The sequence below is a fragment of the Bombina bombina genome, chromosome 5 (genome assembly GCF_027579735.1).
Source record: "Bombina bombina isolate aBomBom1 chromosome 5, aBomBom1.pri, whole genome shotgun sequence".
In the NCBI taxonomy this organism is placed as follows: domain Eukaryota; kingdom Metazoa; phylum Chordata; class Amphibia; order Anura; family Bombinatoridae; genus Bombina; species Bombina bombina.
In genome coordinates, this window is record NC_069503.1 from 42,562,435 (window position 1) to 42,634,523 (window position 72,089).

Genomic DNA, 72,089 nt, shown 5'->3' on the forward strand with positions numbered 1-72,089 from the left:
AGAGAGAGAGAGAGGGGGGAGAGAGAGAGACAGATGGGAGAGAGAGACAGAGGGGATGGAGAAAGGGAGAGACAGAAGGGAGAGGAGAGAGAGAGAGAGAGAGAGAGAGGAGAGAGATACAGAGGAGGAGGGATAAAGACACAGAGGGGGAGGGATAGAGAGACAGAGGGGGAGAGAGAGAGATACAGTAAGAGAGAGAGGGGAGAGAGAGAGACAGAGGGGGAGAGAGAGAGAGATAGAGGGGGAGGGATAGAGAGACAGAAGGGAGAGAGAGAGAGACAGAGGGGAGAAAGTGAGAGACAGAGGGGAGAGAGAGAGAGAGGGGAGAGAGAGAAAGACAGAGGGGAGAGAGATACAGAGGGGAGAGAGAGAGAGAGAGAGAGAGAGACAGAGGGGATAAAGAGAGAGAAAGAGGGGAGAGAGAGAGACAGAGGGGATAAAGAGAGAGACAGAGGGGATAAAGAGAGAGACAGAGGGGAGAGAGATAGAGAAAGACAGAGGGGAGAGATCGAGAAAGACAGAGGGGAGAGAGAGACAGAGGGGAGAGAGAGAGACAGAGGGGAGAGAGAGAGACAGAGGGGAGAGAGAGAGACAGAGGGGGAGAGAGAGACAGAGAGACACAGAGGGGAGCGAGAGAGACAGACAGAGGGGGATGGAGAAAGGGAGAGACAGAAGGGAGAGAGAGAGAGAGAGAGAGAGAGAGAGAGAGAGAGTGAGAGAGAGAGGAGAGAGAGAGAGAGAGAGAGAGAGAGAGAGAGAGAGAGAGAGAGAGGGGGGGAGAGAGAGAGACAGAGGGGAGAGAGAGAGACAGAGGGGAGAGAGAGAGACAGAGGGGAGAGAGAGAGACAGAGGGGAGAGAGAGAGACAGGAGAGAGAGAGACAGAGGGGAGAGAGAGAGACAGAGGGGGGAGAGAGAGAGACAGAGGGGGAGAGAGAGACAGACAGAGGGGAGAGAGATAGAGAAAGACAGAGGGGAGAGATCGAGAAAGACAGAGGGGAGAGAGAGAGACAGAGGGGAGAGAGAGAGACAGAGGGGAGAGAGAGAGACAGGAGAGAGAGAGACAGAGGGGAGAGAGAGAGACAGAGGGGGGAGAGAGAGACAGAGACACACAGAGGGGAGCGAGAGAGACAGACAGAGGGGAGAGAGAGACAGAGGGGGATGGAGAAAGGGAGAGACAGAAGGGAGAGAGAGAGAGAGAGAGAGAGAGAGAGAGAGAGAGAGAGAGAGAGAGAGAGAGAGAGAGAGAGGAGAGAGAGAGAGAGAGAGAGAGAGAGAGGGGAGAGAGAGAGACAGATGGGAGAGAGAGACAGAGGGGATGGAGAAAGGGAGAGACAGAAGGGAGAGAGAGAGAGAGAGAGAGGAGAGAGATACAGAGGAGGAGGGATAAAGACACAGAGGGGGAGGGATAGAGAGACAGAGGGGGAGAGAGAGAGATACGGTAAGAGAGAGAGGGGGGAGAGAGAGACAGATAGGAGAGAGAGACAGAGGGGAGAAAGTGAGAGACAGAGGGGAGAGAGAGAGAGAGAGAGAGAGAGAGGGGAGAGAGAGAAAGACAGAGGGGAGAGAGATACAGAGGGGAGAGAGAGAGACAGAGGGGATAAAGAGAGAGACAGAGGGGAGAGAGAGAGACAGAGGGGATAAAGAGAGAGACAGAGGGGAGAAAGAGAGAGAAAGACAGATGGGAGAGAGATAGAGAAAGACAGAGGGGAGAGATCGAGAAAGACAGAGGGGATAAAGAGAGAGACAGAGGGGAGAGAGAGAGAGACAGAGGGGAGAGAGAGAGACAGAGGGGAGAGAGAGAGACAGAGGGGAGAGAGAGAGACAGAGGAGAGAGAGAGAGACAGAGGGGAGAGAGAGAGACAGAGGGGGGAGAGAGAGACAGAGAGACACAGAGGGGAGCGAGAGAGACAGACAGAGGGGAGAGAGAGACAGAGGGGGATGGAGAAAGGGAGAGACAGAAGGGAGAGAGAGAGAGAGAGAGAGAGAGAGAGAGAGAGAGGAGAGAGAGAGAGAGAGAGAGAGAGAGAGAGAGAGAGAGAGAGAGAGAGAGAGAGAGAGAGAGAGAGAGGGGAGAGAGAGAGACAGATGGAGAGAGAGAGGAGAGAGAGAGAGAAAGAGAGAGAGAGGAGAGAGATACAGAGGAGGAGGGATAAAGACACAGAGGGGGAGGGATAGAGAGACAGAGGGGGGAGAGAGAGAGATACGGTAAGAGAGAGAGGGGAGAGAGAGAGACAGAGGGGAGAGAGAGAGAGATAGAGGGGGAGGGATAGAGAGACAGAGGGGAGAGAGAGAGAGACAGAGGGGAGAAAGTGAGAGACAGAGGGGAGAGAGAGAGAGAGAGAGAGAGAGAGAGAGAGAGAGAGAGGGGAGAGAGAGAAAGACAGAGGGGAGAGAGATACAGAGGGGAGAGAGACAGAGGGGGGGAATGAGAGATAGAGGGGAGGGATAGAGAGACAGAGGGGGAGGGAAGGGATAGAGAGAGAGGGGAGAGAGAGAGACAGATGGGAGAGAGAGAGACAGAGGGGAGAGAGACAGAGGGGAGGGATAGAGAAACAGAGGGGAGGGATAGAGAGACTGAGGGGGAGGGATAGAGAGACAGAGGGGGAGGGATAGAGAGACAGAGGGGAGGGATAGAGAGACTGAGGGGGAGGGATAGAGAGACAGAGGGGGAGGGATAGAGAGACAGAGGGGGAGGGATAGAGAGACAGAGGGGAGAGAGAGAGACAGAGGGGAGAGAGAGAGAGGGGAGAGAGAGAGAGAGACAGAGGGGATAAAGAGAGAGACAGAGGGGAGAAAGAGAGAGAAAGACAGAGGGGAGAGAGATAGAGAAAGACAGAGGGGAGAGATCGAGAAAGACAGAGGGGAGAGATCGAGAAAGACAGAGGGGAGAGAGAGACAGAGGGGAGAGAGAGAGACAGAGGGGAGAGAGAGAGACAGAGGGGAGAGAGAGAGACAGAGGGGAGAGAGAGAGAGACAGGAGAGAGAGAGAGACAGGAGAGAGAGAGACAGAGGGGAGAGAGAGAGACAGAGGGGGAGAGAGAGACAGAGAGACACAGAGGGGAGCGAGAGAGACAGACAGAGGGGAGAGAGAGACAGAGGGGGATGGAGAAAGGGAGAGACAGAAGGGAGAGAGAGAGAGAGAGGAGAGAGAGAGAGAGAGAGGGGAGAGAGAGAGACAGATGGGAGAGAGAGACAGAGGGGATGGAGAAAGGGAGAGACAGAAGGGAGAGAGAGAGAGAGAGAGAGAGAGAGAGAGAGGAGAGAGGAGAGAGAGAGAGAGAGAGAGAGAGAGAGAGAGAGAGAGAGAGAGAGGGGGAGAGAGAGAGACAGATGGGAGAGAGAGACAGAGGGGATGGAGAAAGGGAGAGACAGAAGGGAGAGAGAGAGGAGAGAGAGAGAGAAAGAGAGAGAGAGGAGAGAGATACAGAGGAGGAGGGATAAAGACCCAGAGGGGGAGGGATAGAGAGACAGAGGGGGAGAGAGAGAGATACGGTAAGAGAGAGAGGGGGAGAGAGAGAGACAGAGGGGAGAGAGAGAGAGATAGAGGGGGAGGGATAGAGAGACAGAGGGGAGAGAGAGAGAGACAGAGGGGAGAAAGTGAGAGACAGAGGGGAGAGAGAGAGAGAGAGAGAGAGAGAGAGAGAGAGAGGGGTGAGAGAGAAAGACAGAGGGGAGAGAGATACAGAGGGGAGAGAGACAGAGGGGGGGAATGAGAGATAGAGGGGAGGGATAGAGAGACAGAGGGGGAGGGAAGGGATAGAGAGAGAGGGGAGAGAGAGAGACAGAGGGGAGAGAGAGAGACAGAGGGGAGAGAGAGAAAGACAGAGAGGAGAGAGATACAGAGGGGAGAGAGAGACAGAGGGGGAATGAGAGACAGAGGGGAGGGATAGAGAGACAGAGGGGGAGGGATAGAGAGACAGAGGGGAGAGAGAGACAAAGGGGAGAAAGAGAGAGACAGAGGGGAGAGAGAGAGACAGAGGGGAGAGAGACAGAGGGGAGGGATAGAGAAACAGAGGGGAGGGATAGAGAGACTGAGGGGGAGGGATAGAGAGACAGAGGGGGAGGGATAGAGAGACAGAGGGGGAGGGATAGAGAGACAGAGGGGAGAGAGAGAGACAGAGGGGAGAGAGAGAGAGGGGAGAGAGAGAGAGAGACAGAGGGGATAAAGAGAGAGACAGAGGGGAGAAAGAGAGAGAAAGACAGAGGGGAGAGAGATAGAGAAAGACAGAGGGGAGAGATCGAGAAAGACAGAGGGGAGAGATCGAGAAAGACAGAGGGGAGAGAGAGACAGAGGGGAGAGAGAGAGACAGAGGGGAGAGAGAGAGACAGAGGGGAGAGAGAGAGACAGAGGGGAGAGAGAGAGACAGGAGAGAGAGAGAGACAGGAGAGAGAGAGACAGAGGGGAGAGAGAGAGACAGAGGGGGGAGAGAGAGACAGAGAGACACAGAGGGGAGCGAGAGAGACAGACAGAGGGGAGAGAGAGACAGAGGGGGATGGAGAAAGGGAGAGACAGAAGGGAGAGAGAGAGAGAGAGAGGAGAGAGAGAGAGAGAGAGGGGAGAGAGAGAGACAGATGGGAGAGAGAGACAGAGGGGATGGAGAAAGGGAGAGACAGAAGGGAGAGAGAGAGGAGAGAGAGAGAGAGAGAGGAGAGAGATACAGAGGAGGAGGGATAAAGACACAGAGGGGGAGGGATAGAGAGACAGAGGGGGAGAGAGAGAGATACGGTAAGAGAGAGAGGGGAGAGAGAGACAGAGGGGAGAGAGAGAGAGGGGGAGGGATAGAGAGACAGAGGGGAGAGAGAGAGAGAGAGACAGAGGGGAGAAAGTGAGAGACAGAGGGGAGAGAGAGAGAGAGAGAGAGAGAGAGAGAGAGGGGAGAGAGAGAAAGACAGAGGGGGAGAGAGATACAGAGGGGAGAGAGAGAGAGAGACAGAGGGGATAAAGAGAGAGACAGAGGGGAGAGAGAGAGACAGAGGGGATAAAGAGAGAGACAGAGGGGAGAAAGAGAGAGAAAGACAGAGGGGAGAGAGATAGAGAAAGACAGAGGGGAGAGATCGAGAAAGACAGAGAGGAGAGAGAGACAGAGGGGAGAGAGAGAGACAGAGGGGAGAGAGAGAGACAGAGGGGAGAGAGAGAGACAGAGGGGAGAGAGAGAGAGACAGGAGAGAGAGAGACAGAGGGGAGAGAGAGAGACAGAGGGGGAGAGAGAGACAGAGAGACACAGAGGGGAGCGAGAGAGACAGACAGAGGGGAGAGAGAGACAGAGGGGGATGGAGAAAGGGAGAGACAGAAGGGAGAGAGAGAGAGAGAGAGAGAGAGAGAGGAGAGAGAGAGAGGGGAGAGAGAGAGACAGATGGGAGAGAGAGACAGAGGGGATGGAGAAAGGGAGAGACAGAAGGGAGAGAGAGAGGAGAGAGAGAGAGAGAGAGGAGAGAGATACAGAGGAGGAGGGATAAAGACACAGAGGGGGAGGGATAGAGAGACAGAGGGGGAGAGAGAGAGATACGGTAAGAGAGAGAGGGGAGAGAGAGAGACAGAGGGGAGAGAGAGAGAGGGGGAGGGATAGAGAGACAGAGGGGAGAGAGAGAGAGAGACAGAGGGGAGAAAGTGAGAGACAGAGGGGAGAGAGAGAGAGAGAGAGAGAGAGAGAGAGGGGAGAGAGAGAAAGACAGAGGGGAGAGAGATACAGAGGGGAGAGAGAGAGAGAGACAGAGGGGATAAAGAGAGAGACAGAGGGGAGAGAGAGAGACAGAGGGGAGAGAGAGAGACAGAGGGGATAAAGAGAGAGACAGAGGGGAGAAAGAGAGAGAAAGACAGAGGGGAGAGAGATAGAGAAAGACAGAGGGGAGAGAGAGACAGAGGGGAGAGAGAGACAGAGGGGAGAGAGAGAGACAGAGGGGAGAGAGAGAGACAGAGGGGGGAGAGAGAGAGACAGAGGGGAGAGAGAGAGAGACAGGAGAGAGAGAGACAGAGGGGAGAGAGAGAGACAGAGGGGGAGAGAGAGACAGAGAGACACAGAGGGGAGCGAGAGAGACAGACAGAGGGGAGAGAGAGACAGAGGGGGATGGAGAAAGGGAGAGACAGAAGGGAGAGAGAGAGAGAGAGAGAGAGAGAGAGAGAGAGAGGAGAGAGAGAGAGAGAGAGAGAGAGAGGGGAGAGAGAGAGACAGATGGGAGAGACAGAGGGGATGGAGAAAGGGAGAGACAGAAGGGAGAGAGAGAGGAGAGAGAGAGAGAGAGAGAGAGAGAGAGAGAGAGGAGAGAGATACAGAGGAGGAGGGATAAAGACACAGAGGGGGAGGGATAGAGAGACAGAGGGGGAGAGAGAGAGATATGGTAAGAGAGAGAGGGGAGAGAGAGAGACAGAGGGGAGAGAGAGAGAGATAGAGGGGGAGGGATAGAGAGACAGAGGGGAGAGAGAGAGAGACAGAGGGGAGAAAGTGAGAGACAGAGGGGAGAGAGAGAGAGAGAGAGAGAGAGAGAGGGGAGAGAGAGAAAGACAGAGGGGAGAGAGATACAGAGGGGAGAGAGACAGAGGGGGGGAATGAGAGACAGAGGGGAGGGATAGAGAGACAGAGGGGGAGGGAAGGGATAGAGAGAGAGGGGAGAGAGAGAGACAGAGGGGAGAGAGAGAGACAGAGGGGAGAGAGAGAAAGACAGAGAGGAGAGAGATACAGAGGGGAGAGAGAGACAGAGGGGGAATGAGAGACAGAGGGGAGGGATAGAGAGACAGAGGGGGAGAGAGAGAGACAGAGGGGAGAGAGACAGAGGGGAGGGATAGAGAAACAGAGGGGAGGGATAGAGAGACTGAGGGGGAGGGATAGAGAGACAGAGGGGGAGGGATAGAGAGACAGAGGGGGAGGGATAGAGAGACAGAGGGGAGAGAGAGAGACAGAGGGGAGAGAGACAGAGGGGAGAGAGAGAGACAGAGGGGATAAAGAGAGAGACAGAGGGGAGAAAGAGAGAGAAAGACAGAGGGGAGAGAGATAGAGAAAGACAGAGGGGAGAGATCGAGAAAGACAGAGGGGAGAGAGAGACAGAGGGGAGAGAGAGAGACAGAGGGGAGAGAGAGAGACAGAGGGGAGAGAGAGAGACAGAGGGGAGAGAGAGAGACCGAGGGGAGAGAGAGAGACAGAGGGGGAGAGAGAGACAGAGAGACACAGAGGGGAGCGAGAGAGACAGACAGAGGGGAGAGAGAGACAGAGGGGGATGGAGAAAGGGAGAGACAGAAGGGAGAGAGAGAGAGAGAGAGAGAGAGGAGAGAGGAGAGAGAGAGAGAGAGAGAGAGAGAGGGGAGAGAGAGAGACAGATGGGAGAGAGAGACAGAGGGGATGGAGAAAGGGAGAGACAGAAGGGGAGAGAGAGGAGAGAGAGAGAGAGAGAGAGAGAGAGAGAGAGAGAGAGAGAGAGGAGAGAGATACAGAGGAGGAGGGATAAAGACACAGAGGGGGAGGGATAGAGAGACAGAGGGGGAGAGAGAGAGATACGGTAAGAGAGAGAGGGGAGAGAGAGAGACAGAGGGGAGAGAGAGAGAGATAGAGGGGGAGGGATAGAGAGACAGAGGGGAGAGAGAGAGAGAGACAGAGGGGAGAAAGTGAGAGACAGAGGGGAGAGAGAGAGAGAGAGAGAGAGAGAGAGAGGGGAGAGAGAGAAAGACAGAGGGGAGAGAGATACAGAGGGGAGAGAGACAGAGGGGGGGAATGAGAGACAGAGGGGAGGGATAGAGAGACAGAGGGGGAGGGAAGGGATAGAGAGAGAGGGGAGAGAGAGAGACAGAGGGGAGAGAGAGAGACAGAGGGGAGAGAGAGAAAGACAGAGAGGAGAGAGATACAGAGGGGAGAGAGAGACAGAGGGGGAATGAGAGACAGAGGGGAGGGATAGAGAGACAGAGGGGGAGGGATAGAGAGACAGAGGGGGAGGGATAGAGAGACAGAGGGGAGAGAGAGACAGAGGGGAGAAAGAGAGAGACAGAGGGGAGAGAGAGACAGAGCGGAGAGAGACAGAGGGGAGGGATAGAGAAACAGAGGGGAGGGATAGAGAGACTGAGGGGGAGAGATAGAGAGACAGAGGGGGAGGGATAGAGAGACAGAGGGGGAGGGATAGAGAGACAGAGGGGAGAGAGAGAGACAGAGGGGAGAGAGACAGATTGGAGAGAGAGAGAGACAGAGGGGATAAAGAGAAAGACAGAGGGGAGAAAGAGAGAGAAAGACAGAGGGGAGAGAGATAGAGAAAGACAGAGGGGAGAGATCGAGAAAGACAGAGGGGAGAGAGAGACAGAGGGGAGAGAGAGAGACAGAGGGGAGAGAGAGAGACAGAGGGGAGAGAGAGAGACAGAGGGGAGAGAGAGAGACAGGAGAGAGAGAGACAGAGGGGAGAGAGAGAGACAGAGGGGAGAGAGAGAGACAGAGGGGAGAGAGAGAGACAGAGGGGAGAGAGAGAGACATGGGGGAGAGAGAGACATGGGGAGAGAGAGAGACATGGGGGAGAGAGAGAGACATAGGTGAGAGAGAGACAGAGGGGAGAGAGATAGAGAAAGACAGAGGGGAGAGATCGAGAAAGACAGAGGGGAGAGAGAGACAGAGGGGAGAGAGAGAGAGACAGAGGGGGGAGAGAGAGAGGGACAGAGGGGGGAGAGAGAGAGAGACAGAGGATAGACAGAGAGAGAGACAGAGGGGAAAGAGAGACACAGAGGGGAGAGAGACAGAGGGGGGAGAGAGAGAGAGGGGGAGAGAGAGACAGAGGGGAGAAAGAGAAGAAAAAAAAAAGTTGAAAAAAAAAGTTGAGAAAATAAAATTACACCAGCACCAGTACAGTACCATAGTGTAACTTACTCTCTTAACTTACTCTCTCAAGCGGTGGCCGGCTCATCAGGATAAACAGTGTAGTAGAATAGATTACTTACCTAATGCCAACAACAAGTAACGGTCCTCAGCGGGTGCAGCTAACTCCTTGGCTGCTTGACTCCACTGATCTTCTTGGATCTTTCTTCCAGCAGCCTGGCTTCTCACAGTGCACTAGTGTCCACATGACTCGGCTGATGTCTCGAAGGTTCCCTCCAGCACTTCTGCATACTGCTCCGCCTCGTCAGCAGTCACGTGACGTGACTGACAAGACTGCTGCTGATTGGCTCCCCGAGGCTGCTAGAAGAGCAGCCTCAAATGGGAGCATATGGGTAGCAATGGGCTCAGCTTTTAGGCACCAGTGGGTGGTGCTGGCTCAGTTGTGGCTCAGGCAGGCATGTTGTGCAATGGATGGAGGGCAGCGGACCAGCTCACTGCCTACCTTCTATTACGCAACATGGATGATACCATGTATGCCGGACGGGGGGGGGGTGGTGGAAAAAAATTAAACAATTTTTTTTATTTTTTAATAATAATAATTCTAAAAATAAATGCTTTTAGTCATTAGGACAGGTGAGGCACTGCCTCACCTGTCCTAATGACTGCACGTCACTGTCTAGTTTTAAATGTTCTCAAGACTTGCAGGTTGCAAATTTTTATTGACTGTATACTGTATTGCTAGGATATTGTAACACTTTGCTCTGGTATTTTTTGACGTGTTTGTATTGATTTTATAGTTTCAATAAAAAGGATTGTTTAAAAAAAATACAGAACACTATTGTAGCATCATTATATAAAACACAACACTGTGAGGCTGTTAATATGCAAACATACACATATATATATTTGTTTGTTTTGGTTCGCACCACTTCAACTAATATAACACTGAATCATTTGAGTGGTCTGACTATTAAGTTAATATCAGAACCCCCCTGTGCATGGAGGGAAAAGAAATATTAAATACAATACTTGAAAAAGAAATTTGTGAGGAAACTAGTCCTCACACTTAGATTCCCTATATCCAGCACCAGAATCTAGAAGTAAATTCACCAATAAACTAGTGATCCATATAAAAGACAATGTTCTTTTAAACTCCTCAAAATTACATGCACATACCTAATATTTAAACAAAGAAACTTATATAAATCGTTAAAATAACGACATGAAATACAATCATTTTTGCAATATGTTTTTATGCTGAAAAACTTCCAGAAAAAAGACCGTCATTAACTATATTAACACGAGCGTGGGCCCACTTGTTTGCTAAATATTGGCCAATATTATATACTATAAGAATGTCCTTTTGATTATATATATATATCAATATGTATCCAGTTTACTTTCTTCAAATGTTACACATCTAGCAATGCTTGTAACCATTAAAGGGCTTGTATTCAGTTTGTGTTAGTACGATGTGCGGTATTACATGAGTAGGCTTGTATACACTCTAGGAAATAGATAAACATAGGATTACTAGTACAACGTCATGACAGCAACTGCAGAATCATATAAGGATGGTCACTAATATTCCGTTGCAATTTTTGAAGTTACGACGCCTCAAGGGATTATGGCTTGTAAAGCTCTACTTCCGCACACCTTGCTAGGCTGTCTCTGGCAACATTAGTAACAAAAAAGTTTTTACCTTGATTGCAGTACTTCCGAGTTTTCTGATTTGAAATTACTCACTTATCCTCGATAGTTGTGCTTATCCAACCCTCAGCGAGTGTGCCTTACTCAAAACCGCTTAACTTTATCCCGGTATTTTCTTTCGGTTAATACAGCATGTCGTATGAGGGCTCAGCTGCAGCCCTCAGTTTGAATTCCTCACAGCTACGCGCGTTTCACCCTTAATGGATGCTCATTCAGGGCTTCATCCGGCTTAATGCTTTATATATATATATATATATATATATATATATATATATATATATATATATATATATATATATAAACATATAATCAAAAGGACATTCTTATAGTATATAATATTGGCCAACATTTAGCAAACAAGAGGGCCCACGCTCGTGTTAATATAGTTAATGATGGTCTTTTTTCTGGAACTTTTTCAGCATAAAAACATATTGCAAATGTGATTGTATTTCATGTCGTTATTTTAACGATTTATATAAGTTTCTTTGTTTAAATATTAGGTATGTGCATGTAATTTTGAGGAGTTTAAAAGAACATTGTCTTTTATATGGATCACTAGCTTATTGGTGAATTTACTTCTAGATTCTGGTGCTGGATATAGGGAATCATAAGTGTGAGGACTAGTTTCCTCACAAATTTCTTTTACAAGTATTATATATATATATATATATATATATATATATATATATATATACATGTGTGTGGGCAAAGGGGAAGACAGACCACTGAAAGGAGGGTGGAAACACAACTGAAAGGGGGGGGACACAACATTCCTGCAAGACATGAATTGATTGCTGCAGCTCAGCCCTTGACAACTCAAGTACATAACGAATCCATCATATGTTTATAGTTATGCCATATTCTGATCATCCACAATATATATAGAAAATTCCATTTCCTAATAAACAAGCACCATAGCATAACATTTGGGCCGAAAATAAATAACCCAAATATGTCACCATTCAGAACACTTGTGCTGAAGGGCTCGTCTATCTGTAGCACTAACATAATCAGTGGCCCAGTGCACGCAGTTAGCGCTCACTGTCATAACTGTACAGCGACAGACAGGGATGGAAGTTGCTTACTTGTCAGCTCAGCTGCACTGCGCCTGGTTGTGTATGGTGCTCCCTGGCTGTCACATCGGAGCTGACTCGAAGCTGCTCCTCCCTCGGGCAGCACTATGCTGTTGCTCACTTCTGGCACCAGACCCCTTCATTTCCATATCACTCAAGCACAACCACAAATAAACCATCCATGTGCATCACAAACGGGCTTCAGTCAGTAGCTGGCAATTAGAGATAATCCAGTGAGATGCTCAGGACTACTCCCGCACCCACTGTTCTGCTGTAACAGTATTCCTCAAATGGGGGAGGCACTTTGGGTGGCTGAGGGTTACAGCCTGGAGAACTGTTAAAGCCAGTGCATGGCGCAGCACCGAACGTCAATAATGACGTCACTTTATCTCGAGTGTGATGCTTAGTTAGGGAAGCCCTGGCCCCTGCCTCTGTGCTGAACACCTCCTGCATCTGCCTTAGCATGGAGGACCCCTTGGCCTTTCTTTCTTACAAGGAACCGCTACCAGCACATCAATAAGAAAGGAAAAAAAATAAAACTGTGTCATGATTAATGAATGTTAAATTAATGTGGTGGTGTCACCTCTTGGAGGGTGTCAACCGGGTGCAGTCCGCACCCCCCTAGTGACACTACTGGTCTGTTTATATGTAAGTAACTATCTACTAGTCTGTATCTATTTATATATCCGTCTATCTCTTTATGCCTATCTGTTTTCTATCCATCTGTTTATATGTCTGTATCTACTAATGTGTATTTTATATATATATATATATATATATATATATATATATACACACACACAAGAATAGGGATGGCGCTGTGGGAAACAGAGAACTAAAATAGCTTAACTAGGCTAATATCCAAGTAATAAAAAGCTTGATGTACCATAAGCACCACTACAAATGGCCACAGTAATACAATCACATAAAAACATACAAAATATTTTACATAAAGAAATCAAAATCAAGATGATGTGCTGATAGTCTCCAATAGAGCAAATGAGAATGAGAAAATGTAATATACAGTTCTTTCTTTCTTCCTTAACTTGGTGTGTGTCCCCCTTTGGGTTTGCACTTACATAAAATTCCCCCAATCATATGAGGTGTTACGGTTACCCTTAGTCTCGCTGAGAGATGGACCGCTTAGTAGCCTGGATCCCTATTGCTAAAGAGGGGAGAAGCTGCTTTCCATAGTATTCTATATGAGTCTCGCAAATATAGAATAATCTCCCTTAGCTGCAGTACAGCTAGGATACCCTTCTGCCCACAAAAACGAGTCAACGCTGCGATTGAGGGTCAAACAAGAACTCAGGACTGGGATGCCCAGCCTGCTTTTTATTAAGGTTACATGCACACAGGGCACTCCCAGGGGGAGAGGGGGGGAAGCACAAAATCCCCCATCACACATTTAGATAGAGAGCACTGTCCTTTGACAGGCCACAATAGGATTACAGTACTTAAGATAACAAGTTTACAAGTTCATCTTATCAATTAGCAGTCTGGCTCCAGAGGTGATTAGACAATAGTTTCTAAAAGCTGAAAAAAAAGAGTTAACTCTTTATGAAATGAAACTTGTTACGGTTTTCTTGGAGCCCTTCTTAGGCTCTGGCTTGCTGGTTCAGGCATTGCTGCTGGGAAATAAGCTCTTCACAACAAAATAACTAATGCTTCTGTAACATTGCTCCCTTTCTGTGGAACACTCTGGCAGACACGGTCTGACCCCTTTTCGGGGCAGACTAAGGCTGTCCAGACCGCTGGTTATGCGGGGCTGAGGTCGGTTTGTCTGGACAACCCGTCGGCGTTGCCATTCTGTTTCCCAAGTCTGTAAGTAATGGTGAAATTGAAGGTTTGCAACGATAAGCTCCAACGTAATAGCCTGCCGTTATCTCCAGAGACCCGGTTCAGCCACACCAACGGGTTATGGTCGGTGACCAGAGTGAACTCCTGACCATATAAATAGGGAGTCAATTTCTTTAATGCCCACACCAAAGCCAAACACTCCTTTTCGACCGCTGCATAGCTGACTTCGCGGGGCAGGAGCTTCCGGCTGATGTAGGCAACTGGATGCTCCCCTCCATCTTCGCCTACTTGGCTGAGGACGGCTCCCAGCCCGAACATGGAAGCATCGGTATGGACGATAAAACGTTTGTTAAGGGCTGGGGCCGCCAAGACAGGAGCGTTAATTAGAGCATTTTTGAGAGCCTGGAAAGCCGTTTCACAGTGGGGAGACCACAGGACCTGTCGAGGTAAGTTCTTCTTGGTCAAGTCAGTCAGGGGTTTGGCAAGTGTGCTGTAGTCTGGTACGAACCGTCTATAGTACCCTGCCGTGCCCAGGAAGGCTAGGACCTGAGTCTTAGTGATGGGGGTGGGCCAATTGGCGACAGCTTCTATTTTGGCCGGCTCTGGTCGCTGCTTTCCACACCCCACCCGGTGACCCAGGTACTGTACCTCGGCCATCCCAAAGTGGCATTTTTCTGGCTTCAGAGTCAGGCCAGCAGCCCGGATCTGACCCAGAACCATTCCCACATGAGCTAAGTGGTCCTCCCAGGACTCACTGTGGATCGCTATGTCGTCCAGGTAGGCGCAAGCAAAACTCTGGAAGCCATCCAGGAGCCTATCCACCAAGCGCTGGAATGTAGCTGGGGCATTCTTCATCCCAAACGGCATTACCCTAAACTGATATAAGCCGAATGGGGTGACGAATGCCGACTTGGGGATAGCCTCCGGGGCCAGGGGAATCTGCCAGTAACCTTTGCAGAGGTCAATAGTGGTCAGGTAATTTCCCCTGGCTATACGATCGAGTAGCTCGTCTACCCTGGGCATAGGGTAAGCGTCCGTCACGGTATTTTCATTGAGCCTCCGATAGTCTAAGCAGAACCGGGTGGTCCCATCTTTCTTGGGCACCAAGACAACTGGGGAGGCCCAGGGACTATCGGAGGGCTCAATTACCCTGAGCTGGAGCATCTCATCGATCTCCTTCTTCATTCCTGTCCTAACTGCTTCGGGGATTCGGTACGGAGCCTGGCGCAAGGGAGCTTGTCCCGGAGTATCTACCTGGTGGGTGGTTAAAGTAGTGTACCCTGGCTTCGGGGAGAAGGTGAGGTGTTTGGACTGGAGGAGTTGGTTGAGCTGCTCCCTTTCAGTGGGGCTAAGTCGGTCCCCTATCTGAACCTGCGCCACTATACCTGTGGGGAGGCTCTTTTCTAATAGGTCTGGAATGGGTAAACTGTCGGGGTCTTCCTGAGGGGAACAACATACGGCCGTCACGTTCTCTGGTCGCTCAAAATATTCCTTGAGCATGTTTACATGGAATGTCTTTCTAAGATTGTTGTCGTGGCAGCTAGCTATCAAATAAGTGGTGTCTCCCCTTTTCTCTACGATCTGGTAGGGACCCTGCCAGGACGCCTGCAATTTGTCTGTCTTCACCGGCTTAAGTACTAACACCTTTTGTCCTATGGTGAAGATTCTCTTTCGGGCCCCCCGATCGTACCATACTTTCTGTCTTCTCTGGGCCAACTGGAGATTAGCCCGCACGGATTTGGCTAATTGCTCCATTCGGTCCCTGAGTTCCAGCACGTATGGCACAATTGGGACACCGTCAGCCTCCATCTCTCCCTCCCAGTGCTCCCGGATCAGGTTTAGGGGTCCCCGTACCTTTCTTCCGTAGAGCAACTCGAAGGGAGAGAACCCTGTCGTTTCCTGGGGCACCTCCCGATAAGCAAATAGGAGGTGCGGCAGGAAGCGTTCCCAGTCTCGGTATTCCTGAGTGAACGTCTTGAGCATTTGCTTGAGGGTCCCATTGAACCTCTCACACAGCCCGTTCGTCTGGGGGTGGTATGGGGAGCTCAGGAGGGACTTAATTTTGCAAACCTGCCAGAGTTGTTGGGTCAATTCAGCCGTAAATTGGGTGCCTCGGTCGGATAGGATTTCTTTTGGAAATCCTACCCGGGAGAACACCTGTACTAGTGCATTCGCTACCGTATCCGCTTGTATGTTGGATAGGGCGACAGCCTCTGGGTACCTGGTAGCGTAGTCCACTACGGTAAGAATGTAGCGCTTACCGGAGGGACTAGGGGTAGCCAGTGGTCCCACTAGGTCAATAGCAACCCGGCTGAAGGGTTCCTCTACAATGGGCATATTTACTAGATGGGCTTTAGGGTGATCGCCTCGCCTTCCTACTCGTTGACACACATCGCAGGTGTTACAGTAAGTTCTAACGTCGGCGTGTACCCCTGGCCAAAAGAACGTGTGAGTAATGCGGTGTAGGGTACGGGTTACAGCTAGGTGGCCTGCTAAGGGGATGTCGTGGCCTATTTTGAGGATTTCTTGACGGTATTTGTGGGGCACTACCAGCTGTCGCCTACGCTGTCCCCTTTTCTCTGTCCAGCGGTATAGTTTCCCTTTTTCCCATAAGAATGTTTCGTTATCTGCCCCGCCCCCTCCGGTCTCTGCTCGTTCCCGGTACTTTTGTAAGGTCGGGTCAGTCTTAGACTCTGCCTCGAAAGCATCTGGGGTGTCCCAGGGTATGGGGCCTAACCTGTCAGGCAAGGTCGGGGTAGGTCTTACCTGTGTCTCCCGCACTGGTGAAAGCTCTCGCTCCGTCCGGGCTTGGGCCCGTGTAGTCACTGGGTCCGCCTCGTTGTTGCATACTGGAGCATAGGCAGAAGTCATGGGGCCCAAATCGTTGCCCAGTAGTACTTCGGCAGGTAAATTATCCATTAGGCCCACGTTCACAGCCCCCTTTCCCGCTCCCCAATCAAGATGCACTTTAGCTGTTGGAATTTTGTACACATCCCCCCCCGCCACTCTAACGGCCACAGTCTGTCCGGATCGCTTGTGCTCTGGCACCAAATGACTCTGTACCAGCGTGATAGTAGCCCCTGTGTCTCGCAATCCCTCGGTAGATCGCCCCTCGAGCCATACCCTCTGCCGATGGTGCTGGCGGTTATCTGAGGCAGCATATACAGGGTCTGCCTCGTGAAGCGGCCCCACATATCCCTCCATAGGGGCCTCTTGGTTAACACAGAGGGCCCGGGCCGGACGATAGGACCCAGAGGGGTCATTGTAATTCCTGGGTGTCTGGTGCGTATTAAGGGGGCAGCTAGCCATGAAATGCCCTGGTTGCTTGCATCGGTGGCAAGTCGGTCTGGGACGCTCAGAGCTGTTATTGGGTGGTCCTGAGTGTCGGGCGGGCCCTGCGGGCACCGGGGCTCGGAATTTAGCACGAGGGGGTGCACGGTAAACCTCTCTGGGTTCGTGAAGACGGGAGTCATAATGTTCATCGGCCAATTTGGCTGCTTCTTCTAAGGTAGAAGGTCGCCTGTCTCGCAGCCATTCCTTCCCTTGCTGTTCCATGCCATTATAAAAATGTTCTAAGAGAAACAATTGTAAAATTTCCTCACCAGTCACCGCTTTACTTCCGCTCATCCAGTGATTTGCCGCTCTCCGCATTCGGTGCGCCCATTCCATATGGGTATCGTTAGGCTTCTTTTTCGTGCCCCGAAACTGTCGGCGATACGCGTCCGGAGTTACTGCGTACCGTCGCAACAGTGTCTCCTTAACTAGCTCATACTGTGTCACTTCCTCAGCACCCAGAGTACGAAAGGCTTCCAGGGCTCGCCCGGATAGTTTCCCAGACAATATCGTGGGCCACTCCCTGTTGGGAATCTGGTGCAGGGCACATTGCCTTTCGAAGTCCGCCAAATATTCATCAATCCCTGTCTCGCTCTCTAGGAAGGGTCGAAATGCCGCATAGGGTATCTTGGGCCTCCCAGCATTTTCGACAGGGATGATTACCTGCGGGGCTTCAGCATTGCGGTGTGCGTTCGCTAGGTTGAGTTCGTGGGCTCGAGTCTCTCGTATATCCTTGTCCGCTTCCGCCATCAACTGCTGTACCAATTCCATGGAGGGGTTCGGCCCGTACAGTGAGAGCCTCTCCCGAACAATCCTGGTTTTTTCGTCACTAATCGTGGTCGGTGTTTCCGCCATTGTGAAGCTCTGATCCAGTTCGGTCAATTCTGCGATCAGCTCTCTCCTCGGCCGGTTGCTGGCGTACCCCCCTCTGCTTTCAAGTAAATCCTTTAGGGTTGTACGCTTCAATTTTTCGTAAGCGCTCTCCATCCGTTCTGTACCTCTCCTAGGAAATCCAGGAAAAATCCCACCGCTGCCGCCAAATGTTACGGTTACCCTTAGTCTCGCTGAGAGATGGACCGCTTAGTAGCCTGGATCCCTATTGCTAAAGAGGGGAGAAGCTGCTTTCCATAGTATTCTATATGAGTCTCGCAAATATAGAATAATCTCCCTTAGCTGCAGTACAGCTAGGATACCCTTCTGCCCACAAAAACGAGTCAACGCTGCGATTGAGGGTCAAACAAGAACTCAGGACTGGGATGCCCAGCCTGCTTTTTATTAAGGTTACATGCACACAGGGCACTCCCAGGGGGAGAGGGGGGGAAGCACAAAATCCCCCATCACACATTTAGATAGAGAGCACTGTCCTTTGACAGGCCACAATAGGATTACAGTACTTAAGATAACAAGTTTACAAGTTCATCTTATCAATTAGCAGTCTGGCTCCAGAGGTGATTAGACAATAGTTTCTAAAAGCTGAAAAAAAAGAGTTAACTCTTTATGAAATGAAACTTGTTACGGTTTTCTTGGAGCCCTTCTTAGGCGCTGGCTTGCTGGTTCAGGCATTGCTGCTGGGAAATAAGCTCTTCACAACAAAATAACTAATGCTTCTGTAACATGAGGTAAGGATGATTCGGTACCGCTGGAAAAGATGATGCCCTCTGGAGTGTGTAGCCACTGGTAGATAGAACTTCCTTTGCTGTGAATGTAGTTTGCCTCTCTTGGTGTTCTGGTAGATGGAAACTTTCATTCTCAATCACCATGCCATAGAAGAAAGCCAGAGAGAAATATATAGTGTAATACCGTTTAATAATAACAACACCTATATATACACAAGCGGACAAATTCAAACTCACATAAAAAACTTATAAGGTATGAGCTCTATCTATATTTTAACCTCTGATGAAGAAGGGAACTAGACATACTTAGCCCTTTGAAAAGCTTAAGGTATTGTGTTAGGAAGGATTACCCTCAGTGTACTCTGGTATCTTGAGCATGAACTTTTGCTGGGACCAGTAAATTTTGCCTGTTGACTTTGCTAGACAGCATTGCCTGATGTTTTTGGAAAACATATATGTGCCTTTGTCATACCTCATTTGTTGAGGTTTTTTATGTGAGTTTGAATTTGTCCGCTTGTGTATATATAGGTGTTATTATTAAATGGTATTACACTATATATTTCTCTCTGGCTTTCTTCTATGGCATGGTGATTGAGAACGAAAGTTTCCATCTACCAGAACACCAACGGCTAGATTTAGAGTTTTGTCGGTAACGACCCGCGTAGCTAACGCTGCCTTTTTTCTGGCCGCACCATAAAAATAACTCTGGTATTGAGAGTCCAAAAAAAGGCTGCGTTAGGCTCCAAAAAAGGAGCGTAGAGCATTTTTAACGCAAATGCAACTCTCGATACCAGAGTTGCTTACGGACGCGGCCAGCCTCAAAAACGTGCTCGTGCACGATTCCCCCATAGGAAACAATGGGGCTGTTTGAGTTAAAAAAAAACCTAACACCTGCAAAAAAGCCGCGTTCAGCTCCTAACGCAGCCCCATTGTTTCCTATGGGGAAACACTTCCTACGTCTGCACCTAACACCCTAACATGTACCCCGAGTCTAAACACCCCTACCCTTACACTTATTAACCCCTAATATGCCGCCCCCGCTATCGCTGACCCCTGCATATTATTATTAACCCCTAATCTGCCGCTCCGTAAACCGCCGCTACTTACATTATCCCTATGTACCCCTAATCTGCTGCCCTAACATCGCCGACCCCTATATTATATTTATTAACCCCTAATCTGCCCCCCACAACGTCGCCGCTACCTACCTACACTTATTAACCCCTAATCTGCCGAGCGGACCGCACCGCTACTATAATAAAGTTATTAACCCCTAATCCGCCTCACTAACCCTATAATAAATAGTATTAACCCCTAATCTGCCCTCCCTAACATCGCCGACACCTAACTTCAATTATTAACCCCTAATCTGCCGACCGGAGCTCACCGCTATTCTAATAAATTATTTAACCCCTAAAGCTAAGTCTAACCCTAACACTAACACCCCCTTAAGTTAAATACAATTTAAATCTAACGAAATTAATTAACTCTTATTAAATAACTTATTCCTATTTAAAGCTAAATACTTACCTGTAAAATAAATCCTAATATAGCTACAATATAAATTATAATTACATTGTAGCTATTTTAGGATTAATATTTATTTTACAGGCAACTTTGTAATTATTTTAACCAGGTACAATAGCTATTAAATAGTTAAGAACTATTTAATAGTTACCTAGTTCAAATAATTACAAAATTACCTGTAAAATAAATCCTAACCTAAGTTCTAATTAAACCTAACACTACACTATCATTAAATTAATTAAATAAAATACCTACAATTACCTACAATTAAACCTAACACTACACTATCAATACATTAATTAAATACAACATCTACAAATAACTACAATAAAATAAACTATCTAAAGTACAAAAAATAAAAAAGAACTAAGTTACAAAAAATAAAAAAATATTTACAAACATAAGAAAAATATTACAACAATTTTAAACCAATTACACCTACTCTAAGCCCCCTAATAAAATAACAAAGACCCCCAAAATAAAAAATGCCCTACCCTATTCTAAATTAAAAAAGTTAAAAGCTCTTTTACCTTACCAGCCCTGAACAGGGCCCTTTGCGGGGCATGCCCCAAGAATTTCAGCTCTTTTGCCTGTAAAAAAAACACATACAATACCCCCCCCCAACATTACAACCCACCACCCACATACCCCTAATCTAACCCAAACCCCCCTTAAATAAACCTAACACTAAGCCCCTGAAGATCTTCCTACCTTGTCTTCACCATCCAGGTTCACCGATCCGTTATGAAGAGCTCCTCCGATGTCCTGATCCAAGCCCAAGCAGGGGGCTGAAGAGGTCCATGATCCGGTCGAAGTCTTCATCCAAGCGGGGCAGAAGAGGTCTTCCATCCGATTGAAGTCTTCATCCAGGCGGCATCTTCTATGGTCTTCCATCCGGAGCGAAGCGGCAGCATCCTGAAGACCTCCGACGCGGAACATCCATCCGGCCCGACGACTTCCCGACGAATGACGGTTCCTTTAAGGGACGTCATCCAAGATGGCGTCCCTCGAATTCCGATTGGCTGATAGGATTCTATCAGCCAATCGGAATTAAGGTAGGAATATTCTGATCTGAACAGCCAATAGAATGTGAGCTCAATCTGATTGGCTGATTGGATCAGCCAATCGGATTGAACTTGATTCTGATTGGCTGATTCCATCAGCCAATCAGAATATTCCTACCTTAATTCCGATTGGCTGATAGAATCCTATCAGCCAATCGGAATTCGAGGGACGCCATCTTGGATGACGTCTCTTAAAGGAACCGTCATTCGTTGGGAAGTCGTCGGAAGAAGAGGACGGATCCGCGCTGGAGGTCTTCAGGATGGAGCCGGTCGTCATCGGATGAAGATAGAAGATGCCGCTTGGATCAAGATGGTTGCCGGTCCGGATCGCCTCTTCTTCCCGGATAGGATGAAGACTTTGGAGCCTCTTCTGGACCGCTTCAGCCACCGGATGATGGATCGCCAGCCCCCGCTTGGGTTGCATGAAGATTTTGGAGCCAGGACGGATCGGTGATACCTGGTGAGGTGAAGAGAAGGTAGGAAGATCTTCAGGGGCTTAGTGTTAGGTTTATTTAAGGGGGGTTTGGGTTAGTTTAGGGGTATGTGGGTGGTGGGTTGTAATGTTGGGGGGGGTATTGTATGGTTTTTTTTACAGGCAAAAGAGCTGAATTTCTTGGGGCATGCCCCGCAAAGGGCCCTGTTCAGGGCTGGTAAGGTAAATGAGCTTTGAAATGTAGTAATTTAGACTAGGGTAGGGCATTTTGTTATTTTGGGGGTCTTTGTTATTTTATTAGGGGGCTTAGAGTAGGTGTAATTAGTTTAAAATTGTTGTAATTTTTTTCTTATGTTTCTAAATATTTTTTTTATTTTTTGTAACTTAGTTCTTTTTTATTTTTTGTACTTTAGATAGTTTATTTTATTGTAGTTATTTGTAGATGCATTTAATTAATGTATTGATAGTGTAGTGTTAGGTTTAATTGTAGGTAATTGTAGGTATTTTATTTAATTAATTTAATGATAGTGTAGTGTTAGGTTTAATTAGAACTTAGGTTAGGATTTATTTTACAGGTAATTTTGTAATTATTTGAACTAGGTAACTATTAAATAGTTCTTAACTATTTAATAGCTATTGTACCTGGTTAAAATAATTACAAAGTTGCCTGTAAAATAAATATTAATCCTAAAATAGCTACAATGTAATTATAATTTATATTGTAGCTATATTAGGATTTATTTTACAGGTAAGTATTTAGCTTTAAATAGGAATAATTTATTTAATAAGAGTTAATTAATTTCGTTAGATTTAAATTATATTTAACTTAGGGGGGTCTTAGTGTTAGGGTTAGACTTAGCTTTAGGGGTTAATACATTTATTATAGTAGCGGTGATTTAAATTTAATCGAGTGGCGGCGATGTGGGGGGACCTCGGTTTAGGGGTACATAGGTAGTTTATGGGTGTTAGTGTACTTTAGGGTACAGTAGTTAAGAGCTTTATGAACCGGCGTTAGCCCAGAAAGCTCTTAACTCCTGCTTTTTTTCTGCGGCTGGAGTTTTGTCGTTAGAGCTCTAACGCTCACTTCAGACACGACTCTAAATACCGGAGTTAGGAAGATCCCATTGAAAAGATAGGATACGTAATTTACGTAAGGGGATCTGCGGTATGGAAAAGTCGCGGCTGAAAAGTGAGCGTTAGACCCTTTTTTGAGTGACTCTAAATACCGGCGGTAGCCTAAAACCAGCGTTAGGAGCCTCTAACGCTGGTTTTCACGGCTACCGCCAAACTCCAAATCTAGGCCCAAGAGAGGCAAGCTACATTCACAGCAAAGGAAGTTCTATCTACCGGTGGCTACACACTCCAGAGGGCATCATCTTTTCCAGCGTTACCGAATCATCCTTACCTCATATGATTGGGGGAATTTTATGTAAGTGCAAACCCAAAGGGGGACACACACCAAGTTAAGGAAGAAAGAACTGTATATTACATTTTCTCATTCTCATTTGCTCTATTGGAGACTATCAGAACATCATTTTGATTTCTTTATGTAAAATATTTTGTATGTTTTTATGTGATTGTATTACTGTGGCCTTTTGTAGTGGTGCTTATGGTACATCAAGCTTTATATTACGCATGTACTTGGATATTAGCCTAGTTAAGCTATTTTAGTTATTTTAGTTCTCTGTTTCACACAGCGCCATCCTTATAATTCTTGTGTACTTATTCAACCCTTGGAGGTGACTAAGGACTCCTCCTACCCTAAGAGACTGCAAATACAAAATGGAACTCCAGCACTCCAAAGGTTAAAAAGGCAATGTTTATTCAAAAAGCAATGTTTCGGGGTCACAGCCCCTTCCTCATGCTATATCTATACCCTAAGAGACTGGCAGTCTGTATGATTAAGAGAGTTTATTGATATATAGAGGTGCTTAACAAATATTTAAGTACCCTTCTCTCTACCTCAGTAGTGCTATAGGGTGAGCTAGAGGGTGTAGACCCCATAGCTTTCTGTCTTACATACTAATATATGTATGTCTTTATCCATTTCTCTGTTTATGTATATACCTTTCTGTCAGTCTGTCTATCAAACTGTATATATCTGACTATATCTAGCTATCGTTGTTGTGTGTGTATTAAATTAAACATTATAACACTCAATCCTTTACTGGCAGACCAAAAAATTGTAAAATATATTTTATTATGGTTGTGTGAAGCCACACCCCAACCACACCCATTTGTAAAGTGTCAGGGAATCGGCTGGGCAAAAGGTGACAACCCTACTTCTAAACATGTGAAAGGTTTCTTCCCTTGTGAATCCATTCATGAGTTTTCAGATCACTCTTTTGTATAAAACTTTTTCCACACTCTGTACATGTGAACAACTTTTCCCCTGTGTGACTCCTTTCATGATTTTTCAGATAACTCTTTTGTGTAAAACTTTTTCCACACTCTGTACATGTGAAAGACTTTTCTCCTGTGTGACTCCTTTCATGATATTTCAGACTATTTATATGTGTAAAACTTTTTCCACACTCTGTACATATGAAAGGCTTTTCTCCTGTGTGACTTCTTTCATGAGTTTTCAGACTACTCATTTGTGCAAAACTTTTTCCACACTCTGTACATGTGAAATACTTTTCTCCTGTGTGAATCCTTTCATGATATTTCAGACTTTTTATTTTTGTAAAACTTTTTCCACACTCTGTACATGTGAAAGGCTTTTCTCCTGTGTGAATCATTTCATGAGTTTTCAGACTACCTATTTGTGTAAAACATTTTCCACACTCTGTACATGTGAAAGGCTTTTCCCCTGTGTGAATCCTTTCATGATATTTCAGACTTTTTATTTGTGTAAAACTTTTTCCACACTCTGTACATGTGAAATACTTTTCTCCTGTGTGAATCCTTTCATGATATTTCAGACTTTTTATTTTTGTAAAACTTTTTCCACACTCTGTACATGTGAAAGGCTTTTCTCCTGTGTGAATCATTTTATGAGTTTTCAGACTACCTATTTGTGTAAAACATTTTCCACACTCTGTACATGTGAAAGGCTTTTCCCCTGTGTGAATCCTTTCATGATATTTCAGACTTTTTATTTGTGTAAAACTTTTTCCACACTCTGTACATGTGAAAGGCTTTTCTCCTGTGTGAATCATTTCATGAGTTTTCAGACTACCTAATTGTGTAAAACATTTTCCACACTCTGTACATGTGAAAGGCTTTTCTCCTGTGTGAATAATTTCATGAGTTTTCAGATGATGCATTCGTGTAAATCTTTTTCCACACTCTGTACAAGTGAAAGGCTTTTCTCCTGTGTGAATCCTTTCATGATATTTCAGACTATTTATATGTGTAAAACTTTTTCCACACTCTGTACATATGAAAGGCTTTTCTCCTGTGTGAATCATTTCATGAGTTTTCAGACTACCTAATTGTGTAAAACATTTCCCACACTCTGTACACATGAAAGGCTTTTCCCCTGTGTGACTCCTTTCATGAGTTTTCAGATGACTCTTATGTGTAAAACTTTTTCCACACTCTGTGCATGTTAAAGGTTTTTCTCCTGTGTGAATCTTTTTATGTTTTTTCAGATTACCCATTCGTGTAAAACATTTGTCGCACTCAGTACATGTGTGTGGTTTCTCACCAGTGTGAATTTTGTGGTGTTCTAGTAGATGAGACTTCCATCTAAAGCTTTTCTCACATTCTGTAGATTTGAAAGGTTTCTCCTTTGTATGAATAATTTGGTTAGACTGTAGACTTTTCCCTTCTTTAATATGTTTTGAAAACTCAGTACATATCTGTGGTTTATCCTCTGGGATAATCATTTCACTAGATAAGTCATAAATGGTGTCCTTTTGTTTGATGACTAAATTACTCTCTGTACATAATAATTGCTTCCCAGTTCTTGCCAATTCATCATCATCTTTAAATATCTGCTGTGATTTCCCCAATGTTTGTGAATAGTCATTGGTGTCTAAGACTTTTGGAGTTTGCGGTATCATTCTGATGCTTTCTGTAGTGAAGGTGGGATATGAACTATTCATGTGTTTGTCTACATAAAAAATAGAAGACAAATAAAAATGTTTATTCTTTATAATATAATCCATGTCAATCAAAAAAACCTTTTTTTATACTAAAAAAATTACTTCCGTTTTGTATTTTTAAATGTATTTAGCTGTAAATCACAAATTAAAAAGGTTGACATAGAATGTAAACATTACTACATCATAGTAACCTAAATTACTGATGAAAACAAGTTATAGGGCCGCATTAAACAAGGTGCGTGTGGATAATGTTCTCAACCAGGGATCAAGTACATCTGTATTCTGGACAGGAGAGGTAGCATCTGCCATCCTCATTTAACATTGCACAAGCAACTGCACATACAGCCGTGCCCGGCTCATGCATAACCAGTTGGGTGAGAACATGATGTCTTAATCATCACAGACTAATCATCAGTGTGAGATGTATTGAGATGGTGCAGTTGTTTGATTTATATAAACAGCCAAAAAAGTTATAAGTTTTATAATACTCACTGTAAAAATAAGCACACAAATCAGTGGTGGTTCTGGGGTGGGGAACACTGGGTGAGTTGTGGGTGTTCCATGAGTGAGGTCAGGGCAGGGGAAGATGGAGTTGCAGGTGTTCTGAGTAATGAACCAGGTCTGGGGGTGATGTTAGGCAGTTGTAGGACTTGGTCTGTCTAAAAGGGTAGGGGGGTAGTATTTTTTACCCTTCTCCTCAGCCCATTGGGGGTTGCTCCTTCTTTATAGCGTCACTGACACAAATGTTATTAAAGATGCAGATATAAATATAATAATTTATATTTGTTTAATGATTGATCTATTCTATTTTCCCAGCAATTAAAGTTAGCATAATATCTATTTTACTCACCTAACACATATGAGTTTGTGCTGATAACAGGCTCCAATGTCTGTGCTCAGGAAGAAGGTTCCCTTATTCACTCCAGTTACATCAATACCTGATATCTCTCAGTGCTCTGGCTGTGTCTGTAAAAAGTATATTAAATGGTTTAGACAGATAATAATAAATAATGGTTCTGATTAACTGTAAGTATGGTATAATTAAAGGCACACATAACAATTCATGTGATACAGATCAGCTCATTAGGTTATTACATATGTGCTATTGATTCAGCACAAGCATTTAGTACAGTTAGCTCTGTGGGTGTTATAATGGCCCTTAAATATGAATCTTCCCAGATCTATACAACATAATGGTAGAAAATCTATTTAAGTGGGGCCATATCACAACTTTACAAATATATTATAATCTTTGTTTTCTATCATTTATATGAAACAAGATTTTCTCCTGAAAGAAATGTTAAATATCAGTTGTTTAAATATAAGTTAAATTGGATACTGCAGTATTGGTATTGTACTTCCTACTAATTCTCACTGTCAGACATTGTGTCATGTGCTCCACCCCCAGTCCTTTAACTTCTCTTGGTCAATGCTGAGTTGTCTTAAATCACACTACATGGGGGTGTGGGAGAGATAGGCACTAAAATGTCCATTTCAATTGTTATCTTGGATAGAGTTAAGAAAAGGAAGAACTTGTGTTTACATAGAGTGATAATATAATGAGATGTTCTTTTGGCAAACTCACTCCATTTAAAAGGACCATAAAATATAGAATTACAAAACCACAGATGCATTATAAAAATACAATGCAATAAAACTTACTATGAATTTAAAAGAGCAGTAGATTGTTTTCTGATAAATGTAGCTCTGCAGCTGTACCATGTGACAGCTATCAGCCAATAACAGACTCCTGTACCATGTGACAGCTATCAGCCAATAACAGACTCACATTTTTATATAATGTGATCTCCTGCACATGCTAAGTAGGAGCCAGAGCCTCAGGTCATTTAAAAGGCTGTGTACAATTTAATAATGAAAATAAATTCATTATTAGCAAACAGTTATTTATATAAAAATAAAGCTAAAGGTGAAATTCCCCATACACTTTATACTATTTTATACCCCGGTAAAACAAGTCATTAGAAACACATTAAAGGGACAGCAACGTCACAATTAAACTTTTATGATTCAAATTTAAACTACTCTACAATTTCCTTCTATTATCAAATCTGCTTTATTCCCTTGGGGACCTTTGTGGCAAAGCCTTTAATGCACTATGGTGCTCTAGCTGCTGATTAGTGGCACATACAAGCCTCTTGTCATTGGCTCACCTTATGTGCTCAGCTAGCTCCCAGTAGTGCATTGCTGCTGCTTTGATAAAGGACATATAGAGAATGATGCAAATATCACAATAGAAGTCAGTTGGAAAGTTGTTGAAAATTATATGTTCTATTTAAATGATGAAAAACATTTGGGGTTTCTTGTTATTTTAAGGGAAAACAAATGTACAGGACACTGTCCCTTTAAGTCTGTGATCATGTGACATAAACAGCAGCAGCTGAAGGTGCAGAATACACTTACTAAGGTCTTTACTAACAACAAGAATCAGTCACAGATCAGTGGGATAAACGTTCTGATGATAAACAGGTGCAGCTAATAGAAATAAGAAATGTATTATAAAATAACCTCATTAGAAATAAAATAATATGCAGATCACAAGATATTTATCATTAGATCAGTATATGTGATGAGACTGATACAACAGGGCCATAAGCTGAGTGATATTTATTACTGGAGCAAATAGCAGCTTTACACTAATATTAAATGAAAATGGTTTATCTGGGCTCTACAGTTAGTTATAAACCTATAGGGAAATACAGGATTCTAATTGGCTGATACTTAATTATAAACCTATAGTGAATACAGGATTCTAATTGGCTGATACTTAATTATAAACCTATAGGGAAATACAGGATTCTAATTGGCTGATACTTAATTATAAACCTATAGGGAAATACAGGATTCTAATTGGCTGATACTTAATTATAAACCTATAGGGAAATACAGGATTCTAATTGGCTGATAGTTCATTATAAACCTATAGGGAAATACAGGATTCTAATTGGCTGATACTTAAAGGGACACTGAACCCTAATTTTTTTCTTTCATGATTCCGATAGAGCAGCAATTTTAAGCAACTTTCAATTTTACTCCTATTATCAATTTGTCTTCATTCTCTTGCTATTTTTATTTGAATAGCAAGAATGTAAGTTTAGAAGCTTGACCATTTTTGGTTCACAACCTGGGTTCTCTTTGCTGATTGGACAGCACCAATAAACAAAAATTGTCTGGCTCCTTAGCTTAGATGCCTTCCTTTTTAAATAAAGATAGCAAGAGAATGAAGAAAAATTGATAATAGGAGTAAAATAGAAAGTTGCTTAAAACTGCATTCTCTATCTGAATCATAAAATAAAAAAATGGGTTTAGTGTCCCTTTAAGAATCTGATGCTCATTGGATAACAGGAACAACCCCCACAAATGTATTATCTGACAGACCTCATCAAGCTTAAAAATATTGTCTGGTTCTGCTAAAAACATTAATTTTACCAAATATTATAAATCATTATGTATTAAATTAGCCTTCTTAATAAAATAACTAAACATTAAATTCATTAACATATCATGAAATATATTAAACAAATTAAATAATTGCAGTGGCATTTATATATAAACTCAGTTTCTTATATGAAGTGAAATATTTTATCTTTATCATAACAAAATACAGAACAATATTTTCTCATCATTATATAAAACACAACAGTGTGAGGCTGCTAATAAAGATTTATGTCAGGTTTTGCACATTACCGTTTAGCAGAAGCTCTGTAAGTATGAAGTCTCTCTGGTTTAGCAGAAGCTCTGTAAGTATGAAGTCTCTCTGGTTCCTCCTGTGATATCACTGGTTGTTACACAGATATTTATACTAATGTGGGAGTGTCACCTTTCTCTGTGTGACTCACATGAGTACAACTTGTCAGTTGGGAGACAATGAGAGGGCCACACCTGGCCTTTTGTTCTCATATAGATGTCTATTGTTCCCTCTGGTGTCACATGAATACAGGGTCCCTGCCTCCCCCTCAGGGTGTGATTATCATATGGATAAGTAAGGAGGAAACAAACTGTTTATTTAAATGTGAGAGATTTTTCTGTTGTGTCCTAAAATATCTCAGGATACAGCATTGTATTATGTTTTTATTGATGGAAATTGTTATTCTAACATAATTTAGTAGCAAACAGACGTATAATATTAATATATTATTAGATACATAGAGTATGTGATACAATGCAGAATATTTCAATATTAATAATATGACCCTTTTATTGTTTGTTAACTAACTGTTCTGTTTCTTTTTCTAATCTTTCTAGCAAACATTATATATATACACACACACACACATATATATATATATATATATATATATATATATACACACAAACAATTCTACACATATAAATTGCTGTACTCTGCCACTAACTGTGAGCTTTTGTAATTAGTCACTGTATTACTTGATGGGGGCCATCAGATATGTAACATTTATTTCCATACATATAATATATAATTATATACACAAAATATATTGCTCTGTCATTTTTTAACATAAATCTATACTTTACAAAAGCCTAAAATATAAGATTTTACCAGAATTTCTAAAATAACAGACCTGCAGTTTAGTGGGTTTGTTATAACTTGTATCTAGCTTCTTTTTTTAAATAAAAAACATTGTTAAATAAATAAACAAACTACATATAAATTGTTAAATGTCTATAAAAGCTGCATATATTTAAATTGACTTTCTTAAGATACCATTATTTTCATCCTATTACAATTCAATATAATATTTTTTATAAAATATGATGAAAAACACACTTTTTCTTACTTTGACCCCTAAAATCTGTTACACATCTACAGCCACCAAAAAACACCCATGCTAAATAGTTTCTAAATTGTGTCCTGAGTTTAGAAATATCCAATGTTTACATGTTTTTTGCAAGTTCCAGGGCAATAAGTGCAAGTAGCACGTTGCTATTTTCAAACCATTTTTTTTTTCAAAATTAGCGCTAGTTACATTGTAACACTGATATCTGTCAGGAATCCCTGAATAGTCCTTCATATGTGTGTATATATATATATAGAAATCCAAAAGAATTAAGGAATAGCGCAAAAACAGTCCAAAGACACCTGCTCTTAAAAAGTGTATAAATTTTAATATAATCCAAGATAAAAAGACATCGTAGTACAAAAATAAGAGTTAAAAAGTAACTCAGTGTGTACAGAGACACCTGTCTGCAAACATGTTTCGTGCCTCAGCACTTGTTCACTGCATATAGACACACCTGTGCACACCTTCTATTTAAAGGGGAAGAGAGAAATATGCTAGCACCTATTCTTAAAGTTATACCATCCTATAAAAATACCTAAAGGAGAAAAAACTAAATATATAAAGGGACATATTGTGATAAAGTTAGCTTATTTCCTAACCTGCACTGCCTACTTAATTTGAAACCTAGTGTTCACACTTATTAAAAAAATTCTAAATATTCTATTAAATTTTGAAGATTGCAAATCTGTAGATATTTAAGTGTGCCTTATATTAATGAGTTTCTTTATATGCTGTTGTTAAGAGGCAACAATTAAGAGAGCATATGGAGAGATTATATCACCTGAACTTTTAACTAATTTATAGGAACAAATTATAAACTGCAAAGAATCACAGAATATGAGATGGAAACTAAGCTCAATTAGAAGAAACAAATATATTTTAAGTAAATGTGTCCAGATCCCTTCTCATATTGAGACCATATGGACTACTGGTTTTGAGAGAAAACATCCAATAGATTTCTCTTTTATTTAGTTTGTTTTCCCTGTCACCGCCTCTTTTCCAGCAAGGGACATGATCAATGCCCTGTATAGCTAGTTTAGACACGTCAGAGTTATGTTGTTCTCTGAAATGTCTTGCGACAGGAGTGTCACATTCCTCATCTTCTATAGATCTCAGATGTTGTAAGAACCTATCTTTTAGGGACCTTTTTGTTTTTCCTGTATATTGTTTCCCACAAAGGAGGCAAGTTAATAAATACACTACATAAGTAGTGGAGCAATTAATAACATTTTTTATAGTATGTTCCATTTTTGTAGTGGTAGAAGTAAATTTAGGTCCCTCTGTAACATGTTGACATGTTTTACAGATGGGGCGACGACATTTATAAAAACCTAATCTCTTTTTAAGCCAGGTGCCAGTAGGCTTAGTAGGAAGATCTGAAGGAGATAACACATTAGCAATAGTTTTTCATCTTCTGGCTACAAAATCACAGCCTTGGCTTAGTACATCCACTATAATGGGGTCAGTATGTAAGATTTGCATGGATTCCCTGATTATATTGCAGACTTTATAATAGTCCTTGCTGTAAGTTGTTATAAATTTCAGCTTATTGTGTTTTGATTTTTTATTTTTGTTATATTTATATTTCAACAGATTGTCTCTTGGGATTTGTTCAACTTCATGTTTTATTTGGTTCAATAATTCTGATTCATATCCCCTTTTTAACAATCTTTCTGAAATGATAGAAGCTTGTTGTTGGTAAGCACTATCTGTACTGCAATTCCTTTTAGCCTGAATGTATTCCCCTTTGGGGATCCCTTTGATCACATGTTTGGGATGACAGGAATTGAATTCCAAAGTGGTGTTTCCTGCTGTAGCTTTTCTAAAAAGAGAAGTTTTAATTATTTCACAGTCACTGTCTCCTGTGATTTCTAAGTCCAGGAATTTTACAGAATTTGCATCGACTTCTCCTGTAAATTGAATACCACATTCATTTGAATTAAGATATTTGCAAAGCTGTTCAACTTCACCATCACTGCCATCGATGATGAAAAACAAATCGTCGATGTAGCGATAGTATTGGATGATTTTATCCTTGAACGGATTGCCATCCGCAAAGACGTGGGACAGCTCCCACCATGCCATGAAAAGATTGGCATAGGATGGGGCAAACTTTGCCCCCATCACTGTCCCATGCCTTTGCAGATAGCAATCCCGTCCAAACATGAAAAAGTTATGTGTTAATAAGTATTCGATGGCTGATAGGAGAAAATGCTTGACATTTGGTTCGAATTTTCCGTATAGGTCAAGCATATAATCCATTGCAGCAATCCCTTTTTCGTGTATAAAGATGTTACATCCACTACACAGAATTTGTAAGTATTTTTCCAGGGAACACTCTGCAATTTATTCAATAAATCAGTGGTATCCTGTAGATAACTGGGGATTTGTCTCACTAATGGCTGCAAGAAAATGTCCACAAGTTCAGAAAGGGGTTCATTCAGGGAACCTATTCCCGCAATGATGGGGCGCCCAGGGTTTTTTTCATAATTTTTGTGAATTTTAGGAAACATGTGGAAAACAGGTGTAACAGGAAATTTAGGTATTAGATCCTCAAGGTCTGTGATTTTAACTACATTGTTATTTTTAGCTATTTTCACTATGTTTGCTAATTTCTTCTTATATAACTCTGTTGGATTGTCTTTAAGTTTAATATAAACCAAAGCATCAGAGAGTTGTCTTTGTGCTTCTAAAATGTAGTCTGAAGTATTAAGTACAATCACGTTTCCGCCCTTATCAGACGGTCTGATTGTTATATCAGTGTTTTTTTCTAGATCTTGAATGGCCTGTCTCTGTTTACTAGTCAAATTATTTGTAGTGTATTTGTTTTTTTTCATGGTTTTATCATATAATACAAATACAAAAGAAAAGAAGGGCGGCGCAAAACACCTCTAAGTGCAGACTGTAAGATCACAACAATTTTATTAAAGTATATGACGATTAAAAACTCACACTCTCAAACCTCAAACATATGAGGTATGTCCAGTCACAGAAATGTAAATACACTCAGATGCTCAAACCTCCGTGATAAAGTCCTAGCACACGAACAGTCCTCAGCACGCTGTTGTGCGATTACCACAAGGAATTGAGCAAAGTTCACAGTATAAAGGTTCGTGATAAATAAATATGTCACAGATACTAATGCCAAAAGCCCATACTGCACCAGACTACCAGGTTGAAAAAGCCGGCTACCCTGCAGCTGGTGTATGCGGCGTGACGTCAAGACGGTGGGCGGGGCCTAACGCGTTTCGTAGTACGTCTTCCTACTTTGTCAGAGGCTGCCCACACTCTATCTCCGCCGTCTCTTAAACTACTCCTCCAATCTAGAAATGTTTCTCATTGGTTATCTGCATACCATAGTTAAGGTGATAACATGCTGTAAATATTCATATATACATCACCTCACTTATGCTAGTAAAAACAAACATTTGCCGTTCAGTTATTACACACAAAAACAATTTTAAAAGATATATACATCTCATCCCACCATTAAATAATACCAAAAACTCACAAATAGATAAGTTTAAAAAAAAAAATAATAATAATATATATACACACCAAGGACTATTTAAGGAATGATTACTATTAACCCCCCTAAATCTGATAGTGGGTTCAATGCTTATTTAGTGGCAGTAAAATGATATAATAATAAAGAAGATGCAAAAAGGAACATTTTAATATTATATTCATTTTGTCAGAAAACATATTTTTTATTTTTTATTTTAATATCATTATATGATTTAAAAAATGCCATACATTAAAAAAGCAATTCAGATCAATTTAATAAGGGATGACATGACAATATATCTGATATACACATTTCATAATAAAAAACCATTAGTATAAAAACCATTAGTATAAAATTGATATAAAACTGTTTCAATTCAATACAGTTTAAGAGAATTATATATTAAGAACCTCCACATCTGTATCGATATTACCCAGCTTTAAAAAGATATTAATAAATTAAAATATTAAAACCCAATTCAATTAAATAAATAAATATGAGTTAAAAATCCTAAAACCTCACAAATAATTTTCTCACTATACTTCTATCACATACTCAATATAGGTGTACATCTACTACATGTGATATACACCTTAGCTCAAAGATAAAATTAATTCACTAAATATATAGATTAATAACCTGTTATGTTAATCATCCACTAGAAAAGCTGCAAGGTCAATCTCTCTATTCATACCCTGAGGTTCCATTGACCCCAGGGTATGAATCCAAAACGTTTCCCTCCGTCTCAGTGTAATTAATCTATTCCCCCCCCTCTTGTCCAGTGGTACCCTTTCAATAGCCTTAACTTTTAGGCTACTGGGATCACCATTATGGACAAGGGTGAAGTGGGCTGAGACCCCATGATTGAGAACACCTTTATCAATATTTGTTAGGTGTTCCCTAAAACGGGTTTTTAGGCTACGTTTTGTTCTGCCTATGTAAATTTTCTCAAATGAGCAACTAAGTTGGTAAACAACATGTGTACTCTTGCAGTTGATGGTTTCTTCAATCTCGTATTTTTTCTTTTTACCTCTCAAGGATTGAAAATGGGTATTGCAGGAGTCATAATGTGCACAGCTTACACATCCCCTTCTGCCACATTTAAAAAAACCCTTAGATCTACGTTGTAACCAATTGATTTGTTTACCTGCTTCTCTTAATCTACTGGGAGCTAGAATACTTTTGAAATTCTTATTTTTCCTAAACACTACATTAGGTCTCTCTGTCAGTACTTCTTTCAAAACAGGATCTTGCAAGAGAATTGGCCAATGTTTCGCTATGCTTTTTTTCTATCTGTCTGGATGCTCTATTGTATTTAGTCACAAATAGAGGTTGATCTTTAATGGTTTTCTTGCATTGTTTTTTCTATTAAGTTTTTTTGCTCTTATATAAGCATTCTGTACTAGAGTGGCATCATACCCTTTACTTAAAAATCTATTTTTTAAGATTTCTGATTCTTTTATAAAAGTGTCCTCATCCGTGCAATTCCTCTTGACCCTTTGGAATTGTCCGTAAGGGATATTCCGGATCCACTTATGATGATGGGCACTATTTGCATGTAAGTATGCATTTGTGACTTCTTTCATGAGTTTTCAGACTACTCATTTGTGCAAAACATTTTCCACACTCTGTACATGTGAAAGGCTTTTCCCCTGTGTGAATCCTTTCATGATATTTCAGACTTTTTATTTGTGTAAAACTTTTTCCACACTCTGTACATGTGAAAGGCTTTTCTCCTGTGTGAATCATTTCATGAGTTTTCAGACTACCTAATTGTGTAAAACATTTTCCACACTCTGTACATGTGAAAGGCTTTTCTCCTGTGTGAATAATTTCATGAGTTTTCAGATGATGCATTCGTGTAAATCTTTTTCCACACTCTGTACAAGTGAAAGGCTTTTCTCCTGTGTGAATCCTTTCATGATATTTCAGACTATTTATATGTGTAAAACTTTTTCCACACTCTGTACATATGAAAGGCTTTTCTCCTGTGTGAATCATTTCATGAGTTTTCAGACTACCTAATTGTGTAAAACATTTCCCACACTCTGTACACATGAAAGGCTTTTCCCCTGTGTGACTCCTTTCATGAGTTTTCAGATGACTCTTATGTGTAAAACTTTTTCCACACTCTGAACATGTGAAAGGCTTTTCCCCTGTGTGAATCCTTTCATGAGTTTTCAGGTAACTCTTTTGTGCAAAACTTTTTCCACACTCTGTGCATGTTAAAGGTTTTTCTCCTGTGTGAATCTTTTTATGTTTTTTCAGATTACCCATTCGTGTAAAACATTTGTCGCACTCAGTACATGTGTGTGGTTTCTCACCAGTGTGAATTTTGTGGTGTTCTAGTAGATGAGACTTCCATCTAAAGCTTTTCTCACATTCTGTAGATTTGAAAGGTTTCTCCTTTGTATGAATAATTTGGTTAGACTGTAGACTTTTCCCTTCTTTAATATGTTTTGAAAACTCAGTACATATCTGTGGTTTATCCTCTGGGATAATCATTTCACTAGATAAGTCATAAATGGTGTCCTCTTGTTTGATGACTAAATTACTCTCTGTACATAATAATTGCTGCCCAGTTCTTGCCAATTCATCATCATCTTTAAATATCTGCTGTGATTTCCCCAATGTTTGTGAATAGTCATTGGTGTCTAAGACTTTTGGAGTTTGCGGTATCATTCTGATGCTTTCTGTAGTGAAGGTGGGATATGAACTATTCATGTGTTTGTCTACATAAAAAATAGAAGACAAATAAAAATGTTTATTCTTTATAATATAATCCATGTCAATCAAAAAAACTTTTTTTATACTAAAAAAATTACTTCCGTTTTGTATTTTTAAATGTATTTAGCTGTAAATCACAAATTAAAAAGGTTGACATAGAATGTAAACATTACTACATCATAGTAACCTAAATTACTGATGAAAACAAGTTATAGGGCCGCATTAAACAAGGTGCGTGTGGATAATGTTCTCAGCCAGGGATCAAGTACATCTGTATTCTGGACAGGAGAGGTAGCATCTGCCATCCTCATTTAACATTGCACAAGCAACTGCACATACAGCCGTGCCCGGCTCATGCATAACCAGTTGGGTGAGAACATGATGTCTTAATCATCACAGACTAATCATCAGTGTGAGATGTATTGAGATGGTGCAGTTGTTTGATTTATATAAACAGCCAAAAACGTTATAAGTTTAATAATACTCACTGTAAAAATAAGCACACAAATCAGTGGTGGTTCTGGGGTGGGGAACACTGGGTGAGTTGTGGGTGTTCCATGAGTGAGGTCAGGGCAGGGGAAGATGGAGTTGCAGGTGTTCTGAGTAATGAACCAGGTCTGGGGGTGATGTTAGGCAGTTGTAGGACTTGGTCTGTCTAAAAGGGTAGGGGGGTAGTATTTTTTACCCTTCTCCTCAGCCCATTGGGGGTTGCTCCTTCTTTATAGCGTCACTGACACAAATGTTATTAAAGATGCAGATATAAATATAATAATTTATATTTGTTTAATGATTGATCTATTCTATTTTCCCAGCAATTAAAGTTAGCATAATATCTATTTTACTCACCTAACACATATGAGTTTGTGCTGATAACAGGCTCCAATGTCTGTGCTCAGGAAGAAGGTTCCCTTATTCACTCCAGTTACATCAATACCTGATATCTCTCAGTGCTCTGGCTGTGTCTGTAAAAAGTATATTACATGGTTTAGACAGATAATAATAAATAATGGTTCTGATTAACTGTACGTATGGTATAATTAAAGGCACCCATAACAATTCATGTGATACAGATCAGCTCATTAGGTTATTACATATGTGCTATTGATTCAGCACAAGCATTTAGTACAGTTAGCTCTGTGGGTGTTATAATGGCCCTTAAATATGAATCTTCCCAGATCTATACAACATAATGGTAGAAAATCTATTTAAGTGGGGCCATATCACAACTTTACAAATATATTATTATCTTTATTTTCTATCATTTATATGAAACAAGATTTTCTCCTGAAAGAAATGTTAAATATCAGTTGTTTAAATATAAGTTAAATTGGATACTGCAGTATTGGTATTGTACTTCCTACTAATTCTCACTGTCAGACATTTTGTCATGTGCTCCACCCCCAGTCCTTTAACTTCTCTTGGTCAATGCTGAGTTGTCTTAAATCACACTACATGGGGGTGTGGGAGAGATAGGCACTAAAATGTTCATTTCAATTGTTATCTTGGATAGAGTTAAGAAAAGGAAGAACTTGTGTTTACATAGAGTGATAATATAATGAGATGTTCTTTTGGCAAACTCACTCCATTTAAAAGGACCATAAAATATAGAATTACAAAACCACAGATGCATTATAAAAATACAATGCAATAAAACTTACTATGAATTTAAAAGAGCAGTAGATTGTTTTCTGATAAATGTAGCTCTGCAGCTGTACCATGTGACAGCTATCAGCCAATAACAGACTCCTGTACCATGTGACAGCTATCAGCCAATAACAGACTCACATTTTTATATAATGTGATCTCCTGCATATGCTAAGTAGGAGCCAGAGCCTCAGGTCATTTAAAAGGCTGTGTACAATTTAATAATGAAAATAAATTCATTATTAGCAAACAGTTATTTTATATAAAAATAAAGCTAAAGGTGAAATTCCCCATACACTTTATACTATTTTATACCCCGGTAAAACAAGTCATTAGAAACACATTAAAGGGACAGCAACGTCACAATTAAACTTTTATGATTCAAATTTAAACTACTCTACAATTTCCTTCTATTATCAAATCTGCTTTATTCCCTTGGGGACCTTTGTGGCAAAGCCTTTAATGCACTATGGTGCGCTAGCTGCTGATTAGTGGCACATACAAGCCTCTTGTCATTGGCTCACCTTATGTGCTCAGCTAGCTCCCAGTAGTGCATTGCTGCTTCTTTGATAAAGGACATATAGAGAATGATGCAAATATCACAATAGAAGTCAGTTGGAAAGTTGTTGAAAATTATATGTTCTATTTAAATGATGAAAAACATTTGGGGTTTCTTGTTATTTTAAGGGAAAACAAATGTACAGGACACTGTCCCTTTAAGTCTGTGATCATGTGACATAAACAGCAGCAGCTGAAGGTGCAGAATACACTTACTAAGGTCTTTACTAACAACAAGAATCAGTCACAGATCAGTGGGATAAACGTTCTGATGATAAACAGGTGCAGCTAATAGAAATAAGAAATGTATTATAAAATAACCTCATTAGAAATAAAATAATATGCAGATCACAAGATATTTATCATTAGATCAGTATATGTGATGAGACTGATACAACAGGGCCATAAGCTGAGTGATATTTATTACTGGAGCAAATAGCAGCTTTACACTAATATTAAATGAAAATGGTTTATCTGGGCTCTACAGTTAGTTATAAACCTATAGGGAAATACAGGATTCTAATTGGCTGATACTTAATTATAAACCTATAGTGAATACAGGATTCTAATTGGCTGATACTTAATTATAAACCTATAGGGAAATACAGGATTCTAATTGGCTGATACTTAATTATAAACCTATAGGGAAATACAGGATTCTAATTGGCTGATACTTAATTATAAACCTATAGGGAAATACAGGATTCTAATTGGCTGATAGTTCATTATAAACCTATAGGGAAATACAGGATTCTAATTGGCTGATACTTAAAGGGACACTGAACCCAATTTTTTTCTTTCATGATTCAGATAGAGCAGCAATTTTAAGCAACTTTCAATTTTACTCCTATTATCAATTTGTCTTCATTCTCTTGCTATCTTTATTTGAATAGCAAGAATGTAAGTTTAGAAGCTTGACCATTTTTGGTTCACAACCTGGGTTCTCTTTGCTGATTGGACAGCACCAATAAACAAAAATTGTCTGGATCCTTAGCTTAGATGCCTTCCTTTTTAAATAAAGATATCAAGAGAATGAAGAAAAATTGATAATAGGAGTAAAATAGAAAGTTGCTTAAAACTGCATTCTCTATCTGAATCATAAAATAAAAAAATGGGTTTAGTGTCCCTTTAAGAATCTGATGCTCATTGGATAACAGGAACAACCCCCACAAATGTATTATCTAACAGACCTCATCAAGCTTAAAAATATTGTCTGGTTCTGCTAAAAACATTAATTTTACCAAATACTATAAATCATTATGTATTAAATTAGCCTTCTTAATAAAATAACTAAACATTAAATTCATTAACATAGCATGAAATATATTAAACAAATTAAATAATTGCAGTGGCATTTATATATAAACTCAGTTTCTTATATGAAGTGAAATATTTTATCTTTATCATAACAAAAAACACAACAATATTTTCTCATCATTATATAAAACACAACAGTGTGAGGCTGCTAATAAAGATTTATGTCAGGTTTTGCACATTACCGTTTAGCAGAAGCTCTGTAAGTATGAAGTCTCTCTGGTTCCTCCTGTGATATCACTGGGTGTTACACAGATATTTATACTAATGTGGGAGTGTCACCTTTCTCTGTGTGACTCACATGAGTACAACTTGTCAGTTGGGAGACAATGAGAGGGTCACACCTGGCCTTTTGTTCTCATATAGATGTCTATTGTTCCCTCTGGTGTCACATGAATACAGGGTCCCTGCCTCCCCCTCAGGGTGTGATTATCATATGGATAAGTAAGGAGGAAACAAACTGTTTATTTAAATGTGAGAGATTTTTCTGTTGTGTCCCAAAATATCTCAGGATACAGCATTATATTATGTTTTTATTGATGGAAATTGTTATTCTAACATAATTTAGTAGCAAACAGACGTATAATATTAATATATTATTAGATACATAGAGTATGTGATACAATGCAGAATATTTCAATATTAATAATATGACCCTTTTATTGTTTGTTAACTACCTGTTCTGTTTCTTTTTCTAATCTTTCTAGCAAACATTATATATATACACACACACACACATATATATATATATATACACACAAACAATTCTACACATATAAATTGCTGTACTCTGCCACTAACTGTGAGCTTTTGTAATTAGTCACTGTATTACTTGATGGGGGCCATCAGATATGTAACATTTATTTCCATACATATAATATATAATTATATACACAAAATATATTGCTCTGTCATTTTTTAACATAAATCTATACTTTACAAAAGCCTAAAATATAAGATTTTACCAGAATTTCTAAAATAACAGACCTGCAGTTTAGTGGGTTTGTTATAACTTGTATCTAGCTTCTTTTTTTAAATAAAAAACATTGTTAAATAAATAAACAAACTAAATATAAATTGTTAAATGTCTATAAAAGCTGCATATATTTAAATTGACTTTCTTAAGATACCATTATTTTCATCCTATTACAATTCAATATAATATTTTTTATAAAATATGATGAAAAACACACTTTTTCTTACTTTGACCCCTAAAATCTGTTACACATCTACAGCCACCAAAAAACACCCATGCTAAATAGTTTCTAAATTGTGTCCTGAGTTTAGAAATATCCAATGTTTACATGTTTTTGCAAGTTCCAGGGCAATAAGTGCAAGTAGCACGTTGCTATTTTCAAACCATTTTTTTTCTCAAAATTAGCGCTAGTTACATTGTAACACTGATATCTGTCAGGAATCCCTGAATAGTCCTTCATATGTGTGTATATATATATATATATATAAATCCAAAAGAATTAAGGAATAGCGCAAAAACAGTCCAAAGACACCTGCTCTTAAAAAGTGTATAAATTTTAATATAATCCAAGATAAAAAGACATCGTAGTACAAAAATAAGAGTTAAAAAGTAACTCAGTGTGTACAGAGACACCTGTCTGCAAACATGTTTCGTGCCTCAGCACTTGTTCACTGCATATAGACACACCTGTGCACACCTTCTATTTAAAGGGGAAGAGAGAAATATGCTAGCACCTATTCTTAAAGTTATACCATCCTATAAAAGTACCTAAAGGAGAAAAAACTAAATATATAAAGGGACATATTGTGATAAAGTTAGCTTATTTCCTAACCTGCACTGCCTACTTAATTTGAAACCTAGTGTTCACACTTATTAAAAAAATTCTAAATATTCTATTAAATTTTGAAGATTGCAAATCTGTAGATATTTAAGTGTGCCTTATATTAATGAGTTTCTTTATATGCTGTTGTTAAGAGGCAACAATTAAGAGAGCATATGGAGAGATTATATCACCTGAACTTTTAACTAATTTATAAGGAACAAATTATAAACTGCGAAGAATCACAGAATATGAGATGGAAACTAAGCTCAATTAGAAGAAACAAATATATTTTAAGTAAATGTGTCCAGATCCCTTCTCATATTGAGACCATATGGACTACTGGTTTTGAGAGAAAACATCCAATAGATTTCTCTTTTATTTAGTTTGTTTTCCTTGTCACCGCCTCTTTTCCAGCAAGGGACATGATCAATGCCCTGTATGGCTAGTTTAGACACGTCAGAGTTATGTTGTTCTCTGAAATGTCTTGCGACAGGAGTGTCACATTCCTCATCTTCTATAGATCTCAGATGTTGTAAGAACCTATCTTTTAGGGACCTTTTTGTTTTTCCTGTATATTGTTTCCCACAAAGGAGGCAAGTTAATAAATACACTACATGAGTAGTGGAGCAATTAATAACATTTTTTATAGTATGTTCCATTTTTGTAGTGGTAGAAGTAAATTTAGGTCCCTCTGTAACATGTTGACATGTTTTACAGATGGGGCGACGACATTTATAAAAACCTAGGCCTAGATTTAGAGTTGGGCGGTAGCCGTGAAAACCAGCGTTAGAGGCTCCTAACGCTGGTTTTTACCGCCCTCTGGTATTTAGAGTCAGTCATTAAAGGGTCTAACACTCACTTTACAGCCACAACTTTTCCATACCGCAGATCCCCCTATGCCATTTGCGTATCCTATCTTTTCAATGGGATCTTTCTAACGCCGGTATTTAGAGTCGTGGCTGAACTGAGCGTTAGAAATCTAACGACAAAACTCCAGCCGCAGAAAAAAGTCAGTAGTTAAGAGCTTTCTGGGCTAACGCCGGTTTATAAAGCTCTTAACTACTGTGCTCTAAAGTACACTAACACCCATAAACTACCTATGTACCCCTAAACCGAGGTCCCCCCACATCGCCGCCACTCTATTAAAATTTTTTAACCCCTAATCTGCCGTCCGCACGCCGCCGCCAGCTACATTATAGCTATGTATCCCTAATCTGCTGCCCCTAACACCGCCGACCCCTATATTATATTTATTAACCCCTAATCTGCCCCCCTCAACGTCGCCTCCACCTGCCTACACTTATTAACCCCTAATCTGCCGACCGGACCGCGCCGCTATTATAATAAAGTTATTAACCCCTAATCCGCCTCAATAACCCTATAATAAATAGTATTAACCCCTAATCTGCCCTCCCTAACATCGCCGACACCTAACTTCAATTATTAACCCCTAATCTGCCGACCGAATCTCGCCGCTACTCTAATAAATGGATTAACCCCTAAAGCTAAGTCTAACCCTAACACCCCCCTAAGTTAAATATAATTTAAATCTAACTAAATAAATGAACTCTTATTAAATAAATTATTCCTATTTAAAGCTACTTACCTGTAAAATAAACCTGAATATAGCTACAATATAAATTATAATTATATTATAGCTATTTTAGGATTAATATTTATTTTACAGGCAACTTTGTATTTATTTTAACCAGGTACAATAGCTATTAAATAGTTAAGAACTATTTAATAGCTACCTAGTTAAAATAATTACAAAATTACCTGTAAAATAAATCCTAACCTAAGTTACAATTAAACCTAACACTACACTATCAATAAATAAATTAAATAAAATACCTACAATTAAACCTAACACTACACTATCAATACATTAATTAAATACAACACCTACAAATAAATACAATTAAATAAACTAACTAAAGTACAAAAAATAAAAAAGAACTAAGTTACAAAAAATAAAAAAATATTTACAAACATTAGAAAAATATTACAATTTTAAACTAATTACACCTACTCTAAGCCCCCTAATAAAATAACAAAGACCCCCAAAATAAAAAAATGCCCTACCCTATTCTAAATTACAAAAGTTCAAAGCTCTTTTACCTTACCAGCCCTGAAAAGGACCTTTTGTGGGGCATGCCCCAAAGAATTCAGCTCTTTTGCCTGTAAAAAAAAAACATACAATACCCCCCCCAACATTACAACCCACCACCCACATACCCCTAATCTAACCCAAACCCCCCTTAAATAAACCTAACACTAAGCCCCTGAAGATCTTCCTACCTTATCTTCACCTCGCCGGGTATCACCGATTGGTCCTGGCTCCGAAATCTTCATCCAACCTAAGCGGGGGCTGGCGATCCATAATCCTGCGGCTGAAGAGGTCCAGAAGAGGCTCCAAAGTCTTCATCCTATCCGGGAAGAAGAGGCGATCCAGACCCGCAACCATCTTGATCCAAGCGGTTAGTGTAGTGTAGTGTTAGGTTTAATTGTAACTTAGGTTAGGATTTATTTTACAGGTAATTTTGTAATTATTTTAACTAGGTAGCTATTAAATAGTTCTTAACTATTTAATAGCTATTGTACCTGGTTAAAATAAATACAAAGTTGCCTGTAAAATAAATATTAATCCTAAAATAGCTATAATATAATTATAATTTATATTGTAGCTATATTAGGGTTTATTTTACAGGTAAGTATTTAGATTTAAATAGGAATAATTTATTTAATAAGAAATAATTTATTTCGTTAGATAAAAATTATATTTAACTTAGGGGGTGTTAGGTAGTGATGTCGCGAACCTAAAATTTTCGGTTCGCGAACCGCGGACTCGAACTTCCGGTATTGTTCGCGAACGCGCGAACCGCGCAAACCACCATTGAATTCAATAGGCAGGCGAACTTTAAAACCTACAAGGACTCTTTCTAGCCACAATAGTGATGGAAAAGTTGTTTCAAGGGTACTAACACCTGGACTGTTGCATGCTGGAGGGGGATCCCTGGCAAAACTCCCATGGAAAATTACATAGTTGATGCAGAGTCTGCTTTTAAGCCATAATGGGTCTAAATCAACTAACATTCCCAAAGTGGCTGTCTCAAAACATCCCGGACAGAAGATAGATTGATAGTGATAGATAGGATAGATAGATATACATAGATTGATAGTTAGATAGAATCGATAGAAGAGAAATAGATAGATTTGTTAGATATATAATTACCCTAATAAATTCTAATAATCAAACATGCGTTCTTGGACCCAACTAGCTTGTGTCAATTAGTACTTTTCTTAGCACTTTAATCCCTGTCCCCCCCCCCCCTATCGGGGGAGTTCTATATGGCCTGCCAGATTACCCTGAAAAATTATAATAATAAGACATGTGGTCTGCTACCTATTTTAACGAGGTTGTGTTTTAAGTACTACCATTCTTAGCACTTTAATCTCTGTAACTCCCCCTATTTGGTGAGGTCTATACGGCCTGGATGATTACCCATACAAAATATAATAATAAGACATCTGCTCTTGGTCTGCGACCCATGGTAACTATGTTGTGTTAATTAGTAATGTCCTTCGCATTTTAATAGCTGTTACTCATACTCACCCTTTCGGTGGAGGTCTATATGGCCTGCATGATTACCCTTACAAAATATAACAACCAAACATATGTTCTGGGACCCATGGTAAGTAGGTTGTGTTATGTAGTACTGTTCTTTGCATTTTCATACCTGTTACAACACCAAATGGTGGCAGGTCTATCTGTCCTTCATGATTAGCTGCACCCAAACCCAAAAAAAAGCTGAGTGGTCTTAGACTAACACCCATGGCTAACTCTGTTGTTTCAATTAGTACTATTCTTAGCACTTTCATCCCTGTTACGGGCGGTCTACATGGCCATCATGATTAGCCGAACAAAATACTACAATCCAACCTTTGCTCAGTCTTCATAGGCCCTTCATTGTCAGTATTTTGATAGTACAGTTCTTATTATTTTTATAGCTGATACAACACCGAATGTTGTCAGCTCTATATGGCCTGCATGATTAGCTGCACCCAATACAAAAATAAATCCAAGCGGTCTTGGATTAACACCCATGGCTAACTCTGTTGTTTCAAGTAGTACTATTCTTAGCACTTTCATCTCATCATCCCTGTTACTTCCAGGACTCTCGGTGGTGGTGGTCTACATGGCCATCATGATTAGCCTAACCAAATACTACAATCCAACCTTGGCTCAGTCTTCCTAAGGCCCTTCATTGGCTGTATTTTGGTAGTACTGTTCTTATTACTACATGGTGGTCTACATGGCCATCATGATTAGCCTAACCAAATACTACAATCCAACCTTGGCTCAGTCTTCCTAAGGCCCTTCATTGGCTGTATTTTGGTAGTACTGTTCTTATTACTACATGGTGGTCTACATGGCCATCATGATTAGCCTAACCAAATACTACAATCCAACCTTGGCTCAGTCTTCCTAAGGCCCTTCATTGGCTGTATTTTGGTAGTACTGTTCTTATTAGTTTAATAGCTGATACGACACCGAATGTTGTCAGCTCTATATGGCCTGCATGAATAGCCGCACCCAAAGCCAAAAAAAGCCAAGCGGTTTTGCACTAACACCCATGGCTAACTCTGTTGTTTCAAGTTCTACTATTCTTAGCTCTTTCATCTCATCATCCCTGTTACTTCCAGGACTCTCGGTGGTGGTGGTCTACATGGCCATCATGATTAGCCTAACCAAATACTACAATCCAACCTTGGCCCAGTCTTCCTAAGGCCCTTCATTGGCTGTATTTTGGTAGTACTGTTCTTATTTGTTTAATAGCTGATACGACACCGAATGTTGTCAGCTCTATATGGCCTGCATGAATAGCCGCACCCAAATCCAAAAAAAAGCCAAGCGGTTTTGCACTAACACCCATGGCTAACTCTGTTGTTTCAAGTTCTACTATTCTTAGCTCTTTCATCTCATCATCCCTGTTACTTCCAGGACTCTCGGTGGTGGTGGTCTACATGGCCATCATGATTAGCCTAACCAAATACTACAATCCAACCTTGGCTCAGTCTTCCTAAGGCCCTTCATTGGCTGTATTTTGGTAGTACTGTTCTTATTACTACATGGTGGTCTACATGGCCATCATGATTAGCCTAACCAAATACTACAATCCAACCTTGGCTCAGTCTTCCTAAGGCCCTTCATTGGCTGTATTTTGGTAGTACTGTTCTTATTAGTTTAATAGCTGATACGACACCGAATGTTGTCAGCTCTATATGGCCTGCATGAATAGCCGCACCCAAAGCCAAAAAAAGCCAAGCGGTTTTGCACTAACACCCATGGCTAACTCTGTTGTTTCAAGTTCTACTATTCTTAGCTCTTTCATCTCATCATCCCTGTTACTTCCAGGACTCTCGGTGGTGGTGGTCTACATGGCCATCATGATTAGCCTAACCAAATACTACAATCCAACCTTGGCCCAGTCTTCCTAAGGCCCTTCATTGGCTGTATTTTGGTAGTACTGTTCTTATTCGTTTAATAGCTGATACGACACCGAATGTTGTCAGCTCTATATGGCCTGCATGAATAGCCGCACCCAAATCCAAAAAAAAGCCAAGCAGTTTTGCACTAACACCCATGGCTAACTCTGTTGTTTCAAGTTCTACTATTCTTAGCTCTTTCATCTCATCATCCCTGTTACTTCCAGGACTCTCGGTGGTGGTGGTGGTCTACATGGCCATCATGATTAGCCTAACCAAATACTACAATCCAACCTTGGCCCAGTCTTCCTAAGGCCCTTCATTGGCTGTATTTTGGTAGTACTGTTCTTATTAGTTTAATAGCTGATACGACACCGAATGTTGTCAGCTCTATATGGCCTGCATGAATAGCCGCACCCAAAGCCAAAAAAAAGCCAAGCGGTTTTGCACTAACACCCATGGCTAACTCTGTTGTTTCAAGTTCTACTATTCTTAGCTCTTTCATCTCATCATCCCTGTTACTTCCCGGACTCTCGGTGGTGGTGGTCTACATGGCCATCATGATTAGCCTAACCAAATACTACAATCCAACCTTGGCTCAGTCTTCCTAAGGCCCTTCATTGGCTGTATTTTGGTAGTACTGTCATCCTTTTGAATAAAAGATTACAGTAAAGGCATTGATTTTAGAAACCCACAGATCATTATTTGCAACCGTGAAATTAGAAAAAAACATTGATTACACACCCGTGACACTTATTTATGCTCAGGCCTTTTTAATACGAGGGTCCCGGAGCCTCAACCGAAACAACAGCATGAAAGAGGAGATATGTCATCCTTTTGAATAAAAGATTACAGGAAAGGCATTGATTTTAGAAACCCACAGATCATTATTTGCAACCGTGAAATTAGAAAAAAACATTGATTAGACAGCCGTGACACTTATTTATGCTCAAGCCTTTTTAATACGAGGGTCCCGGAGCCTCAACCGAAACAACAGCATGAAAGAGGAGATATGTCATCCTTTTGAATAAAAGATTACAGGAAAGGCATTGATTTTAGAAACCCACAGATCATTATTTGCAACCGTGAATTTAGAAAAAAAAATTGATTACACAGCCGTGACACTTATTTATGCTCAGGCCTTTTTAATACGAGGGTCCCGGAGCCTCAACCGAAACAACAGCATGAAAGAGGAGATATGTCATCCTTTTGAATAAAAGATTACAGGAAAGGCATTGATTTTAGAAACCCACAGATCATTATTTGCAACCGTGAAATTAGAAAAAAACATTGATTACACAGCCGTGACACTTATTTATGCTCCGGCCTTTTTAATACGAGGGTCCCGGAGCCTCAACCGAAAAACAACAGCATGAAAGAGGAGATATGTCATCCTTTTGAATAAAAGATTACAGGAAAGGCATTGATTTTAGAAACCCACAGATCATTATTTGCAACCGTGAATTTAGAAAAAAAAATTGATTACACAGCCGTGACACTTATTTATGCTCAGGCCTTTTTAATACGAGGGTCCCGGAGCCTCAACCGAAACAACAGCATGAAAGAGGAGCTATGTCATCCTTTTGAATAAAAGATTACAGGAAAGGCATTGATTTTAGAAACCCACAGATCATTATTTGCAACCGTGAAATTAGAAAAAAACATTGATTACACAGCCGTGACACTTATTTATGCTCCGGCCTTTTTAATACGAGGGTCCCGGAGCCTCAACCGAAACAACAGCATGAAAGAGGAGATATGTCATCCTTTTGAATAAAAGATTACAGGAAAGGCATTGATTTTAGAAACCCACAGATCATTATTTGCAACCGTGAAATTAGAAAAAAACTTGATTAGACAGCCGTGACACTTATTTATGCTCAGGCCTTTTTAGTTTAATCTTTTCTTTATTTAGGTGTTTCAAAAAATTATACAACAACAAAGAAACAAAAGAAAATTACAAACAACCAAAAAATTTCAAAACATTCCAAGAATTTCCACAGAATATAAAATTATGGCTTTTTTATATTTGCATTACTGTTCAAGTCCATCAGTTTGTCCTTAACTTCCAAAGTTCAAATATCCCAGATTTGTTTGTGACATCTAGGTATGGCACCACAAAACAACATTAATAGACAGTCAGAGGCTATCAAACTCAAGTTACAACATCAACATGTTTCTTACAAGATTGTTTATCTACAGTTTTCTTGTCTTTAACAGTGGGACAGTTAAGTCTGTAAAATTGATTTCAACGTGGGTAGATACTTTGCTGTTTTGCATTTGCATTACACTAGCACATAAGCCTACTCCTGCAGGTCTCCCCTCTCCCCGGCTCTAGGATGATAGTAGGAGTCCCAGAAGAACATCATTTCTGCATAGTAATCTAATCTACCTACTGTGTAATAATAGAATCTTTCTAGCGATAAGTTAGTTTTCATCTGCGCTGCCCACATAGCTACTGTGGGTTCTGTATCTGATTTCCAAAGCCTAGGGATGACTTGCTTCGCACTACATATGGCTAATTGGAAAAGTCACATGTATTGTTTGAAGGGGAATTTGGGGATTGTATGAAACAGGTATACCATAGGATCTAATTGAATATTACAATTTAGCATTTTACTCATCTCTGAGTTAATACTCTTCCAGTAATTTGCTATTTTGGGGCACTCCCACCATATGTGAAAAGGGGTTCCTTTTCCTGCACATTTTCTCCAACATCTATCAGATGCTTCGGGAAACATAAATTTCAACCTGTGGGGAGTAAGATACCAGCGGAGCAGGAATTTATAATTTGTTTCCAGTAGGGCTGATGAATGTGCTGATCTAGCTGTGTTCTGAAAGATTTTTAGCCATTCTTGCTCTGTAAGAGTGTAAGGGAGTTCTTTATGCCAGGAATTGACTGTTGAGGTGTGTAAAGTCTTGGGAGGGGTGATTAGGAGTTGATATAGGAGGGAGATGGTGTGTATCTGTGGGGAGTCTTGAATGCAAAGTTTCTCAAGTGTGGTAAGCTCCCTTGTAATTTGTTGTTTGAGCTTGTGAGAGTCAACAAAGTGTCTGAGTTGAAGGTATCTGAACCAGGGTGTGAATTGTGTGACCTCTAATTCCTCTAGGTGTTGTTTCGAGATCAATTTACCCTCTTCAAGTAGGGAGTATAATGGGAGCAGGCCATCCAGTCCACCCGGTAATTTCGGTGTCAATGGTATCCCTATAGGAAAGTCGGAATTAGACAACACAGTTGTCAAGGGGGAAGGGATCGTGGATATATGTGGATATTTATGTAGTACGTTAAACCAAGTATCAAGTGTTTCTTTTATGATTGGATAATCTTTAACTAGCGAAGGTTGGTTTCCCTTAGGTTGCCAACAGTATGTCCCTAACTGTGCTGAGTTGGTGAGGTCATGTTCCAGTCTCACCCAGAGTCTATTATGATTCATGGGGAGTGTGCACCAATCTATTACTCTTCTTAAAAATATTGCATTACGGTATCTGGATAGGTCTGGGACCCCCAAACCTCCAAATTTTTTTGGTAAGTAGAGGGTAGATCTAGCCACTCTGGGAGGACGCTTTCTCCAGATATAGGAGTTTAGCACCTTCTGCAGTCTGGAAATATACGTTTCCGGGAGGGGTATGGGGAGAGTCTGGAATATATAAAGTATTTTAGGGAGGATAGTCATTTTGGTTACTCCGATTCTACCAAGCCAGGATATTTGTTTATGTAACCATAGGGAGGTATCATCGCAAACCTTGGACATTAAGGCTTCATAGTTTAGGTCGATTAACTTCTGTTTATCATCTGTAAGATAAATGCCTAAATATTTTAAAGCAGATTGTTGTATTTGGTAAGGTACTTGTGACCTAAGTTTTTGTATATCTGTATTATTTAAGTTGATGGGGAGAATCTCTGATTTATTTTGGTTTACCGAATAATTGGAACAATGGCCAAATGTTTCCAGGGAGTTCCGCACCGCAGAGAGAGAAGTATTTGGGCGTGTTAAAATTAACAACAAGTCATCAGCGTATAGCGCAAGCTTATGAGGAGTGGATTTTATAGTGAGTCCGTGAATGTTGGGGTCATTTCGTAATGTTATTGCCAGGATTTCCATGGATAAAACAAATAATAGAGGGGATAACGGGCAGCCCTGTCTAGTGCCGTTTAAAATTGGAAATGGGGTAGAAAGTATCCCATTTACCTTAACTTTAGCTGTCGGTTTTGAGTAAAGGGCAAATATTTTTGAGATAAAACTGTCAGGGAGGCCGAATTTCTTTAAAGTCAAATTTAAAAAAGTCCAATCCAGTCTGTCAAAAGCTTTCTCATGGTCAGTCGAGAGTAAAACGGAGGGTATGTCATGATTTATAGCATATTGTATTAAATGAAGGACCTTTACGGTGTTATCCTTTGCCTCCCTCTGCGGTACAAAACCCACCTGGTCTGGGTGGATAAGCAAGGGTAGTAATTTATTAAGCCTAGTAGCTAAGATCTTTGCATAGATCTTCACGTCTACATTTAGAAGCGAGATCGGGCGGTAGTTGGAAGGGGCTGTAGGATCTTTACCTGGCTTTGGTATGACCGTTACTATCGCTTCAAGCATAGAGGGTGGGAACGTAGTTATTTGATCTACCGGGTTAAAGACTGTGAGCAATTGCGGTATTAATAGATGCTTAAACTTTTTATAGTAGGAGCTTGTCAGCCCATCTGGGCCTGGACTCTTTCCTATCTTTAGGGAGTGTATAGCTACGCTAATCTCTTCGGAGCTGATTGGTAAGGTAAGGGATTCTAGATCGTCAGGTGGGATAGATGGCACAGTCACTCGCTCTAAGTATCGGAGGCAGTGTGTCTTATGTTCCTCTAAATTCCTGTTAGGAATCAAATTGTAAAGAGTAGAATAATAATCTCTAAATATTTCAGCTATTCTATGGGATTCTACAGTGTTTTCCCTATTTGAGTCTTGTAGCGCGCTGATATAATGGGTCGCTTGCCTAACTTTAAGCGCTCTGGCTAATAGCCTGCCAGGTTTATTACCTTCAATAAAAAATCTCTGTTTTAACCTCATAGCCTGTGTATGGGCTGAGTGTTCCAAGAATGTTGTCAATTTATTTTTAGCCTGTTCTCTTTGAGACTTCAGTGATTCGGCATGGGGATTCTGTTTGTAGGACCTGTCAAGCTGCTGAAATTTGTCTGTAAGGGCTTGGTGATGCATTCTATGATTTTTGGATTGTGTCGCCTTAATCTTTATCAACTTGCCTCTGATGAAGCACTTATGGGCTTCCCAGATGGTACATGGGGCTATGTCTGGGGTATGATTAATTGTAAAGTACTCACTTATTGATGTTTCTATTTGTTGCAGGATAAGGGTGTCATTGAGTAAGGTATCATCAAAGCGCCATTGGTAAGGTTTGAAAGGAAGGGATGTCCAGTGAGTGGTGTAGATGACCGCTGAATGGTCTGACCAGGCAGTAGGGCAGATATCAGTGTGTATGACTGATGTGATAGCTATGTGGTCTATGAGGATATAATTGATGCGTGAATGGGAGCTTTTGGACGCAGAATAAAAGGTAAAATCTCTCCCCCTGGGGTGTTGGATACGCCATGGATCATGTACTCCTAGGAGTGTCAGGTCATCTTTAATAGATTTAAGTGCTTTTTTCGAGAGTTGGGATTGTTTAGTGGAGCTATCTAATAGTGGGTTCAATGGCGTGTTAAAGTCCCCGCCTATAATTAATGACCCCTTGTAGAAAGCTAAAATGTCATTGGAAACCTTGCGGATAAAGGATGCCTGTCGGGTATTGGGAGCATAAATGTTGACTAGTGCTTGCCATACAGTAAACCCAGTATAGCCAAAAATCTCCCTTCATTATCCTTTTCTACATGTTGTACATGGAATGCTAAAGACTTGTGGATTAAAATGCTAACCCCGGAGATCTTTTTGTCTGAGTGGCTACTATGATAATGTATGGGGTAGGAGGTTGTGAAAAATTTAGGCTCTTGATTTTTTAAGTAATGCGTCTCCTGTAAGAACAAAATACCAATTTGCTTATGGACAATATCAGCAAAAGCAACTCGTCTTTTATGTGGGTTATTAAATCCCCTGACATTTTGTGTCATGAATCTAATCTGTTTCTGAGCTGTCATTATTCACACTAAGTTAGAGGTTGATGTGTACTGGGTAGAACTGGGAGTCTATAATTTCTAAGCTTATCATAAACATATATGCATAGAGATATTTCAGACATTATTGTGTCAATAACATACCTGTTCTTGAACTGTGCGGCAACTATCTGTGGTTGAGAAAGATAACTAACAAGCAAACAATAAAACAATAACAGAGATTCAAACAAACAATCTGACATTAAATGTCACACAGACAATAGGGAAGAATAGCCTATCCCATTATAAATTCAATAATTAAACATTTAGAGGACAAATTTTCAAATTTAAATTTAAACTGACAATCAAAGTAGGGCCGTATTGCAATAAATATATAATTAGTTCAGTCTCAATCATTGCAGGGCCCGGGTGTAAAGGAGGGTTAAACGTTCATCACTTTTCTCCCCCTGAGCTAGAAATAGAATTATCTCACCCATCTGATGAGCTGGATCTCTCAAGTAATACTGTTCTGTGGGGAGTCTTGCACCTTCTTAGTTTTCTTATTCTTGTGTTGCTGCCACTGTGATCTGGGTGGTCTTGTTGGGTTGAGGCTGGCAGTAAGATCAGAAGCCTCTTCTGTAGCTGTGGCAGATGGAGGAGTCAGTTCCAAGGCGGCACAAGTATCTGAGATGTCGTCTGGGGTCTTACATATGTGTTTCGTGCCTTTATAAATGATGTTCAGGAAACAGGGGAAACCCCAACGATAAGGAATCTCCTTTGCTCTGAGCATGGATGTCAATGGTTGAAATTCTCTCCGTCTCTGAAGAGTGCGGGGTGCTATATCAGCAAAGATTTGCAAGCGGTAATTTTGAAAGGAGATGTCTTTAAGACGTCTGGCAGCTTTAAGAATTTCTTCTTTGGTTTGGTATTCTTTAAGTTTTAAGACTATGTCGCGTGGAGGCGCTTGGTCTGGGGGTTTTGGTCGGAGAGCCCTGTGGGCTCTGTCCATAGATAAGTCCATGGTTGATGAAGGCCCCAGTAGGAAACAAAAGAGACCTTTGAGAAACTCAGGGATGGTATTTGGCAGGACTGACTCTGGAATCCCTCTAATTCGGAGGTTTTGGCGGCGTTCCCTGTTCTCCAGGTCTTCTAACTTATCTTAACTGTGTAATCTGAAGGTCATGGGATTGGGCTGTGGTCTGCAAGATAGATATCTCATTTTGGTTAAAGTCATTATCCTCCTCCAGCACCTCAACACGATTACCAATTTCTGTAATATCCCTCCTCAGACCAGCCATTTCTTCTTTGATGCATTCTCGTACTTTAACTACTATGTCATCCAGATCACTTTTAGATGGGATTGAGGCTAGAAAAGTCTTGGAGATTTGGATAGATTCTTCTGTGTCACTATCCTCACTGCCTGATGGAGACACCTCAGCTTGCTGTGGCTTGATGGGGTCAGGTGTAGCGGGTTGCATGCTGTCTGATAATTTAAAAAAGGAGCTAACAGTTGGCCGACTTACTGCTGATTTCCTAGTCTCCTTTCCTGCTTTTAGAAGTTTTTTTGGTGACATAACTGCAGTGTAGATTGTGATAGTTTGCTATCCTGGAGTTGTCAGGGAGTTTGCAGCAGCTGCGTGCTGTCCTAGGATGCACAGCTCCTCTTATTGCCAGGACAATGTTATATGTATAACCGTCTTTTGGTGTGATAAAGTATGTTTCTGCCTTTATAGTGAGTGAGGTGACATCTGCGCTACAAAAGATCCTTTATTGTATATCACCTAAAACATATAGGGATTGGAGTTGGCAGGTTCACATTTATATGTGAAATAAAAATGTTGGCATGTTTTTCGTTTTCCCTTTGCCCTGTGATTTCAATTGCCCAGTCTCACATTGATAGCCCAGTAAGTCCTGGCCTTATAGCAGAAATATAACTGCGCAGCTTCCTGTTAGTGTACTTGCCAGTTGTGAATTGTCAGAAGTTACACCAGTCCCCAAACTGAGTGATATATGCGACTAACAGCCATTGTCAGTATATGTACCGTCTGTGTTCTGTGTACAGGCGGCTCCGTGTTACTCACTGTTTAGGCTGTAAAGATGGCGCCCGGAATGTAGGCCTCAACACGGAGCGTGTCTGAATGTCGGGCGCAGCTGGCTTTATCGGTCAATACCGGAATCGGTACTTGTTCTGTGCGCAGTTAGAGGTAGGACATTGGTTATGGGATGCTGATTATCCTACAATTTAGACAGATATGGGCATCGGCATTCGGAGCTCACTCTAATGTGCGGCCATTCCACATGACGGCCGGCTCCGCCCCTCCTGCTCAGGCCTTTTTAATACGAGGGTTCCGGAGCCTCAACCGAAACAACAGCATGAAAGAGGAGATATGTCATCCTTTTGAATAAAAGATTACAGGAAAGGCATTGATTTTAGAAACCCACAGATCATTATTTGCAACCGTGAAATTAGACAAAAACATTGATTAGACAGCCGTGACACTTATTTATGCTCAGGCCTTTTTAATACGAGGGTCTCGGAGGCTCAACCGAAACAACAGCATGAAAGAGGAGATATGTCATCCTTTTGAATAAAAGATTACAGGAAAGGCATTGATTTTAGAAACCCACAGATCATTATTTGCAACCGTGAAATTAGAAAAAAACATTGATTACACACCCGTGACACTTATTTATGCTCCGGCCTTTTTAATACGAGGGTCCCGGAGCCTCAACCGAAACAACAGCATGAAAGAGGAGATATGTCATCCTTTTGAATAAAAGATTACAGGAAAGGCATTGATTTTAGAAACCCACAGATCATTATTTGCAACCGTGAAATTAGACAAAAACATTGATTAGACAGCTGTGACACTTATTTATGCTCAGGCCTTTTTAATACGAGGGTCCCGGAGCCTCAACCGAAACAACAGCATGAAAGAGGAGATATGTCATCCTTTTGAATAAAAGATTACAGGAAAGGCATTGATTTTAGAAACCCACAGATCATTATTTGCAACCGTGAAATTAGAAAAAAACATTGATTACACACCCTTGACACTTATTTATGCTCAGGCCTTTTTAATACGAGGGTCCCGGAGCCTCAACCGAAACAACAGCATGAAAGAGGAGATATGTCATCCTTTTGAATAAAAGATTACAGGAAGGGCATTGATTTTAGAAACCCACAGATCATTATTTGCAACCGTGAATTTAGAAAAAAAAATTGATTACACAGCCGTGACACTTATTTATGCTCAGGCCTTTTTAATACGAGGGTCCCGGAGCCTCAACCGAAACAACAGCATGAAAGAGGAGATATGTCATCCTTTTGAATAAAAGATTACAGGAAAGGCATTGATTTTAGAAACCCACAGATCATTATTTGCAACCGTGAAATTAGAAAAAAACATTGATTACACAGCCGTGACACTTATTTATGCTCAGGCCTTTTTAATACGAGGGTCCCGGAGCCTCAACCGAAACAACAGCATGAAAGAGGAGATATGTCATCCTTTTGAATAAAAGATTACAGGAAAGGCATTGATTTTAGAAACCCACAGATCATTATTTGCAACCGTGAAATTAGAAAAAACATTGATTACACACCCGTGACACTTATTTATGCTCCAGCCTTTTTAATACGAGGGTCCCGGAGCCTCAACCGAAACAACAGCATGAAAGAGGAGATATGTCATCCTTTTAAATAAAAGATTACAGGAAAGGCATTGATTTTAGAAACCCACAGATCATTATTTGCAACCGTGAAATTAGAAAAAAACATTGATTACACAGCCATGACACTTATTTATGCTCAGGCCTTTTTAATACGAGGGTCCCGGAGCCTCAACCGAAACAACAGCATGAAAGAGGAGATATGTCATCCTTTTGAATAAAAGATTACAGGAAAGGCATTGATTTTAGAAACCCACAGATCATTATTTGCAACCGTGAAATTAGAAAAAAAAATTGATTACACACCCGTGACACTTATTTATGCTCAGGTCTTTTTAATACGAGGGTCCCGGAGCCTCAACCGAAACAACAGCATGAAAGAGGAGATATGTCATCCTTTTGAATAAAAGATTACAGGAAAGGCATTGATTTTAGAAACCCACAGATCATTATTTGCAACTGTGAAATTAGAAAAAAACATTGATTACACAGCCATGACACTTATTTATGCTCAGGCCTTTTTAATACGAGGGTCCCGGAGCCTCAACCGAAACAACAGCATGAAAGAGGAGATATGTCATCCTTTTGAATAAAAGATTACAGGAAAGGCATTGATTTTAGAAACCCACAGATCATTATTTGCAACCGTGAAATTAGAAAAAAAAATTGATTACACACCCGTGACACTTATTTATGCTCATGCCTTTTTAATACGAGCGTCCCGGAGCCTCAACCGAAACAACAGCATGAAAGAGGAGATATGTCATACTTTTGAATAAAAGATTACAGGAAAGGCATTGATTTTAGAAACCCACAGATCATTTATATGACCCGTGTAATAGAAAAAAACATTCATTAGACACCGGTTACACTTATTTATCCTCAGGCCTTGTTAATACGAGGGTCCCGGAGCCGCAACTGAAACAACAGCATGAAAGAGGACATATGTCAATCTTTTTGAATTATAGATTACAGGAAAGGCATTGATTTTAGAAACACTGAGATAATTACTTGCAACTGGGAAATCAAAAAAAAAATTGAACAGACACCCAGTACACTTTATTATCAATAGGCCTTTTCAGCAGAGGCTCCAGGACCCTCAACAAAAACAAGAGCAGGGAGCTGGGCATAGGAGTACAATGGAGTGTGACAATAATAATCTGAAGGTGAAGATTGCATAGTTGTGGCATTTTAATTTTGGTATCGTGGGAACTTAGTACTTGCAATGACCTTGCTCTGGTGAATCCATATCGCAAATGTGTTATTTAAGGCACTGTTTGTCTATTTTTTTGAATATCAGTATTTGGAAAATGAAGCTCAACTTAGGCTGGTGAGAAACGACCTTTCTTCTGGCTGTTTGCAAATGTTGTGGCTCTGGACAAACATGTGAATAAGGGGCCATCAGCCATATTCTGCACGCAACCCCTTTGATGATTGACGATAAACATGTGTCACCTGCAAGCAGAGCTCGTTACTTCTGTCTAAATCATCTTCCTGGTATGGACAGGCCACTGTTTCCCACAGCAAGTACGAATTTTGAAATATAAGATTGTCTTGAGTATGGTAAGAAACCAAAGTTTATTTAATTCAGTACTATCTATCACCACAAAAAATGAACTTCTTGAAGCAACAAAAATGCCAGCAATTTCATGTGCTTATGGATGACAAGGACGTCATGTCCTTTGGTGCACAGAGATGGAGACGATTTTTGCCCTCCCTGTAAACTACCCAGATGTCTCAAACATCACCAGAAACACAATACAGCCACTCTTGTGAAGTTCCTGGTGTTTTCCGGTAGCCATCTCTTTGCGCTCCTAAAGGAATACTTTATAAGTATTTTTGTATAAATCCGACAACAGCTTCGGAGACTGTGGTGACGCACATGTTATTTACTGTTGTTCCAGCTGTGGCAATATCAATTGGCATGAAAAAGTTAAGATTTGTGGGTTGGGGAGCCTATAGCTGTTAAGGTAGGACGTGTGTTTTAGGAGCTCCAGGTCTTACAAGTTACTTTGGAGTTAGTTTTCAACCTTAATTTAATTTTCTTTTTGGGATTCATAGTCACACTTTCTGGGACTATCCAAGAGGAGCCTGGTAAAAGCAGTAGTAGTCACCCCTTATATCAACGGGTACGGAGACCTGTTTTTTGCGTTTCCAATATTGCGCCGTACCCCAAACTAATCCTGAATGAAAAAAAAAAATTAAAATTTGGACTAGTGACGCACATTTTATGCACGCTGTGGCAATTGCAATTTGCAATAAAAATAATCTGCTAACAACAACCACTACCTACGACCACACCTGACTCCTGAAGTCATGCTTCAGTTATTAAGTCAAGTTAAATTAATTTTTTTTTCTTTATTATGTGCAGCAGAGGCTCCAGGACCCTTGACAAAACCAGCAGCAGGAAAGAGGACATATGGCATCCTTTTGAAAAAAAATGATTATAGGAAAGGCATTGATTTTAGAAACACAGAGATCATTAGTTGCAACCGTGAAATCACAAAAAACTTCGATTATACACCAAGTACACTTATTTATCCTTAGGCCTTTTTAGCAGAGGCTCCAGGACCCTCCACAAAACCAGCAGCATGAAAGAGGACATATGGCATCCTTTAGAAAATTAGATTACAGGAAAGGCATTGATTTTAGAAACACAGAGATCATTAGTTGCAACCGTGAAATCACAAAAAACTTCGATTATACACCAAGTACACTTATTTATCCTTAGGCCTTTTTAGCAGAGGCTCCAGGACCCTCAACAAAAACAAGAGCAGGGAGGTGGGCATAGTAGTACAATGGAGTGTGACAATAATAATGTGAAGGGGAAGATTGCGGAGTTGTGTCATTTTAATTTTGTTATTGTGGGAAATACTAGCAATGACCTTGCTCTGGTGAATCCATATTGCAAATGTGTTTTTTAAGGCACTGTTTGTCTATTTTTTGAATATCAGCATTTGGTAATTGAAGCTCAACTTAAGGCTGGTGAGAACCGACCTCTCTTCTGGCTGTTTGCAAATGTTGTTGCTCTGGACAAACATGTGAATAAGGGGCCATCAGCCATATTCTGCACGCAACCCCTTTGATGATTGACGATAAACATGTGTCACCTGCAAGCAGAGCCCGTTACTTCTGTCTAAATCATCTTCCTGCTATGGACAGCCCACTGTTTCCCACAGCAAGTCCGAAGCTTGAACTACAAGATTGTCTTGAGTATGGTAGGAAACCAAAGTTTATTTAATTCTGTACTATCACCACAAAAACTGAACTTCTTGAAGCAACGAAAATGCCAGCAATTTCATGTGCTTATGGATGACAAGGACGTCCTGTCCTGTGGTGCACAGAGATGGAGAGGATTTTTGCCCTCCCTGTACACTACCCAGATGTCTACAACATCACCAGAAACACAAGACAGCCACTTTTGTGAGGTTCCTGGAGTGTTCCGGTAGCCATCTCTTTGCGCCCCAAAAGGAATTCTTTATTGTTGTTTTTGTATACATCCGACAATAGATTCGGAGACTGTGGTGACGCACATGTTAGTTACTGTTATTCCAGCTGTGGCAATATCAATTGGCATTAAAAAGGTAAGATTTGGGTGGGCGGAGCCTATACCTGCTGCGGTAGGACGTGTGTTTGAGGAGCTCCAGGTCTTACAATTTACTTAGGAGTAATTTTTCAACCTTAATTTAATTTTCTTTTTGGGATTCATACTCACACTTTCTGGGGCTATCCAAGAGGAGCCTGGTAAAAGCACTAGTAGTCACCCCTTATATCAACGGGTACCGAGACCTGTTTTTTGCCTTTCCAATATTGCGCCGTACCCCAAACTAATCATGAATTAAAAAAAAAAAACTTAAAATTTGGGCTAGTGATGCACATTTTATGCACGCTGTGGCAATTTGCAATAAAAATAATCTGCTAACAACAACCACTACCTACGACCACACCTGACTCCTGAAGTCATGCTTCAGTTATTAAGTCAAGTTAAATTAATTTTTTTTTTCTTTATTATGCGCAGCAGAGGCTCCAGGACCCTCGACAAAACCAGCAGCAGGAAAGAGGACATATGGCATCCTTTGGAAAAAATGATTATAGGAAAGGCATTGATTTCAGAAACACAGAGATCATTAGTTGCAAACGGTAAATCGAAAAAAACATTGATTAGACACCCAGTACACTTCTTTTTCATTAGGCCTTTTTAATAAGAGGCTCCCGGAGCCTCAACCGAAACAACAGCATCAAAAAGTACATATGGCATCCTTGTGAATAATAGATTACTGGAAAGGCATTGTTTTTAGAAACCCGTGGATAATTTTTTGCAAACGTGGAATCTAAAAAAACATAGATTATACACCCAGTACACTTCTTTATCCTTAGCCCTTTTTAGCAGAGGCTCCAGGACCCTCCACAAAACCAGCAGCTTGAAAGAGGACATATGGCATCCTTTAGAAAATTAGATTACAGGAAAGGCATTGATTTTAGAAACAGAGATCATTAGTTGCAACCGTGAAATCACAAAAAACTTCGATTATACACCAAGTACACTTATTTATCCTTAGGCCTTTTTAGCAGAGGCTCCAGGACCCTCCACAAAACCAGCAGCATGAAAGAGGACATATGGCATCCATTAGAAAATTAGATTACAGGAAAGGCATTAATTTTAGAAACACAGAGATCATTAGTTGCAACCGTGAAATCACAAAAAACTTCGATTACACACCAAGTACACTTATTTATCCTTAGGCCTTTTTAGCAGAGGCTCCAGGACCCTCCACAAAACCAGCAGCATGAAAGAGGACATATGGCATACTTTAGAAAATTAGATTACAGGAAAGGCATTGATTTTAGAAACACAGAGATCATTAGTTGCAACCGTGAAATCTAAAAAAACATAGATTATACACCCAGTACACTTATTTATCCTTAGGCCTTTTTAGAAGAGTGTCCCGGAGCCTCAACAGAAAGAACAGCATGAAATAGGACATATGGCATCCTTTTGAAAAATAGATTACAGGAAAGGCATTGATTTTTAAAAGACAGAAAAAATAAGTTACAACTGGGAAATCTAAAAAAACATTGAATAGACACCCAGTACACTTCTTTATCCTTCGGCCTTTTTAGCGGAGGCTCCAGGACACTCAACAAAACCAGCAGTAGGAAAGAGGACATATGGCATCCTTTGTGAAAAAAAGATTATAGGAAAGGCATTGATTTTAGAAACCCGGGGATAATTTGTTGCAACCGTGAATTTGAATAAAAAAAATGGTTGGATGGACACCCAGTACAATTCTTTCTCCCTAGGCCTTTTTATAAGAGGGTCCAGGACCCTCAAACAAAACACCAGCAGGAAAGAGGACATATGGCATACTTTTTAACAATAGAGTAAGAGTACAGGAAAGGCATTGATTTTAGAAACCCATAGATAATTTTTTGCAAATGTAAATTTGAATAAAAAAAATGATTCGATGGACACCCAGTACACCACTTTCTCCTTAGGCCTTTTTATAAGAGGGTCCTGGACCCTCAAAAAAAACACCAGCAGCAAAGAGGACATATGGCATACTTTTGAAAATTAGATTAGAGGAAAGGCATTGATTTTAGAAACACAGAGATCAGTTATATGACCCGGGAAATAGAAAAAAAACATTCATTGGACACCCAGTACACTTCTTTATCCTTAGGCCTTTTTAAAAGAGTGTCCCGGAGCCTCAACAGAAAGAACAGCATGAAATAGGACATATGGCATCCTTTTGAAAAATAGATTACAGGAAAGGCATTGATTTTTGAAAGACAGAAAAAATAAGTTACAACTGGGAAATCTAAAAAAACATTGAATAGACACCCAGTACACTTCTTTATCCTTCGGCCTTTTTAGCAGAGGCTCCAGGACACTCAACAAAACCAGCAGTAGGAAAGAGGACATATGGCATCCTTTATGAAAAAAAGATTATAGGAAAGGCATTGATTTTAGAAACCCGGGGATAATTTGTTGCAACCGTGAATTTGAATAAAAAAAATGGTTGGATGGACACCCAGTACAATTCTTTCTCCCTAGGCCTTTTTATAAGAGGGTCCAGGACCCTCAAACAAAACACCAGCAGGAAAGGGGACAGATGGCATACTTTTTAACAATAGAGTAAGAGTACAGGAAAGGCATTGATTTTAGAAACCCATAGATAATTTTTTGCAAATGTAAATTTGAATCCAAAAAATGATTCGATGGACACCCAGTACACCACTTTCTCCTTAGGCCTTTTTATAAGAGGGTCCTGGACCCTCAAAAAAAACACCAGCAGGAAAGAGGACATATGGCATCCTTTGTGAAAAAAAGATTATAGGAAAGGCATTGATTTTAGAAACCCGGGGATAATTTGTTGCAACCGTGAATTTTAATTAAAAAAAAATGATTGGATGGACACCAGGTACAATTCTTTATCAATAAGGCCTTTTTATAAGAGGGTCCAGGACCCTCAAACAAAAAACCAGCAGGAAAGAGGACATATGGCATCCTTTTGAACAATAGAGTACAGGAAAGGCATAGATTTTAGAAACCCATAGAATTTTTTTTTAAAATGGAAATTTGAATAAAAAAAAATGATTCGATGGACAGCCAGTACACCTCTTTCTCCTTAGGCCTTTTTATAAGAGGGTCCTGGACCCTCAAAAAAACACCAGCAGGAAAGAGGATGGCATCCTTTTGAACAATAGAGTACAGGTACAGCATTGATTTTACAAACCCAGAGATCATTTTGGTCAAATGTTAAATAGAAAAATAAAAATGAGTGGCCAACCAGTACAACTCTTTCTCCTTAGGCCTTTTTATAAGATGGTCCTGGACACTCCAAAAAAACACCAGCAGGAAAGAGGACGTATGGCATCCTTTTGAACAATAGAGTACAGGTACGGCATTGATTTTACAAAACCAGAGATAATTTTGGTCAAATGAGAAATAGAAAATAAAAATGAGTGGACACCCAGTACACCTCTTTCACCTTAGGCCTTTTTATAAGAGTGTCCAGGACCCTCAAACAAAATACCAGCAGGAAAGAGAACATATGGCATACTTTGGAACAATAGAGTACTGGTACGGCATTGATTTGTGAAACCCACAGATAATTGTTTGTAAAAGTGAAATAGCACCAAAAACCATGCTTGGACTCCCACTCCAGGTCGTTCTCCTTCAGCTTTTTTTATAAGAGGGTCCAGCACCCTCAACAGAAACAACTGCAGGAAACACCACCACATATGCCATCCTTTTGCACATGCGAGTACAGGTATGGCATCCATTTTAGAAACCCAAAGATAATTGAGAGGAACCAGGAACATTTTTATAAAAACTGGATGGGGCAACCATTACTACAGGTCATTCTCCTTCAGCCTTTTTATATCATGGGCCACGACCCGCAACCGGCACAACAGCATGAAACAAAACATATGCCACCCTTTTGCACAATAGAGTACAGGTATGTCATAGATGGAACACGGAGATAATTTAGAGCAACCAAGAGACGGATAAAGATGCTTGGTCGGTCCTACTCTTTCAAATTTGTTGCATTTTGCGTTCAATTGAATGGTCCACCGGATATGAGTGGTGTGTAAAGTTGTACAATTCGTAACAGTTTAATCACTAGTGTTATGTACCTTATTTTTTTTATTTGAGTTTTGTACCCACAGAGATGCAGCAGAGGCCAGAAAAATTAGGAATGTACAAATGACTGAAACATTGGGGTATTGTTGGAGCAACTGCTGTAGCAGCGGCCAGAAAAATCGATGTTTGTAAAACATTTCCAAAGTGCCCTAAAAGCTTGTGGCTTGAACACTAGTTGTTGGCGGATAAGTCAAGCAAGTCCTCCGTCTTTATAACCAAAAAAAAAAGGCCAGCCTGTGTACCAGTTGTAGCCCAAGGCAGCTCATATCATCATCAGTACTATTTTATTCAAATGTATCGCCCAATGTCAGTCCCTTCGGGATCCAGCCCTCATTCATTTTTATAAAAGAGAGATAGTCAAGGCTTTTTTGACCTAGGCGACTTCTCTTCTCAGTGACAAAACCTCCTGCTGCACTAAAAGTCCTTTCGGACAGGACACTTGAAGCGGGGCAGGCCAGAAGTTCCATTGCAAATTGGGATAGCTCAGGCCACAAGTCCAGCCTGCACACCCAGTAGTCAAGGGGTCCATCGCTCCTGAGAGTGTCGAGATCCGCAGTAAAAGCTAGGTAGTCTGCTACCTGTCGGTTGAGTCTTTCTCTAAGGCTGGATCCCGAAAGGCTCTGATGGTGCATGGGAGATAAAAAGGTACGCATGTCCTCCATCAACAAGACGTCAGGAAAGCGCCCGGTCCTTGCCGCTGTGGTCGTGGGAGGAGGAGGATTAATTTCATCTCTTCCCCTGTTACATTCCCGTGGTGCTGTGACATCACCCTTATACGCTGTGTAAAGCATAGTTTTTAATTTATTATGAAAATGCTCCATCCTTTCCGACTTGCGGGAATTTGGTAACATTTCAGGCACTTTATGCTTATACCGGGGGTCGAGGAGCGTGGACACCCAGTACAGGTCGTTCTCCTTCAGCTTTTTTATACGAGGGTCCCTCAACAGGCACGACAGCATGAAAGAACCCATTTGAACAAGGTTGGATGCTGAGCTAATCATGTCGCGTTCCTCCTCCTCACTGATCTCACTGATGGTATCTTCTTCCCCCCAGCCACGTACAACACCACGGGTACCAGAGAGGTGACAACAACGAGCACCCTGGGATGCCTGTTGTGCTCGGTCTTCCTCCTCCTCCTCAAAGCCACATTCCTCCTCTGACTCCTCTTCCTCACAATCCTCTTCCTGCGTTGCCGCAGGTCCAGCAAGCGATGCTGATTCGGCTGTTTGTGGGGGTGATGGACACCACAACTCTTCCTCTTCCTCTTCACGCTCATCTACTGCCTGATCCAGCACTCTTCGCAGGGCACGCTCCAGGAAGAAAACGAATGGTATGATGTCGCTGATGGTGCCTTCGGTGCGACTGACAAGGTTTGTCACCTCCTCAAAAGGACGCATGAGCCTACAGGCATTGCGCATGAGCGTCCAGTAATTTGGCAAAAATATCCCCAGCTCCCCAGAGGCTGTCCTAGCACCCCGGTCATACAAATACTCATTAACAGCTTTTTCTTGTTGGAGCAGGCGGTCAAACATTAGGAGTGTTGAATTCCACCGTGTCGGGCTGTCGCAAATCAAGCGCCTCACTGGCAGGTTGTTTCGACGCTGGATATCAGACAAGTGCGCCATGGCCGTGTAGGAACGCCTGAAATGGCCACACACCTTCCTGGCCTGCTTCAGGACGTCCTGTAAGCCTGGGTACTTATGGACAAATCGTTGTACAATCAGATTACACACATGTGCCATGCACGGCACATGTGTCAACTTGCCCAACTTCAATGCCGCCACCAAATTACTTCCATTGTCAGAAGCAACCTTGCCAATCTCCAGTTGGTGCGGAGTCAGCCACTGATCCACCTGTGCGTTCAGGGCGGTCAGGAATGCTGGTGCGGTGTGACTCTCCGCTTTCAGGCAAGTTAACCCCAAGACGGCGTGACACTGCCGTACCCGGGATGTAGCATAGTACCTGGGGAGCTGGGGGGGTGCCATAGATGTGGAGCAAGACACAGAAGTTGAAGAGGACTCAGCCGAGGAAGAGGTTATGGAAGAGGATGGAGTAGGAGGAGTAGAGGAGGTAGCAGCAGGCCTGCCTGCAAGTCGTGGCGGTGTCACCAACTCTTCTGCAGAGCCACGCATTCCATGCTTGTCAGAAGTCAGCAGGTTTACCCAATGCGCAATGTAGGTGATATACCTGCCCTGACCATGCTTTGCAGACCAGCTATCCGTGGTCATATGGACCCTTGCCCCAACGCTGTGTGCCAGACATGCCATAACTTCCTTTCTCACAACAGAGTACAGGTTTGGGATTGCCTTTTGTGAAAAGAAATTTCTGCCAGGTACCTTCCACTGCGGTGTCCCAATAGATAAATTTTTTGAAAGCATCAGACTCCACCAGCTTGTATGGTAAAAGCTGGCGGGCTAAGAGTTCAGGCAAGCCAGCTGTCAGACGCCGGGCAAGGGGGTGACTTTGTCAAGGACATGTTTGAGCATAAGAAGCCAATTTCTCAGACACCTGACTGTGGGCAGATGACCAGGAAATGCTACGTAAGAGAGACTGAGTGGAGGATGGTTGAGAGGGGGCAAGGAGGACAGCACTGGTTGACGTGGCTGAAGATGCTGGAGCAGGAGGAGGAGGGCGGCTTTCACTTTGTGTGCTGCTTCTACTCATGTGTTCTTCCCATCGGCCTTTGTGATGGGAGACCATGTGCCTTCGCAAAGCAGTTGTACCTAGGTGGCTGTTGGACTTCCCACAACTCAGTTTCTTTTGGCACAGGTTGCAAATGGCATCGCTGTTGTCAGAGGCAGACACACAAAAAAAATGCCACACTGCTGAGCTCTGCGATGACGGCATTCTGGTGGTGGCAACAGCATGCGTTGATGGGCGTCGGCGGGCTGTCTGGCTGACCCCTGGTGACGATGCATGCTGTATGACTGTGCCACTAGCTCCTTGAGACGACCTCCCCGTGCTTCCAAATAGTCTCCTCCTCCTCCTCCTCTCTGTCTCCCCATCTGAACTTTCCCCCTCTTCTTCTTCTCTTCTAGCAGGCACCCACGTGACATCCACTGACACATCATCATCAACCGCTTCACTTGTATCTGAAACATTAAGAAAGGAAGCAGCAGCGGGTACAACATCACCATCATCATCACACCGTACCTCCATGTCGGTAATGCTGCCTGACTGAGACTGATCACTATTATCTACATCCTCTGTCAATGATGGCTGCGCATCACTCATTTCTTCAAAATGATGTGTCAATAACTCCTGTGACAGATCAAGTGAAGCGGCTATGGTGCTAGTGTTGGTGGTGGCGACAGGCGGCGGAGTGTCACTGGTCACTTGAGACCTGCCCAAAGCACAGCTGGACTTAGATGGTGCGTCAAGGTTAGGAGGACTAGCAGCGGAAGCTGAAGAAGATTGGGTTTCCTGTGTTAGCCATTCAACTAGTTCCTCCTCAGAGGTTTTTGCATCCCCCCTGGCACCCGGCGTCTGAACAATGTGCATATTTGTAGGGTCTAAAGGAATCACAGCACCACGACCACGGAACCTGCGGGGTGGCCTGCCTCTGCCTGTCATTTTTTTTTAAATGGGCACTAACAATACTATTACACCAATTGAGTGGTGGCACTGTGAAAGTGGGCACAGTATACGCTGTGAGACTGACAACAACAAAAAAGACAGATGTTTTAAAAATTACAAATTGTTAATTATTTTAAATATTACTAGTACTGTGGCAACAAATATGATTGTTTGGCACTATTTGGCAAATGAGCCTGTCTGGCACACAAGAATCACAGTCAAAACAGTTATGATTAACAAAAATTCCGATCCTGTTACAATAAATATGAGTGGTGGCACTAATTGGCTAGTTGGGACTGGCACACAGGCAGGAGGAAAATGCAATTCAAGGGCACTAGTAGACTGCAGATTGACAGTCAAAACAGTGTTGATTGACAAATTTTGCAATACTGTTAAAAGAAATATGATTGCTAGCACTAATTGGATAGTTGGGCCTGGCACACAGGCTGGCAGGCAGTAGAAAAGTGCAATTCAATGGCACAAGCAAAATGAGGATTAAGATCAACCATCAAGATTTTTTTTATTTTAATTAGTAACTATACTGTGACAACAATTAGGATTGGTGTAAATAGTTGGCAAGACGGCCTGGCACAAAAGGATGGCAGGCAGGAGGGAGATGCAATTCAAGGACACTAGGAGACTGATTACTGACAGTCAAAACAGTGATGATTGACAATTTTTGCAATACTGTTAAAAGAAATATGATTGCTGACAACAATTGGCTAGGTGGGCCTGGCTCACAGCAGGCTGCAAGGCAGGAGGAAAGTGCTATTCAATGGCACCAGCAAACTGAGGTTTCAAATCACAGCAACTATTACCAAAAATTTTAATTTTTAATTATTAGAATACTGTCACAACAAACATGATTGGTGTAAATATTTTTTAAGTAGGCCTGGCACACAGGCTTGGAAGGCTGTAGAAAAGTGCAATTCAAAGGCACGAGCAAACTGAGGGTTAAGATCAACACTAAAAAATTTTTTTATTTAAATTAATAACTATACTGTCTGACTGTGACAACAATTATGATTGGTGTAAATAGTTGGCTAGACGGCCTGGCACAAAAGGCTGGCAGTGGCAGGCAGGAGGTAAATTAAATTCAATGGCCCTAGGAGACTGAATATTTGCAGTCCAAAAAATTGTGATTGGTGCCACTAATTGGCTACTTGGGCCTGGCAGACAGGCTGGCAGATATGAGTCGTGGATGGTAGGTAGGGCAGTAATTTAACACAGTATGCTGTGTAAGTGACAAAAACACAGGACTGATAGAAAATTAAGTTACATTACACTAGCAAAATATTTTAAAATTTTAGATTTTAATATTAAAATTATGTTAAGAAGTGCAATGCACATATGACTCTATGAGTGGTCGCACTGGCTGGCTGCTACGTAGGGTAGCAATTTTAACAACAGTATGCTGTGTAAGTCAGATAGACAGACACAGGCCCGATAGAAAATACAATTCGATTACACTAGCATAATGATTTAAAGACTTTTTTTTGGAAATTTTAAGAAAAAGGTTAAGCACATACATATGAGTCGTGGCTGATAGCCTTGGAAGGGCAGCTATTAAAAACAGTAGGCTATGTATGTCGGATACACACACACCTGATAGAAAATACTATTAGATTACACTAGAAAAATGATTGAAATTATTTTTTTGGGGGGAAATTAAAAAAAGGTTAAACACATATGAGTCGTGGCTCATAGACTAGGGAGGGCAGCAAGTAAACACAGTAGGCTCTCTATGTCAGCAAAACACACAGGCCGGATAGAAAATTAGATTTGATTACACTAGCAAACAAATTTAAACTTTTTTTTTTTTTTATATTAAAATTAAGGTGAAAGAAAAATAGATATGAGTGCTGGGTGGCTGCCTGGCACAGACCAATTAACCAAAAGACTGAAAAAAAAGAGGTATATTAATGCTGAGTGAGCCTGACAGACACAGGCATGATAGTAAATGTAATTAGATTACACTAGAAAAATATTTTTTTGTGTTTTTTTTTTTAAATTAAAAATAATGTTATAAACGGATATTAACACTGCTGGCTGCTACAGAGCAATGAACCAGAGTATATGCTGTGTGACACTGGCCTGATAGAAAATGAAAAAAAATTACACTAGAAAAATAATTATATTTTTGGGTTAGTTAAATTTAAACTAATGTTGTTAGGGAGATATCAGTGGTGGCAGTAGTCACAGCATATGCTGTGAGCCTTAAACACACAGCTGAAAGCCAGGCAAATGCTAATAAAAAAAAAAGAAATAAAAAAAAAAAACGGCACGAAATATAGCCCTAAAAAAGGCTTTTTGGGGTGCTGTGCTTGCAGCAGAGATGAGTGGAGTCCTTCTGGACTGTAAATACACTAGCCTAGCTATGTTTTTCCTATGAATGTCAGGAGCAAAAACATAACACGTCCTATCATTAAAAAAGCAAGGTTGTTATGAGTCTAAAATGGCGGATTCCGAGTAGCTGGGAGTGTCTGTGAGGGAGTGTCTGATGTTGATTGGCTCTAATGTGTCAGGCGGCTGTGACATAAAGGGTCAAAGTTTCCACAATGATGACACATAGGGGCGGATCGAACATCGCCATGTGATCGCCCACAAACGCGAACAAGCTATGTTCACTGTGAACCGTTCGCGGGCGAACAGTTCGGGACATCACTAGTGTTAGGGTTAGGGTTAGAATTAGCTTTAGGGGTTAAAAAATTTATTATAGTAGCGGTGAGCTCCGCTCGGCAGATTAGGGGTTAATTATTGTAGGTAGCTGGCGGCGACGTTGTGGGGGGCAGATTAGGGGTTAATAAATATAATATAGGGGTCGGCGGTGTTAGGGGCAGCAGATTAGGGGTACATAGGGATAATATATGCTGCAGCGGTATACGGAGTGGCAGATTAGGGGTTAATAATAATATGCAGGTGTCAGCGATAGCGGGGGCGGCAGATTAGAGGTTAATAAGTGTAAGGTTAGGGATGTTTAGACTCGGGGTACATGTTAGGGTGTTAGGTGCAGACGTAGGAAGTGTTTCCCCATAGAAAACAATGGGGCTGCGTTAAAAGCTGAACGCTGCTTTTTTGCAGGTGTTAGGTTTTTTTCAGCTCAAACTGCCCCATTGTTTTCTATGGGGATATCGTGCACAAGCACGTTTTTGAAGCTGGCCGCGTCCGTAAGCACCGCTGGTATCTAGAGTTGCAGTGGCGTTAAATTATGCTCTACGCTCCCTTTTTGGAGCCTAACGCACTGAAAACCCAGCCATTCTGTGAACTCTAAATACCAGCGGTATTTAAAAGGTGCGGGGGAAAAAAAGCACGCGTAGCTAACGCACCCCTTTGGCCGCCAAACTCCAAATCTAGCCGCTAATCTCTTTTTAAGCCAGGTGCCAGTAGGCTTAGTAGGAAGATCTGAAGGAGATAACACATTAGCAATAGTTTTTCCTCTTCTGGCTACAAAATCACAGCCTTGGCTTAGTACATCCACTATAATGGGGTCAGTATGTAAGATTTGCATGGATTCCCTGATTATATTGCAGACTTTATAATAGTCCTTGCTGTAAGTTGTTATAAATTTCAGCTTATTGTGTTTTGATTTTTTATTTTTGTTATATTTATATTTTAACAGATTGTCTCTAGGGATTTGTTCAACTTCATCTTTTATTTGGTTCAATAATTCTGATTCATATCCCCTTTTGAACAATCTTTCTGAAATGATAGAAGCTTGTTGTTGGTAAGCACTATCTGTACTGCAATTCCTTTTAGCCCGAATGTATTCCCCTTTGGGGATCCCTTTGATCACATGTTTGGGATGACAGGAATTGAATTCCAAAGTGGTGTTTCCTGCTGTAGCTTTTCTAAAAAGAGAAGTTTTAATTATTTCACAGTCACTGTCTCCTGTGATTTCTAA

The 72,089-nt window shown here is 41.3% G+C and overlaps 1 protein-coding gene across 1 annotated transcript; it reads right to left on the reverse strand.

Moving 5' to 3' along the window:
* Positions 1 to 23,700: 23,700 nt before the first annotated feature.
* LOC128661273 (oocyte zinc finger protein XlCOF6-like) lies at positions 23,701 to 35,892 on the reverse strand (the record flags this gene model as incomplete). The annotated part of the gene is made up of 3 exons (XM_053715547.1): positions 23,701 to 25,005; positions 32,564 to 32,808; positions 35,232 to 35,892. Coding segments are annotated over 3 exons (2,211 nt in total), but the record flags the coding sequence as incomplete, so codon positions are not given.
* Between the last annotated feature and the right edge of the window lie 36,197 nt (positions 35,893 to 72,089).